The sequence below is a fragment of the Mustelus asterias genome, chromosome 23, assembly GCF_964213995.1.
Source record: "Mustelus asterias chromosome 23, sMusAst1.hap1.1, whole genome shotgun sequence".
NCBI classification, from domain to species: domain Eukaryota; kingdom Metazoa; phylum Chordata; class Chondrichthyes; order Carcharhiniformes; family Triakidae; genus Mustelus; species Mustelus asterias.
Window position 1 is genome coordinate 7029352 of NC_135823.1, and position 72089 is coordinate 7101440.

The following is a 72089-nucleotide window of genomic DNA, read 5'->3' on the forward strand; positions in this document are numbered from 1 at the left end:
GATTGGATTGGATTGGATTTGATTGGAAGCCGTTCCTTGAATTGGAATGGATTGGATTGGATTGGATCGGTTTGGATTGGATTGGATTGGATTGGATTGCGTTCCTTGGATTGGATTGGATAGGATTGGATTGCATTGGATTGGATTGCATGCCGTTCATTGGATTGGATTGGTTTGGATTGGATTGCATCGGTTTGGATTGGATTGGATTGGATTGGATTGCGTTCCTTGGATTGGATTGGATAGGATTGGATTGCATTGGATTGGATTGCATGCCGTTCATTGGATTGGATTGGATTGGATTGAATGTCGTTCCTTCGATTGGATTGGATTAGATTGGTTTGGATCGGATTGGATTGGACTGGATTGCATTGCATTGGATTGGATTGGATGCCGTTCCTTGGAATGGATTGGCTCCGATTGGGTTGGATTGGATTGGATGCCGTTCATTGGATTGGATTGTATTGGGTTGGATTGTATTGGATTGGTTCGGATTGGATTGGATTGGATTGGATTCGATTGGATGCCGTTCCTTTGATTGCATTTAGTTTCATTGGACTGGATTGGATTGGATTGGATTGAATGCCGTTCCTTGGATTGGATTGGATTGGATTGGATTGGATCGGTTTGGATTGGATTGGATTGGATTGGATTGCGTTCCTTGGATTGGATTGGATAGGATTGGATTGCATTGGATTGGATTGCATGCCGTTCATTGGATTGGATTGGTTTGGATTGGATTGCATCGGTTTGGATTGGATTGGATTGGATTGGATTCCGTTCCTAGGATTGGAATTGATTGGATTGGATTGGACTGGTTTGGATTCGATGGGATTGGAAATAGTGGATTGGATTGGATTGGATTGGTTTGGATGCCGATCCTTGGATTGGATTGGATTGGATTGGATGCCGTTTCTTGGATTGGATTGGATTGGATTGGATCGGATTGGATTGGATTGGATTGGACGGCGTTCCTTGGATTGGATTGGATAGGATTGGATTGCATTGGATTGGATTGCATGCCGTTCATTGGATTGGATTGGATTGGATGGACTGGATTGGATTGGATTGAATGTCGTTCCTTAGATTGGATTGGATTAGATTGGATTGGATCGGATTGGATTGGACTTGATTGCATTGCATTGGAATGGATTGGATGCCGTTCCATGGATTGCATTGGCTCCGATTGGATTGGATTGGATTGGATTGGATTGGACTGGTTTGGATGCCGATCCTTCGACTGGATTGTATTGTATTGTATTGTATTGGATTGGATTGCATTGGGATGGATTTCATGCCGTTCCTTGGATTGGACTGGATTGGATCCCGTTCCTTGGATCGGACTGGACTGGATTGGATTGGACTGGTTTGGATTCGATGGGATTGGATGGAGTGGATTGGATTGGATTGGATTGGTTTGGATGCCGATCCTTGGATTGGATTGGATTGGATTGGATGCCGTTTCTTGGATTGGATTGGATTGGATTGGATCGGATTGGATTGGATTGGATTGGACGGCGTTCCTTGGATTGGATTGGATAGGATTGGATTGCATTGGATTGGATTGCATGCCGTTCATTGGATTGGATTGGATTGGATTGGATTGGACTGGATTGGATTGGATTGGATTGAATGTCGTTCCTTAGATTGGATTGGATTAGATTGGATTGGATCGGATTGGATTGGACTGGATTGCATTGCATTGGAATGGATTGGATGCCGTTCCTTGGATTGGATTGGATCCGATTGGATTGGATTGGATTGGATTGGATTGGATTGGATGCCGTTCATTGGATTGGATTGTATTGGGTTGGATTGGACTGGATTGGTTTGGATGCCGATCCTTCGACTGGATTGTATTGTATTGTATTGGATTGGATTGCATTGGGATGGCTTTCATGCCGTTCCTTGGATTGGATTGGATTGGCTTGGATTGGTTTGGATTGGATTGAATTGGATTGGAGTGGATTGGATGCCGTTCCTTTGATTGGATTGGATAGGATTGGATTAGATTGGATTCCGTTCCTCAGATTGGATTGGATTGGCTTGGTTTGGCTTGGATTGGATTGGATTGGATTGGATTGGATGCCGTTCCTTGGATTGGATTGGTTTGGATTGGAGGACGTTCCTTCGATAGGACTGTATTGTATTGGATTGGATCGTATTGGATTGGATTGGATGGCATTGCATTGGATTGGATTGGATTGGATTGGATGCCGTTTCTTGGATTGGATTGGATTGGATTGGCTTGGATTGGATTAGATTGGATGCCGTTCCTAGGATTGGAATTGATTGGATTGGATTGGATTGGATCGGATTGCATTTGATTGGATTGGATTGGATGGCGTTCCTTAGATTGGATTGGATAGGATTAGATTGTATTGTATTGGATTGGGCTTGATTCCGTTCGTTGGATTGGATTGGATTGGAATGGATTGGTTTACTGCCGTTCCTTGAATTGGATTGGATTGGATTGGATTGGATGCCGTGACTTGGATTGGATTGGATTGGATTGGATGCCGTTCCTTAGATTGCATTGGATTGGATTGGATTGGAATGGATTGCATTGGATTGGATTGGATTGGATGCCGTTCCTTGAATTGGGTTGTATTGGATTGGATTGGATTGTATTGAATTTGATTGGATCGGAGTTGATTTGATGCCGTTCCTTGGATAGGATTGGATTGGATTGGATCGGTTTGGATTCCATTGGATTGCATTGGATGGCGATCCTTGGATTGGATTGGATAGGATGGGATTGCATTGGATTGGATTGCATGCCGTTCATTGGATTGGATTGGATTGGATTGGATTTGATGCCGTTTCGTGGATTGGATTGGATTGGATTGGATTGCATTGCATTGGATTGGATTGGATTGGATGCCGTTTCCTGGATTGGATTGGATTGGATTGAATCGGATTGGATTGGATTGGATTGGATTGGGGTGGATGCCGTTCGTTGGATTGGATTGGATTGGATTGGACTGGATTGGATTGGATTGGATTGGATTGAATGTCGTTCCTTAGATTGGATTGGATTCGATTGGATTGGATCGGATTGGATTGGACTGGATTGCATTGCATTGGATTGGATTGGATGCCGTTCATTGGATTGGATTGTATTGGGTTGGATTGGATTGGATTGGTTCGGATTGGATTGGATTGGATTGGATTGGATTGGATTGGACTGGATTGGATTGGATTGGATTGAATGTCGTTCCTTAGATTGGATTGGATTCGATTGGATTGGATCGGATTGGATTGGACTGGATTGCATTGCATTGGAATGGATTGGATGCCGTTCCTTGGATTGGATTGGCTCCGATTGGTTTGGATTTGATTGGATTGGATTGGTTTGGATGCCGATCCTTCGACTGGTTTGTATTGTATTGTATTGTATTGGATTGGATTGCATTGGGATGGATTTCATGCCGTTCCTTGGATTGGATTGGATTGAATGCCGATCCTTGGATTGGATTGGATTGCATTGGATTGGATTGGATTGGATCCCGTTCCTTGGATTGGACTGGACTGGATTGGATTGGACTGGTTTGGATTCGATGGGATTGGATGGAGTGGATTGGATTGGATTGGATTGGTTTGGATGCCGATCCTTGGATTGGATTGGATTGGATTGGATGCCGTTTCTTGGATTGGATTGGATTGGATTGGATTGAATCGGATTGGATTGGATTGGATTGGGGTGGATGCCGTTCGTTGGATTGGATTGGATTGGATTGGACTGGATTGGATTGGATTGGATTGGATTGAATGTCGTTCCTTAGATTGGATTGGATTCGATTGGATTGGATCGGATTGGATTGGACTGGATTGCATTGCATTGGATTGGATTGGATGCCGTTCATTGGATTGGATTGTATTGGGTTGGATTGGATTGGATTGGTTCGGATTGGATTGGATTGGATTGGATTGGTTTGCATTCGATTGGATGCCGTTCGTTTGATTGCATTGAGTTTCATTGGACTGGATTGGATTGGATAGGATTGAATGCCGTTCCTTGGATTGGATTGGATTGGATTGAATGCCGTTCCTAGGATTGGAATTGATTGGATTGGATAGAATTGGATTGGATCGGATTGCATTGGATTGGATTGGATTGGATCCCGTTCCTTGGATTGGACTGGACTGGATTGGATTGGACTGGATTGGATTGGATGGGATTGGATGGAGTGGATTGGATTGGATTGGATTGCTTTGGATGCCGATCCTTGGATTGGATTGGATTGGATTGGATGCCGTTTCTTGGATTCGATTGGATTGGATTGGATTGGATTGGATCGGATTGGATTGGATTGGATTGGACGGCGTTCCTTGGATTGGATTGGATAGGATTGGATTGCATTGGATTGGATTGCATGCCGTTCATTGGATTGGATTGGATTGGATTGGACTGGATTGGAGTGGATTGGATTGAATGTCGTTCCTAAGATTGGATTGGATTAGATTGGATTCGATCGGATTGGATTGGACTGGATGGCATTGCATTGGATTGGATTGGATGCCGTTCCTTGGATTGGATTGGATAGGATTGGATTGCATTGGATTGGATTGCATGCCGTTCATTGGATTGGATTGGATTGGATTGGACTGGATTGGATTGGATTGGATTGGATTGAATGTCGTTCCTGAGATTGGATTGGATTAGATTGGATTGGATCGGATTGGATTGGACTGGATTGCATTGCATTGGATTGGATTAGATGCCGTTCCTTGGATTGTATTGGCTCCGATTGGATTGGATTGGATTGGATTGGATGCCGTTCATTGGATTGGATTGTATTGGGTTGGATTGGATTGGTTTAGTTTGGATTGGATTGGACTGGATTGGATTGGATTGGATTGGATTGAATGCCGTTCCTTCGACTGGATTGTATTTTATTGTATTGGATTGGATTGGATTGGATTGGATTGGATTGCATTGGTTTGGATTCGATTGTGTTGGATTGGAGTGGATTGGATGCCGTTCCTTGGATTGGATTGAATAGGTTTGGATTGGAATAGATTGGATGCCGTTCCTCAGATTGGACTGGATTGGCTTGGCTTGGCTTGGCTTGGATTGGATTGGATTCGATTGGATTGGATGCCGTTCCTTGGATTGGATTGGATTGGATTGGATTGGATTGGATGGCATTGCATTGGATTGGATTGCATTGGATTGGATGCCGTTTCTTGGATTGGATTGGATTGGATTGAATCGGATTGGATTCAATTGGATTGGATTGGATAGGATTAGATTGGATTGGATTGGGCCGGATGCCGTTTGTTGGATTGGATTGGATTGGTTTCATGCCGTTCCTTGGATTAGATTGGATTGGATTGGATTGGGCTGGATACCATTCGTTGGATTGGATTGGATTGGTTTCATGCCGTTCCTTGGATTAGATTGGTTTGGATTGGATTGGATTGTATTGGATTGGATTTGATTGGAAGCCGTTCCTTGAATTGGAATGGATTGGATTGGATTGGATCGGTTTGGAATGCATTGGATTGGATTGGATTGGATTGCGTTCCTTGGATTGGATAGGATAGGATTGGATTGCATTGGATTGGATTGCATGCCGTTCATTGGATTGGATTGGATTGGATTGGATTGAATGTCGTTCCTTCGATTGGATTGGATTAGATTGGTTTGGATCGGATTGGATTGGACTGGATTGCATTGGATTGGATTGGATGCCGTTCCTTGGATTGGATTGGCTCCGATTGGGTTGGATTGGATTGGATTGGATTGGATGCCGTTCATTGGATTGGATTGTATTGGGTTGGATTGGATTGGTTTGGTTCGGATTGGATTGGATTGGATTGGATTCGATTGGATGCCGTTCCTTTGATTGCATTTAGTTTCATTGGACTGGATTGGATTGGATTGGATTGAATGCCGTTCCTTGGATTGTATTGGATTGGATTGGATTGGATGCCGTTCCTAGGATTGGAATTGATTGGATTGGATTGGACTGGTTTGGATTCGATGGGATTGGATGGAGTGGATTGGATTCGATTGGATTGCTTTGGATGCCGATCCTTGGATTGGATTGGATTGGATTGGATGCCGTTTCTTGGATTCGATTGGATTGGATTGGATTGGATCGGATTGGATTGGATTGGATTGGACGGCGTTCCTTGGATTGGATTGGATAGGATTGGATTGCATTGGATTGGATTGCATGCCGTTCATTGGATTGGATTGGATTGGATTGGACTGGATTGGATTGGATTGGATTGAATGTCGTTCCTTAGATTGGATTGGATTAGATTGGATTCGATCGGATTGGATTGGACTGGATTGCATTGCGTTGGATTGGATTGGATGCCGTTCCTTGGATTGGATTGGATAGGATTGGATTGCATTGGATTGGATTGCATGCCGTTCATTGGATTGGATTGGATTGGATTGGACTGGATTGGATTGGATTGGATTGGATTGAATGTCGTTCCTGAGATTGGATTGGATTAGATTGGATTGGATCGGATTGGATTGGACTGGATTGCATTGCATTGGATTGGATTAGATGCCGTTCCTTGGATTGGATTGGCTCCGATTGGATTGGATTGGATTGGATTGGATGCCGTTCATTGGATTGGATTGTATTGGGTTGGATTGGATTGGTTTAGTTTGGATTGGATTGGACTGGATTGGATTGGATTGGATTGGATTGAATGCCGTTCCTTCGACTGGATTGTATTTTATTGTATTGGATTGGATTGGATTGGATTGGATTGGATTGGATTGGATTGCATTGGTTTGGATTCGATTGTATTGGATTGGAGTGGATTGGATGCCGTTCCTTGGATTGGATTGAATAGGTTTGGATTGGAATAGATTGGATGCCGTTCCTCAGATTGGACTGGATTGGCTTGGCTTGGCTTGGATTGGATTGGATTGGATTCGATTGGATTGGATGCCGTTCCTTGGATTGGATTGGATTGGATTGGATTGGATTGGATTGGATTGGATTGGATTGGATGGCATTGCATTGGATTGGATTGCAGTGGATTGGATGCCGTTTCTTGGATTGGATTGGATTGGATTGAATCGGATTGGATTCAATTGGATTGGATTGGATGGCGTTCCTTGGATTGGATTGGATAGGATTAGATTGGATTGGATTGGATTGGGCCGGATGCCGTTTGTTGGATTGGATTGGATTGGTTTCATGCCGTTCCTTGGATTAGATTGGATTGGATTGGATTGGGCTGGATACCATTCGTTGGATTGGATTGGATTGGATTGGTTTCATGCCGTTCCTTGGATTAGATTGGCTTGGATTGGATTGGATTGGATTGGATTTGATTGGAAGCCGTTCCTTGAATTGGTATGGATTGGATTGGATTGGATCGGTTTGGATTGCATTGGATTGGATTGGATTGGATTGCGTTCCTTGGATTGGATTGGATAGGATTGGATTGCATTGGATTGGATTGCATGCCGTTCATTGGATTGGATTGGATTGAATGTCGTTCCTTCGATTGGATTGGATTAGATTGGTTTGGATCGGATTGGATTGGACTGGATTGCATTGCATTGGATTGGATTGGATGCCGTTCCTTGGATTGGATTGGCTCCGATTGGGTTGGATTGGATTGGATTGGATTGGATGCCGTTCATTGGATTGGATTGTATTGGGTTGGATTGGATTGGTTTGGTTCGGATTGGATTGGATTGGATTGGATTCGATTGGATGCCGTTCCTAGGATTGGAATTGATTGGATTGGAGTGGACTGGTTTGGATTCGATGGGATTGGATGGAGTGGATTGGATTCGATTGGATTGGTTTGGATGCCGATCCTTGGATTGGATTGGATTAGATTGGATGCCGTTTCTTGGATTGGATTGGATTGGATTGGATTGGATCGGATTGGATTGGATTGGATTGGACGGCGTTCCTTGGATTGGATTGGATAGGATTGGATTGCATTGGATTGGATTGCATGCCGTTCATTGGATTGGATTGGATTGGATTGGACTGGATTGGATTGGATTGGATTGGATTGAATGTCGTTCCTTAGATTGGATTGGATTAGATTGGATTGGATCGGATTGGATTGGACTGGATTGCATTGCATTGGAATGGATTGGATGCCGTTCCTTGGATTGGATTGGCTCCGATTGGATTGGATTGGATTGGATTCGATTGGATGCCGTTCCTAGGATTGGAATTGATTGGATTGGAGTGGACTGGTTTGGATTCGATGGGATTGGATGGAGTGGATTGGATTCGATTGGATTGGTTTGGATGCCGATCCTTGGATTGGATTGGATTAGATTGGATGCCGTTTCTTGGATTGGATTGGATTGGATTGGATTGGATCGGATTGGATTGGATTGGATTGGACGGCGTTCCTTGGATTGGATTGGATAGGATTGGATTGCATTGGATTGGATTGCATGCCGTTCATTGGATTGGATTGGATTGGATTGGACTGGATTGGATTGGATTGGATTGGATTGAATGTCGTTCCTTAGATTGGATTGGATTAGATTGGATTGGATCGGATTGGATTGGACTGGATTGCATTGCATTGGAATGGATTGGATGCCGTTCCTTGGATTGGATTGGCTCCGATTGGATTGGATTGGATTGGATTGGATTGGTTTGGATGCCGATCCTTCGACTGGTTTGTATTGTATTGTATTGGATTGGATTGCATTGGGATGGATTTCATGCCGTTCCTTGTATTGGATTGGATTGAATGCCGATCCTTGGATTGGATTGGATTGCATTGGATTGGATTGGATTGGATCCCGTTCCTTGGATTGGACTGGACTGGATTGGATTGGACTGGTTTGGATTCGATGGGATTGGATGGAGTGGATTGGATTGGATTGGATTGGTTTGGATGCCGATCCTTGGATTGGATTGGATTGGATTGGATGCCGTTTCTTGGATTGGATTGGATTGGATTGGATTGGATCGGATTGGATTGGATTGGATTGGACGGCGTTCCTTGGATTGGATTGGATAGGATTGGATTGCATTGGATTGGATTGCATGCCGTTCATTGGATTGGATTGGATTGGATTGGACTGGATTGGATTGGATTGGATTGGATTGAATGTCGTTCCTTAGATTGGATTGGATTAGATTGGATTGGATCGGATTGGATTGGACTGGATTGCATTGCATTGGAATGGATTGGATGCCGTTCCTTGGATTGGATTGTATTGGGTTGGATTGGACTGGATTGGTTTGGATGCCGATCCTTCGACTGGATTGTATTGTATTGCATTGGATTGGATTGCATTGGGATGGCTTTCATGCCGTTCCTTGGATTGGATTGGATTGGCTTGGATTGGTTTGGATTGGATTGAATTGGATTGGAGTGGATTGGATGCCGTTCCTTGGATTGGATTGGATAGGATTGGATTAGATTGGATTCCGTTCCTCAGATTGGATTGGATTGGCTTGGTTTGGCTTGGATTGGATTGGATTGGATTGGATTGGATGCCGTTCCTTGGATTGGATTGGTTTGGACAGAAGGACGTTCCTTCGATAGGACTGTATTGTATTGGATTGGATCGTATTGGATTGGATTGGATGGCATTGCATTGGATTGGATTGGATTGGATTGGATGCCGTTTCTTGGATTGGATTGGATTGGATTGGATTGGATTAGATTGGATGCCGTTCCTAGGATTGGAATTGATTGGATTGGATTGGAGTGGATTGGATTGCATTTGATTGGATTGGATTGGATGGCGTTCCTTAGATTGGATTGGATAGGATTAGATTGGATTGTATTGCCTTGGGCTTGATTCCGTTCGTTGGATTGGATTGGATTGGAATGGATTGGTTTACTGCCGTTCCTTGAATTGGATTGGATTGGATTGGATTGGATGCCGTGACTTGAATTGGATTGGATTGGATTGGATGCCGTTCCTTAGATTGCATTGGATTGGATTGGATTGGAATGGATTGCATTGGATTGGATTGGATTGGATGCCGTTCCTTGAATTGGGTTGTATTGGATTGGATTGGATTGTATTGAATTTGATTGGATCGGAGTTGATTTGATGCCGTTTCTTGGATAGGATTGGATTGGATTGGTTCGGTTTGGATTCCATTGGATTGCATTGGATGGCGATCCTTGGATTGGATTGGATAGGATTGGATTGCATTGGATTGGATTGCATGCCGTTCATTGGATTGGATTGGATTGGATTGGATTTGATGCCGTTCCTTGTATTGGATTGGATTGGATTGGATTGAATGCCGTTTCGTGGATTGGATTGGATTGGATTGCATTGCATTGGATTGGATTGGATTTGAATGCCGTTTCTTGGATTGGATTGGATTGGATTGAATCGGATTGGATTGGATTGGATTGGATTGGGGTGGATGCCGTTCGTTGGATTGGATTGGATTGGATTGGACTGGATTGGATTGGATTGGATTGAATGTCGTTCCTTAGATTGTATTGGATTCGATTGGATTGGATCGGATTGGATTGGACTGGATTGCATTGCATTGGATTGGATTGGATGCCGTTCATTGGATTGGATTGTATTGGGTTGGATTGGATTGGATTGGTTCGGATTGGATTGGATTGGATTGGTTTGCATTCGATTGGATGCCGTTCGTTTGATTGCATTGAGTTTCATTGGACTGGATTGGATTGGGTAGGATTGAATGCCGTTCCTTGGATTGGATTGGATTGGATTGAATGCCGTTCCTAGGATTGGAATTGATTGGATTGGATAGAATTGGATTGGATCGGATTGCATTGGATTGGATTGGATTGGATCCCGTTCCTTGGATTGGACTGGACTGGAATCGATTGGACTGGAATGGATTGGATGGGATTGGATGGAGTGGATTGGATTGGATTGGATTGCTTTGGATGCCGATCCTTGGATTGGATTGGATTGGATTGGATTGGATGCCGTTTCTTGGATTCGATTGGATTGGATTGGATTGGATCGGATTCGATTGGATTGGATTGGACGGCGTTCCTTGGATTGGATTGGATCGGATTGGATTGCATTGGATTGGATTGGACTGGATTGGATTGGATTGGATTGAATGTCGTTCCTTAGATTGGATTGGATTAGATTGGATTCGATCGGATTGGATTGGACTGGATTGCATTGCATTGGATTGGATTGGATGCCGTTCCTTGGATTGGATTGGATAGGATTGGATTGCATTGGATTGGATTGCATGCCGTTCATTGGATTGGATTGGATTGGATTGGATTGGACTGGATTGGATTGGATTGGATTGGATTGAATGTCGTTCCTTAGATTGGATTGGATTAGATTGGATTGGATCGGATTGGATTGGACTGGATTGCATTGCATTGGATTGGATTAGATGCCGTTCCTTGGATTGGATTGGCTCCGATTGGATTGGATTGTATTGGATTGGATGCCGTTCATTGGATTGGATTGTATTGGGTTGGATTGGATTGGTTTAGTTTGGATTGGATTGGATTGGATGCCGTTCCTTTGATTGCATTGGTTTTCATTGCACTGGATTGGATTGGATTGGATTGAATTCCGTTCCTTGGATTTGATTGGATTGGATTGGATGCCGTTCCTAGGATTGGAATTGATTGGATTGGATAGAATTGGATTGGATCGGATTGCATTGGATTGGATTGGATTGGATCCCGTTCCTTGGATTGGACTGGACTGGATTGGATTGGACTGGTTTGGATTGGATGGGATTGGATGGAGTGGATTGGATTGGATTGGATTGGTTTGGATGCCGATCCTTGGATTGGATTGGATTGGATTGGATGCCGTTTCTTGGATTGGATTGGATTGGATTGGGTTGGGTTGGATTGGATCGGATTGGATTGGATTGGATTGGATTGGATGGCGTTCCTTGGAATGGATTGGATAGAATTGGATTGCATTGGATTGGATTGGATTGGATTGGATTGGATGGGATGGGATTGGAGTGGAGTGGATTCGATTGGATTGGATATGTTTGGATGCCGATCCTTGGATGGGATTGGATTGGATTGGATTGGATGCCGTTTCTTGGATTGGATTGGATTGGATTGGATCGGATTGGATTGGAATGGATTGGATGGCGTTCCTTGGATTGGATTGGATTGGATTGGATTGCATTGGATTGGATTGGATTGGATTGGATGGGATGGGATGGGAGTGGAGTGGATTCGATTGGATTGGATATGTTTGGATGCCGATCCTTGGATTGGATTGGATTGGATTGGATGCCGTTTCTTGGATTGGATTGGATTGGATTGGATTGGATCGGATTGGATTGGAATGGATTGGATGGCGTTCCTTGGATTGGATTGGATTGGATTAGATTGGATTGGATTGGATTGGGGAGGATGCCGTTCGTTGGATTGGATTGGATTGGATGCCGTTACTTTGATTGAATTGGATTGGATTGGGTTGCATTGGATTGGATGGCATGCCGTTCATTGGATGGATTGGATTTGATTGGATTGGATTGGATTGGATTGAATGCCTTTCCTTCGACTGGATTGTATTTTATTGTATTGGATTGGATTGGATTGGATTGGATTGCATTGGTTTGGATTCGATTGTATTGGATTGGAGTGGATTGGATGCCGTTCCTTGGATTGGATTGAATAGGATTGGATTGGAATAGATTGGATGCCGTTCCTCAGATTGGACTGGATTGGCTTGGCTTGGCTTGGCTTGGCTTGGCTTGGATTGGATTGGATTGGATTCGATTTGATTGGATGCCGTTCCTTGTATTGGATTGGATTGGATTGGATTGTATTGGGGTGAATGCCGTTCGTTGGATTGGATTGGATTGGATTGGACTGGATTGGATTGGATTGGATTGGATTGAATGTCGTTCCTTAGATTGGATTGGATTCGATTGGATTGGATCGGATTGGATTGGACTGGATTGCATTGCATTGGATTGGATTGGATGCCGTTCATTGGATTGGATTGTATTGGGTTGGATTGGATTGGTTCGGTTCGGATTGGATTGGATTGGATTGGATTCGATTGGATGCCGTTCCTTTGATTGCATTGAGTTTCATTGGACTGGATTGGATTGGATTGGATTGAATGCCGTTCCTTGGATTGGATTGGATTGGATTGAATGCCGTTCCTAGGATTGGAATTGATTGGATTGGATAGAATTGGATTGGATCGGATTGCATTGGATTGGATTGGATTGGATCCCGTTCCTTGGATTGGACTGGACTGGATTGGATTGGACTGGATTGGATTGGATGGGATTGGATGGAGTGGATTGGATTGGATTGGATTGCTTTGGATGCCGATCCTTGGATTGGATTGGATTGGATTGGATGCCGTTTCTTGGATTGGATTGGATTGGATTGGATTGGATTGGATCGGATTGGATTGGATTGGATTGGACGGCGTTCCTTGGATTGGATTGGATAGGGTTGGATTGCATTGGATTGGATTGCTTGCCGTTCATTGGATTGGATTGGATTGGATTGGACTGGATTGGATTGGATTGGATTGAATGTCGTTCCTTAGATTGGATTGGATTAGATTGGATTCGATCGGATTGGATTGGACTGGATTGCATTGCATTGGATTGGATTGGATGCCGTTCCTTGGATTGGATTGGATAGGATTGGATTGCATTGGATTGGATTGCATGCCGTTCATTGGATTGGATTGGATTGGATTGGACTGGATTGGATTGGATTGGATTGGATTGAATGTCGTTCCTTAGATTGGATTGGATTAGATTGGATTGGATCGGATTGGATTGGACTGGATTGCATTGCATTGGATTGGATTAGATGCCGTTCCTTGGATTGGATTGGCTCCGATTGGATTGGATTGGATTGGATGCCGTTCATTGGATTGGATTGTATTGGGTTGGATTGGATTGGTTTGGTTTGGATTGGATTGGATTGGATTGGATGCCGTTCCTTTGATTGCATTGGGTTTCATTGGACTGGATTGGATTGGATTGGATTGAATTCCGTTCCTTGGATCTGATTGGATTGGATTGGATGCCGTTCCTAGGATTGGAATTGATTGGATTGGATAGAATTGGATTGGATCGGATTGCACTGGATTGGATTGGATTGGATCCCGTTCCTTGGATTGGACTGGACTGGATTGGATTGGACTGGTTTGGATTGGATGGGATTGGATGGAGTGGATTGGATTGGATTGGATTGGTTTGGATGCCGATCCTTGGATTGGATTGGATTGGATTGAATGCCGTTTCTTGGATTGGATTGGATTGGATTGGGTTGGATTGGATCGGATTGGATTGGATTGGATTGGATTGGATGGCGTTCCTTGGAATGGATTGGATAGGATTGGATTGCATTGGATTGGATTGGATGGGATGGGATTGGAGTGGAGTGGATTCGATTGGATTGGATATGTTTGGATGCCGATCCTTGGATTGGATTGGATTGGATTGGATTGGATGCCGTTTCTTGGATTGGATTGGATTGGATTGGATTGGATCGGATTGGATTGGAATGAATTGGATGGCGTTCCTTGGATTGGATTGGATAGGATTAGATTGGATTGGATTGGATTGGGGAGGATGCCGTTCGTTGGATTGGATTGGATTGGTTTGGTTTAATGCCGTTCCTTGGATTGGATTGCATTGGATGCCGTTACTTTGATTGAATTGGATTGGATTGGGTTGCATTGGATTGGATGGCATGCCGTTCATTGGATGGATTGGATTTGATTGGATTGGATTGAATGCCGTTCCTTCGACTGGATTGTATTTTATTGTATTGGATTGGATTGGATTGGATTGGATTGCATTGGTTTGGATTCGATTGTATTGGATTGGAGTGGATTGGATGCCGTTCCTTGGATTGGATTGAATAGGATTGGATTGGAATAGATTGGATGCCGTTCCTCAGATTGGACTGGATTGGCTTGGCTTGGCTTGGCTTGGATTGGATTCGATTGGATTCGATTGGATTGGATGCCGTTCCTTGGATTGGATTGGATTGGATGGCATTGCATTGGATTGGATTGCATTGGATTGGATGCCGTTTCTTGGATTGGATTGGATTGGATTGGATTGAATCGGATTGGATTCAATTGGATTGGATTGGATGGCGTTCCTTGGATTGGATTGGATAGGATTAGATTGGATTGGATTGGATTGGGCCGGATGCCGTTTGTTGGATTGGATTGGATTGGTTTCATGCCGTTCCTTGGATTAGATTGGATTGGATTGGATTGGGCTGGATACCATTCGTTGGATTGGATCAGATTGGATTGGTTTCATGCCGTTCCTTGGATTAGATTGGCTTGGATTGGATTGGATTGGATTGGATTGGATTTGATTGGAAGCCGTTCCTTGAATTGGAATGGATTGGATTGGATTGGATCTGTTTGGATTGGATTGGATTGGATTGGATTGCGTTCCTTGGATTGGATTGGATAGGATTGGATTGCATTGGATTGGATTGCATGCCGTTCATTGGATTGGATTGGATTGGATTGAATGTCGTTCCTTCGATTGGATTGGATTAGATTGGTTTGGATCGGATCGGATTGGATTGGACTGGATTGCATTGCAATGGATTGGATTGGATGCCGTTCCTTGGATTGGATTGGCTCCGATTGGGTTGGATTGGATTGGATGCCGTTCATTGGATTGGATTGTATTGGGTTGGATTGGATTGGATTGGTTCGGATTGGATTGGATTGGATTGGATTCGATTGGATGCCGTTCCGTGGATTGCATTTAGTTTCATTGGACTGGATTGGTTTGGATTGGATTGAATGCCGTTCCTTGGATTGGATTGGATTGGATTGGATTGGATTCCGTTCCTAGGATTGGAATTGATTGGATTGGATTGGACTGGTTTGGATTCGATGGGATTGGATGGAGTGGATTGGATTGGATTGGATTGGTTTGGATGCCGATCCTTGGATTGGATTGGATGCCGTTTCTTGGATTGGATTGGATTGGATTGGATTGGATCGGATTGGATTGGATTGGATTGGACGGCGTTCCTTGGATTGGATTGGATAGGATTGGATTGCATTGGATTGGATTGCATGCCGTTCATTGGATTGGATTGGATTGGATTGGACTGGATTGGATTGGATTGGATTGAATGTCGTTCCTTAGATTGGATTGGATTAGATTGGATTGGATCGGATTGGATTGGACTGGATTGCATTGCATTGGAATGGATTGGATGCCGTTCCTTGGATTGGATTGGCTCCGATTGGATTGGATTGGATTGGATTGGATTGGATTGGACTGGTTTGGATGCCGATCCTTCGACTGGATTGTATTGTATTGTATTGTATTGGATTGGATTGCATTGGGATGGATTTCATGCCGTTCCTTGGATTGGACTGGATTGAATACCGTTCCTTGGATTGGAGTGGATTGCATTGGATTGGATTGGATTGGATCCCGTTCCTTGGATTGGACTGGTTTGGATTCGATGGGATTGGATGGAGTGGATTGGATTGGATTGGATTGAATGCCGTTCCTTGGATTGTATTGGATTGGATTGGAATGGATGCCGTTCCTAGGATTGGAATTGATTGGATTGGATTGGACTGGTTTGGATTCGATGGGATTGGATGGAGTGGATTGGATTCGATTGGATTGGTTTGGATGCCGATCCTTGTATTGGATTGGATTGGATTGGATGCCGTTTCTTGGATTGGATTGGATTGGATTGGCTTGGATCGGATTGGATTGGATTGGATTGGATTGGATGGCGTTCCTTGGATTGGATTGGATAGGATTAGATTGGATTGGATTGGGCCGGATGCCGTTTGTTGGATTGGATTGGATTGGTTTCATGCCGTTCCTTGGATTAGATTGGATTGGATTGGATTGGGCTGGATACCATTCGTTGGATTGGATCAGATTGGATTGGTTTCATGCCGTTCCTTGGATTAGATTGGCTTGGATTGGATTGGATTGGATTGGATTTGATTGGAAGCCGTTCCTTGAATTGGAATGGATTGGATTGGATTGGATCGGTTTGGATTGGATTGGATTGGATTGGATTGCGTTCCTTGGATTGGATTGGATAGGATTGGATTGCATTGGATTGGATTGCATGCCGTTCATTGGATTGGATTGGTTTGGATTGGATTGGATCGGTTTGGATTGGATTGGATTGGATTGGATTGCGTTCCTTGGATTGGATTGGATAGGATTGGATTGCATTGGATTGGATTGCATGCCGTTCATTGGATTGGATTGGATTGGATTGAATGTCGTTCCTTCGATTGGATTGGATTAGATTGGTTTGGATCGGATTGGATTGGACTGGATTGCATTGCATTGGATTGGATTGGATGCCGTTCCTTGGAATGGATTGGCTCCGATTGGGTTGGATTGGATTGGATGCCGTTCATTGGATTGGATTGTATTGGGTTGGATTGTATTGGATTGGTTCGGATTGGATTGGATTGGATTGGATTCGATTGGATGCCGTTCCTTTGATTGCATTTAGTTTCATTGGACTGGATTGGATTGGATTGGATTGAATGCCGTTCCTTGGATTGGATTGGATTGGATTCCGTTCCTAGGATTGGAATTGATTGGATTGGATTGGACTGGTTTGGATTCGATGGGATTGGAAATAGTGGATTGGATTGGATTGGATTGGTTTGGATGCCGATCCTTGCATTGGATTGGATTGGATTGGATGCCGTTTCTTGGATTGGATTGGATTGGATTGGATTGGATCGGATTGGATTGGATTGGATTGGACGGCGTTCCTTGGATTGGATTGGATAGGATTGGATTGCATTGGATTGGATTGCATGCCGTTCATTGGATTGGATTGGATTGGATGGACTGGATTGGATTGGATTGAATGTCGTTCCTTAGATTGGATTGGATTAGATTGGATTGGATCGGATTGGATTGGACTTGATTGCATTGCATTGGAATGGATTGGATGCCGTTCCATGGATTGCATTGGCTCCGATTGGATTGGATTGGATTGGATTGGATTGGACTGGTTTGGATGCCGATCCTTCGACTGGATTGTATTGTATTGTATTGTATTGGATTGGATTGCATTGGGATGGATTTCATGCCGTTCCTTGGATTGGACTGGATTGGATCCCGTTCCTTGGATCGGACTGGACTGGATTGGATTGGACTGGTTTGGATTCGATGGGATTGGATGGAGTGGATTGGATTGGATTGGATTGGTTTGGATGCCGATCCTTGGATTGGATTGGATTGGATTGGATGCCGTTTCTTGGATTGGATTGGATTGGATTGGATCGGATTGGATTGGATTGGATTGGACGGCGTTCCTTGGATTGGATTGGATTGCATTGGATTGGATTGCATGCCGTTCATTGGATTGGATTGTATTGGGTTGGATTGGACTGGATTGGTTTGGATGCCGATCCTTCGACTGGATTGTATTGTATTGTATTGGATTGGATTGCATTGGGATGGCTTTCATGCCGTTCCTTGGATTGGATTGGATTGGCTTGGATTGGTTTGGATTGGATTGAATTGGATTGGAGTGGATTGGATGCCGTTCCTTTGATTGGATTGGATAGGATTGGATTAGATTGGATTCCGTTCCTCAGATTGGATTGGATTGGCTTGGTTTGGCTTGGATTGGATTGGATTGGATTGGATTGGATGCCGTTCCTTGGATTGGATTGGTTTGGATTGGAGGACGTTCCTTCGATAGGACTGTATTGTATTGGATTGGATCGTATTGGATTGGATTGGATGGCATTGCATTGGATTGGATTGGATTGGATTGGATGCCGTTTCTTGGATTGGATTGGATTGGATTGGATTGGATTGGATTAGATTGGATGCCGTTCCTAGGATTGGAATTGATTGGATTGGATTGGATTGGATCGGATTGCATTTGATTGGATTGGATTGGATGGCGTTCCTTAGATTGGATTGGATAGGATTAGATTGTATTGTATTGGATTGGGCTTGATTCCGTTCGTTGGATTGGATTGGATTGGAATGGATTGGTTTACTGCCGTTCCTTGAATTGGATTGGATTGGATTGGATTGGATGCCGTGACTTGGATTGGATTGGATTGGATGGCGTTCCTTAGATTGGATTGGATAGGATTAGATTGTATTGTATTGGATTGGGCTTGATTCCGTTCGTTGGATTGGATTGGATTGGAATGGATTGGTTTACTGCCGTTCCTTGAATTGGATTGGATTGGATTGGATTGGATGCCGTGACTTGGATTGGATTGGATTGGATTGGATGCCGTTCCTTAGATTGCAATGGATTGGATTGGATTGGAATGGATTGCATTGGATTGGATTGGATTGGATGCCGTTCCTTGAATTGGGTTGTATTGGATTGGATTGGATTGTATTGAATTTGATTGGATCGGAGTTGATTTGATGCCGTTCCTTGGATAGGATTGGATTGGATTGGATCGGTTTGGATTCCATTGGATTGCATTGGATGGCGATCCTTGGATTGGATTGGATAGGATGGGATTGCATTGGATTGGATTGCATGCCGTTCATTGGATTGGATTGGATTGGATTGGATTTGATGCCGTTTCGTGGATTGGATTGGATTGGATTGGATTGCATTGCATTGGATTGGATTGGATTGGATGCCGTTTCCTGGATTGGATTGGATTGAATCGGATTGGATTGGATTGGATTGGATTGGGGTGGATGCCGTTCGTTGGATTGGATTGGATTGGATTGGACTGGATTGGATTGGATTGGATTGGATTGAATGTCGTTCCTTAGATTGGATTGGATTCGATTGGATTGGATCGGATTGGATTGGACTGGATTGCATTGCATTGGATTGGATTGGATGCCGTTCATTGGATTGGATTGTATTGGGTTGGATTGGATTGGATTGGTTCGGATTGGATTGGATTGGATTGGATTGGATTGGATTGGATTGGATTGGATTGGACTGGATTGGATTGGATTGGATTGAATGTCGTTCCTTAGATTGGATTGGATTCGATTGGATTGGATCGGATTGGATTGGACTGGATTGCATTGCATTGGAATGGATTGGATGCCGTTCCTTGGATTGGATTGGCTCCGATTGGTTTGGATTTGATTGGATTGGATTGGTTTGGATGCCGATCCTTCGACTGGTTTGTATTGTATTGTATTGTATTGGATTGGATTGCATTGGGATGGATTTCATGCCGTTCCTTGGATTGGATTGGATTGAATGCCGATCCTTGGATTGGATTGGATTGCATTGGATTGGATTGGATTGGATCCCGTTCCTTGGATTGGACTGGACTGGATTGGATTGGACTGGTTTGGATTCGATGGGATTGGATGGAGTGGATTGGATTGGATTGGATTGGTTTGGATGCCGATCCTTGGATTGGATTGGATTGGATTGGATGCCGTTTCTTGGATTGGATTGGATTGGATTGGATTGAATCGGATTGGATTGGATTGGATTGGGGTGGATGCCGTTCGTTGGATTGGATTGGATTGGATTGGACTGGATTGGATTGGATTGGATTGGATTGAATGTCGTTCCTTAGATTGGATTGGATTCGATTGGATTGGATCGGATTGGATTGGACTGGATTGCATTGCATTGGATTGGATTGGATGCCGTTCATTGGATTGGATTGTATTGGGTTGGATTGGATTGGATTGGTTCGGATTGGATTGGATTGGATTGGATTGGTTTGCATTCGATTGGATGCCGTTCGTTTGATTGCATTGAGTTTCATTGGACTGGATTGGATTGGATAGGATTGAATGCCGTTCCTTGGATTGGATTGGATTGGATTGAATGCCGTTCCTAGGATTGGAATTGATTGGATTGGATAGAATTGGATTGGATCGGATTGCATTGGATTGGATTGGATTGGATCCCGTTCCTTGGATTGGACTGGACTGGATTGGATTGGACTGGATTGGATTGGATGGGATTGGATGGAGTGGATTGGATTGGATTGGATTGCTTTGGATGCCGATCCTTGGATTGGATTGGATTGGATTGGATGTCGTTTCTTGGATTCGATTGGATTGGATTGGATTGGATTGGATCGGTTTGGATTGGATTGGATTGGACGGCGTTCCTTGGATTGGATTGGATAGGATTGGATTGCATTGGATTGGATTGCATGCCGTTCATTGGATTGGATTGGATTGGATTGGACTGGATTGGAGTGGATTGGATTGAATGTCGTTCCTAAGATTGGATTGGATTAGATTGGATTCGATCGGATTGGATTGGACTGGATGGCATTGCATTGGATTGGATTGGATGCCGTTCCTTGGATTGGATTGGATAGGATTGGATTGCATTGGATTGGATTGCATGCCGTTCATTGGATTGGATTGGATTGGATTGGACTGGATTGGATTGGATTGGATTGGATTGAATGTCGTTCCTGAGATTGGATTGGATTAGATTGGATTGGATCGGATTGGATTGGACTGGATTGCATTGCATTGGATTGGATTAGATGCCGTTCCTTGGATTGTATTGGCTCCGATTGGATTGGATTGGATTGGATTGGATGCCGTTCATTGGATTGGATTGTATTGGGTTGGATTGGATTGGTTTAGTTTGGATTGGATTGGACTGGATTGGATTGGATTGGATTGGATTGAATGCCGTTCCTTCGACTGGATTGTATTTTATTGTATTGGATTGGATTGGATTGGATTGGATTGGATTGGATTGCATTGGTTTGGATTCGATTGTGTTGGATTGGAGTGGATTGGATGCCGTTCCTTGGATTGGATTGAATAGGTTTGGATTGGAATAGATTGGATGCCGTTCCTCAGATTGGACTGGATTGGCTTGGCTTGGCTTGGCTTGGATTGGATTGGATTCGATTGGATTGGATGCCGTTCCTTGGATTGGATTGGATTGGATTGGATTGGATGGCATTGCATTGGATTGGATTGCATTGGATTGGATGCCGTTTCTTGGATTGGATTGGATTGGATTGAATCGGATTGGATTCAATTGGATTGGATTGGATAGGATTAGATTGGATTGGATTGGGCCGGATGCCGTTTGTTGGATTGGATTGGATTGGTTTCATGCCGTTCCTTGGATTAGATTGGATTGGATTGGATTGGGCTGGATACCATTCGTTGGATTGGATTGGATTGGATTGGTTTCATGCCGTTCCTTGGATTAGATTGGCTTGGATTGGATTGGATTGTATTGGATTGGATTTGATTGGAAGCCGTTCCTTGAATTGGAATGGATTGGATTGGATTGGATCGGTTTGGAATGCATTGGATTGGATTGGATTGGATTGCGTTCCTTGGATTGGATAGGATAGGATTGGATTGCATTGGATTGGATTGCATGCCGTTCATTGGATTGGATTGGATTGGATTGGATTGAATGTCGTTCCTTCGATTGGATTGGATTAGATTGGTTTGGATCGGATTGGATTGGACTGGATTGCATTGGATTGGATTGGATGCCGTTCCTTGGATTGGATTGGCTCCGATTGGGTTGGATTGGATTGGATTGGATTGGATGCCGTTCATTGGATTGGATTGTATTGGGTTGGATTGGATTGGTTTGGTTCGGATTGGATTGGATTGGATTGGATTCGATTGGATGCCGTTCCTTTGATTGCATTTAGTTTCATTGTACTGGATTGGATTGGATTGGATTGAATGCCGTTCCTTGGATTGTATTGGATTGGATTGGATTGGATGCCGTTCCTAGGATTGGAATTGATTGGATTGGATTGGACTGGTTTGGATTCGATGGGATTGGATGGAGTGGATTGGATTCGATTGGATTGCTTTGGATGCCGATCCTTGGATTGGATTGGATTGGATTGGATGCCGTTTCTTGGATTCGATTGGATTGGATTGGATTGGATCGGATTGGATTGGATTGGATTGGACGGCGTTCCTTGGATTGGATTGGATAGGATTGGATTGCATTGGATTGGATTGCATGCCGTTCATTGGATTGGATTGGATTGGATTGGACTGGATTGGATTGGATTGGATTGAATGTCGTTCCTTAGATTGGATTGGATTAGATTGGATTCGATCGGATTGGATTGGACTGGATTGCATTGCATTGGATTGGATTGGATGCCGTTCCTTGGATTGGATTGGATAGGATTGGATTGCATTGGATTGGATTGCATGCCGTTCATTGGATTGGATTGGATTGGATTGGACTGGATTGGATTGGATTGGATTGGATTGAATGTCGTTCCTGAGATTGGATTGGATTAGATTGGATTGGATCGGATTGGATTGGACTGGATTGCATTGCATTGGATTGGATTAGATGCCGTTCCTTGGATTGGATTGGCTCCGATTGGATTGGATTGGATTGGATTGGATGCCGTTCATTGGATTGGATTGTATTGGGTTGGATTGGATTGGTTTAGTTTGGATTGGATTGGACTGGATTGGATTGGATTGGATTGGATTGAATGCCGTTCCTTCGACTGGATTGTATTTTATTGTATTGGATTGGATTGGATTGGATTGGATTGGATTGCATTGGTTTGGATTCGATTGTATTGGATTGGAGTGGATTGGATGCCGTTCCTTGGATTGGATTGAATAGGTTTGGATTGGAATAGATTGGATGCCGTTCCTCAGATTGGACTGGATTGGCTTGGCTTGGCTTGGATTGGATTGGATTGGATTCGATTGGATTGGATGCCGTTCCTTGGATTGGATTGGATTGGATTGGATTGGATTGGATTGGATTGGATTGGATGGCATTGCATTGGATTGGATTGCAGTGGATTGGATGCCGTTTCTTGGATTGGATTGGATTGGATTGAATCGGATTGGATTCAATTGGATTGGATTGGATGGCGTTCCTTGGATTGGATTGGATAGGATTAGATTGGATTGGATTGGATTGGGCCGGATGCCGTTTGTTGGATTGGATTGGATTGGTTTCATGCCGTTCCTTGGATTAGATTGGATTGGATTGGATTGGGCTGGATACCATTCGTTGGATTGGATTGGATTGGATTGGTTTCATGCCGTTCCTTGGATTAGATTGGCTTGGATTGGATTGGATTGGATTGGATTGGATTTGATTGGAAGCCGTTCCTTGAATTGGTATGGATTGGATTGGATTGGATCGGTTTGGATTGCATTGGATTGGATTGGATTGGATTGCGTTCCTTGGATTGGATTGGATAGGATTGGATTGCATTGGATTGGATTGCATGCCGTTCATTGGATTGGATTGGATTGAATGTCGTTCCTTCGATTGGATTGGATTAGATTGGTTTGGATCGGATTGGATTGGACTGGATTGCATTGCATTGGATTGGATTGGATGCCGTTCCTTGGATTGGATTGGCTCCGATTGGGTTGGATTGGATTGGATTGGATTGGATGCCGTTCATTGGATTGGATTGTATTGGGTTGGATTGGATTGGTTTGGTTCGGATTGGATTGGATTGGATTGGATTCGATTGGATGCAGTTCCTAGGATTGGAATTGATTGGATTGGATTGGACTGGTTTGGATTCGATGGGATTGGATGGAGTGGATTGGATTCGATTGGATTGGTTTGGATGCCGATCCTTGGATTGGATTGGATTAGATTGGATGCCGTTTCTTGGATTGGATTGGATTGGATTGGATTGGATCGGATTGGATTGGATTGGATTGGACGGCGTTCCTTGGATTGGATTGGATAGGATTGGATTGCATTGGATTGGATTGCATGCCGTTCATTGGATTGGATTGGATTGGATTGGACTGGATTGGATTGGATTGGATTGGATTGAATGTCGTTCCTTAGATTGGATTGGATTAGATTGGATTGGATCGGATTGGATTGGACTGGATTGCATTGCATTGGAATGGATTGGATGCCGTTCCTTGGATTGGATTGGCTCCGATTGGATTGGATTGGATTGGATTGGATTGGTTTGGATGCCGATCCTTCGACTGGTTTGTATTGTATTGTATTGGATTGGATTGCATTGGGATGGATTTCATGCCGTTCCTTGGATTGGATTGGATTGAATGCCGATCCTTGGATTGGATTGGATTGCATTGGATTGGATTGGATTGGATCCCGTTCCTTGGATTGGACTGGACTGGATTGGATTGGACTGGTTTGGATTCGATGGGATTGGATGGAGTGGATTGGATTGGATTGGATTGGTTTGGATGCCGATCCTTGGATTGGATTGGATTGGATTGGATGCCGTTTCTTGGATTGGATTGGATTGGATTGGATTGGATCGGATTGGATTGGATTGGATTGGACGGCGTTCCTTGGATTGGATTGGATAGGATTGGATTGCATTGGATTGGATTGCATGCCGTTCATTGGATTGGATTGGATTGGATTGGACTGGATTGGATTGGATTGGATTGGATTGAATGTCGTTCCTTAGATTGGATTGGATTAGATTGGATTGGATCGGATTGGATTGGACTGGATTGCATTGCATTGGAATGGATTGGATGCCGTTCCTTGGATTGGATTGTATTGGGTTGGATTGGACTGGATTGGTTTGGATGCCGATCCTTCGACTGGATTGTATTGTATTGTATTGGATTGGATTGCATTGGGATGGCTTTCATGCCGTTCCTTGGATTGGATTGGATTGGCTTGGATTGGTTTGGATTGGATTGAATTGGATTGGAGTGGATTGGATGCCGTTCCTTGGATTGGATTGGATAGGATTGGATTAGATTGGATTCCGTTCCTCAGATTGGATTGGATTGGCTTGGTTTGGCTTGGATTGGATTGGATTGGATTGGATTGGATGCCGTTCCTTGGATTGGATTGGTTTGGACAGAAGGACGTTCCTTCGATAGGACTGTATTGTATTGGATTGGATCGTATTGGATTGGATTGGATGGCATTGCATTGGATTGGATTGGATTGGATTGGATGCCGTTTCTTGGATTGGATTGGATTGGATTGGATTGGATTAGATTGGATGCCGTTCCTAGGATTGGAATTGATTGGATTGGATTGGAGTGGATTGGATTGCATTTGATTGGATTGGATTGGATGGCGTTCCTTAGATTGGATTGGATAGGATTAGATTGGATTGTATTGCCTTGGGCTTGATTCCGTTCGTTGGATTGGATTGGATTGGAATGGATTGGTTTACTGCCGTTCCTTGAATTGGATTGGATTGGATTGGATTGGATGCCGTGACTTGGATTGGATTGGATTGGATTGGATGCCGTTCCTTAGATTGCATTGGATTGGATTGGATTGGAATGGATTGCATTGGATTGGATTGGATTGGATGCCGTTCCTTGAATTGGGTTGTATTGGATTGGATTGGATTGTATTGAATTTGATTGGATCGGAGTTGATTTGATGCCGTTTCTTGGATAGGATTGGATTGGATTGGTTCGGTTTGGATTGCATTGGATTGCATTGGATGGCGATCCTTGGATTGGATTGGATAGGATTGGATTGCATTGGATTGGATTGCATGCCGTTCATTGGATTGGATTGGATTGGATTGGATTTGATGCCGTTCCTTGTATTGGATTGGAGTGGATTGGATTGAATGCCGTTTCGTGGATTGGATTGGATTGGATTGCATTGCATTGGATTGGATTGGATTTGAATGCCGTTTCTTGGATTGGATTGGATTGGATTGAATCGGATTGGATTGGATTGGATTGGATTGGGGTGGATGCCGTTCGTTGGATTGGATTGGATTGGATTGGACTGGATTGGATTGGATTGGATTGAATGTCGTTCCTTAGATTGTATTGGATTCGATTGGATTGGATCGGATTGGATTGGACTGGATTGCATTGCATTGGATTGGATTGGATGCCGTTTATTGGATTGGATTGTATTGGGTTGGATTGGATTGGATTGGTTCGGATTGGATTGGATTGGATTGGTTTGCATTCGATTGGATGCCGTTCGTTTGATTGCATTGAGTTTCATTGGACTGGATTGGATTGGGTAGGATTGAATGCCGTTCCTTGGATTGGATTGGATTGGATTGAATGCCGTTCCTAGGATTGGAATTGATTGGATTGGATAGAATTGGATTGGATCGGATTGCATTGGATTGGATTGGATTGGATCCCGTTCCTTGGATTGGACTGGACTGGAATCGATTGGACTGGAATGGATTGGATGGGATTGGATGGAGTGGATTGGATTGGATTGGATTGCTTTGGATGCCGATCCTTGGATTGGATTGGATTGGATTGGATTGGATGCCGTTTCTTGGATTCGATTGGATTGGATTGGATTGGATCGGATTCGATTGGATTGGATTGGACGGCGTTCCTTGGATTGGATTGGATAGGATTGGATTGCATTGGATTGGATTGGACTGGATTGGATTGGATTGGATTGAATGTCGTTCCTTAGATTGGATTGGATTAGATTGGATTCGATCGGATTGGATTGGACTGGATTGCATTGCATTGGATTGGATTGGATGCCGTTCCTTGGATTGGATTGGATAGGATTGGATTGCATTGGATTGGATTGCATGCCGTTCATTGGATTGGATTGGATTGGATTGGATTGGACTGGATTGGATTGGATTGGATTGGATTGAATGTCGTTCCTTAGATTGGATTGGATTAGATTGGATTGGATCGGATTGGATTGGACTGGATTGCATTGCATTGGATTGGATTAGATGCCGTTCCTTGGATTGGATTGGCTCCGATTGGATTGGATTGTATTGGATTGGATGCCGTTCATTGGATTGGATTGTATTGGGTTGGATTGGATTGGTTTAGTTTGGATTGGATTGGATTGGATGCCGTTCCTTTGATTGCATTGGTTTTCATTGCACTGGATTGGATTGGATTGGATTGAATTCCGTTCCTTGGATTTGATTGGATTGGATTGGATGCCGTTCCTAGGATTGGAATTGATTGGATTGGATAGAATTGGATTGGATCGGATTGCATTGGATTGGATTGGATTGGATCCCGTTCCTTGGATTGGACTGGACTGGATTGGATTGGACTCGTTTGGATTGGATGGGATTGGATGGAGTGGATTGGATTGGATTGGATTGGTTTGGATGCCGATCCTTGGATTGGATTGGATTGGATTGGATGCCGTTTCTTGGATTGGATTGGATTGGATTGGATTGGGTTGGGTTGGATTGGATCGGATTGGATTGGATTGGATTGGATTGGATGGCGTTCCTTGGAATGGATTGGATAGAATTGGATTGCATTGGATTGGATTGGATTGGATTGGATTGGATGGGATGGGATTGGAGTGGAGTGGATTCGATTGGATTGGATATGTTTGGATGCCGATCCTTGGATGGGATTGGATTGGATTGGATTGGATGCCGTTTCTTGGATTGGATTGGATTGGATTGGATTGGATCGGATTGGATTGGAATGGATTGGATGGCGTTCCTTGGATTGGATTGGATTGGATTGGATTGCATTGGATTGGATTGGATTGGATTGGATGGGATGGGATGGGAGTGGAGTGGATTCGATTGGATTGGATATGTTTGGATGCCGATCCTTGGATTGGATTGGATTGGATTGGATGCCGTTTCTTGGATTGGATTGGATTGGATTGGATTGGATCGGATTGGATTGGAATGGATTGGATGGCGTTCCTTGGATTGGATTGGATTGGATTAGATTGGATTGGATTGGATTGGGGAGGATGCCGTTCGTTGGATTGGATTGGATTGGATGCCGTTACTTTGATTGAATTGGATTGGATTGGGTTGCATTGGATTGGATGGCATGCCGTTCATTGGATGGATTGGATTTGATTGGATTGGATTGGATTGGATTGAATGCCTTTCCTTCGACTGGATTGTATTTTATTGTATTGGATTGGATTGGATTGGATTGGATTGCATTGGTTTGGATTCGATTGTATTGGATTGGAGTGGATTGGATGCCGTTCCTTGGATTGGATTGAATAGGATTGGATTGGAATAGATTGGATGCCGTTCCTCAGATTGGACTGGATTGGCTTGGCTTGGCTTGGCTTGGCTTGGATTGGATTGGATTGGATTCGATTTGATTGGATGCCGTTCCTTGTATTGGATTGGATTGGATTGGATTGGATTGGGGTGAATGCCGTTCGTTGGATTGGATTGGATTGGATTGGACTGGATTGGATTGGATTGGATTGGATTGAATGTCGTTCCTTAGATTGGATTGGATTCGATTGGATTGGATCGGATTGGATTGGACTGGATTGCATTGCATTGGATTGGATTGGATGCCGTTCATTGGATTGGATTGTATTGGGTTGGATTGGATTGGTTCGGTTCGGATTGGATTGGATTGGATTGGATTCGATTGGATGCCGTTCCTTTGATTGCATTGAGTTTCATTGGACTGGATTGGATTGGATTGGATTGAATGCCGTTCCTTGGATTGGATTGGATTGGATTGAATGCCGTTCCTAGGATTGGAATTGATTGGATTGGATAGAATTGGATTGGATCGGATTGCATTGGATTGGATTGGATTGGATCCCGTTCCTTGGATTGGACTGGACTGGATTGGATTGGACTGGATTGGATTGGATGGGATTGGATGGAGTGGATTGGATTGGATTGGATTGCTTTGGATGCCGATCCTTGGATTGGATTGGATTGGATTGGATGCCGTTTCTTGGATTGGATTGGATTGGATTGGATTGGATTGGATCGGATTGGATTGGATTGGATTGGACGGCGTTCCTTGGATTGGATTGGATAGGGTTGGATTGCATTGGATTGGATTGCTTGCCGTTCATTGGATTGGATTGGATTGGATTGGACTGGATTGGATTGGATTGGATTGAATGTCGTTCCTTAGATTGGATTGGATTAGATTGGATTCGATCGGATTGGATTGGACTGGATTGCAGTGCATTGGATTGGATTGGATGCCGTTCCTTGGATTGGATTGGATAGGATTGGATTGCATTGGATTGGATTGCATGCCGTTCATTGGATTGGATTGGATTGGATTGGACTGGATTGGATTGGATTGGATTGGATTGAATGTCGTTCCTTAGATTGGATTGGATTAGATTGGATTGGATCGGATTGGATTGGACTGGATTGCATTGCATACATTGGATTAGATGCCGTTCCTTGGATTGGATTGGCTCCGATTGGATTGGATTGGATTGGATGCCGTTCATTGGATTGGATTGTATTGGGTTGGATTGGATTGGTTTGGTTTGGATTGGATTGGATTGGATTGGATGCCGTTCCTTTGATTGCATTGGGTTTCATTGGACTGGATTGGATTGGATTGGATTGAATTCCGTTCCTTGGATCTGATTGGATTGGATTGGATGCCGTTCCTAGGATTGGAATTGATTGGATTGGATAGAATTGGATTGGATCGGATTGCACTGGATTGGATTGGATTGGATCACGTTCCTTGGATTGGACTGGACTGGATTGGATTGGACTGGTTTGGATTGGATGGGATTGGATGGAGTGGATTGGATTGGATTGGATTGGTTTGGATGCCGATCCTTGGATTGGATTGGATTGGATTGAATGCCGTTTCTTGGATTGGATTGGATTGGATTGGGTTGGATTGGATCGGATTGGATTGGATTGGATTGGATTGGATGGCGTTCCTTGGAATGGATTGGATAGGATTGGATTGCATTGGATTGGATTGGATGGGATGGGATTGGAGTGGAGTGGATTCGATTGGATTGGATATGTTTGGATGCCGATCCTTGGATTGGATTGGATTGGATTGGATTGGATGCCGTTTCTTGGATTGGATTGGATTGGATTGGATTGGATCGGATTTAATTGGAATGAATTGGATGGCGTTCCTTGGATTGGATTGGATAGGATTAGATTGGATTGGATTGGATTGGGGAGGATGCCGTTCGTTGGATTGGATTGGATTGGTTTGGTTTAATGCCGTTCCTTGGATTGGATTGCATTGGATGCCGTTACTTTGATTGAATTGGATTGGATTGGGTTGCATTGGATTGGATGGCATGCCGTTCATTGGATGGATTGGATTTGATTGGATTGGATTGAATGCCGTTCCTTCGACTGGATTGTATTTTATTGTATTGGATTGGATTGGATTGGATTGGATTGCATTGGTTTGGATTCGATTGTATTGGATTGGAGTGGATTGGATGCCGTTCCTTGGATTGGATTGAATAGGATTGGATTGGAATAGATTGGATGCCGTTCCTCAGATTGGACTGGATTGGCTTGGCTTGGCTTGGCTTGGATTGGATTCGATTGGATTCGATTGGATTGGATGCCGTTCCTTGGATTGGATTGGATTGGATGGCATTGCATTGGATTGGATTGCATTGGATTGGATGCCGTTTCTTGGATTGGATTGGATTGGATTGGATTGAATCGGATTGGATTCAATTGGATTGGATTGGATGGCGTTCCTTGGATTGGATTGGATAGGATTAGATTGGATTGGATTGGATTGGGCCGGATGCCGTTTGTTGGATTGGATTGGATTGGTTTCATGCCGTTCCTTGGATTAGATTGGATTGGATTGGATTGGGCTGGATACCATTCGTTGGATTGGATCAGATTGGATTGGTTTCATGCCGTTCCTTGGATTAGATTGGCTTGGATTGGATTGGATTGGATTGGATTGGATTTGATTGGAAGCCGTTCCTTGAATTGGAATGGATTGGATTGGATTGGATCTGTTTGGATTGGATTGGATTGGATTGGATTGCGTTCCTTGGATTGGATTGGATAGGATTGGATTGCATTGGATTGGATTGCATGCCGTTCATTGGATTGGATTGGATTGGATTGAATGTCGTTCCTTCGATTGGATTGGATTAGATTGGTTTGGATCGGATCGGATTGGATTGGACTGGATTGCATTGCAATGGATTGGATTGGATGCCGTTCCTTGGATTGGATTGGCTCCGATTGGGTTGGATTGGATTGGATGCCGTTCATTGGATTGGATTGTATTGGGTTGGATTGGATTGGATTGGTTCGGATTGGATTGGATTGGATTGGATTCGATTGGATGCCGTTCCGTGGATTGCATTTAGTTTCATTGGACTGGATTGGTTTGCATTGGATTGAATGCCGTTCCTTGGATTGGATTGGATTGGATTGGATTGGATTCCGTTCCTAGGATTGGAATTGATTGGATTGGATTGGACTGGTTTGGATTCGATGGGATTGGATGGAGTGGATTGGATTGGATTGGATTGGTTTGGATGCCGATCCTTGGATTGGATTGGATGCCGTTTCTTGGATTGGATTGGATTGGATTGGATTGGATCGGATTGGATTGGATTGGATTGGACGGCGTTCCTTGGATTGGATTGGATAGGATTGGATTGCATTGGATTGGATTGCATGCCGTTCATTGGATTGGATTGGATTGGATTGGACTGGATTGGATTGGATTGGATTGAATGTCGTTCCTTAGATTGGATTGGATTAGATTGGATTGGATCGGATTGGATTGGACTGGATTGCATTGCATTGGAATGGATTGGATGCCGTTCCTTGGATTGGATTGGCTCCGATTGGATTGGATTGGATTGGATTGGATTGGACTGGTTTGGATGCCGATCCTTCGACTGGATTGTATTGTATTGTATTGTATTGGATTGGATTGCATTGGGATGGATTTCATGCCGTTCCTTGGATTGGACTGGATTGAATGCCGTTCCTTGGATTGGAGTGGATTGCATTGGATTGGATTGGATTGGATCCCGTTCCTTGGATTGGACTGGTTTGGATTCGATGGGATTGGATGGAGTGGATTGGATTGGATTGGATTGAATGCCGTTCCTTGGATTGTATTGGATTGGATTGGAATGGATGCCGTTCCTAGGATTGGAATTGATTGGATTGGATTGGACTGGTTTGGATTCGATGGGATTGGATGGAGTGGATTGGATTCGATTGGATTGGTTTGGATGCCGATCCTTGTATTGGATTGGATTGGATTGGATGCCGTTTCTTGGATTGGATTGGATTGGATTGGCTTGGATCGGATTGGATTGGATTGGATTGGACGGCGTTCCTTGGATTGGATTGGATAGGATTGGATTGCATTGGATTGGATTGCATGCCGTTCATTGGATTGGATTGGATTGGATTGGACTGGATTGGATTGGATTGGATTGGATTGAATGTCGTTCCTTAGATTGGATTGGATTAGATTGGATTGGATCGGATTGGATTGGACTGGATTGCATTGCATTGGAATGGATTGGATGCCGTTCCTTGGATTGGATTGGCTCCGATTGGATTGGATTGGATTGGATTGGATTGGTTTGGAAGCCGATCCTTCGACTGGTTTGTATTGTATTGTATTGTATTGGATTGGATTGCATTGGGATGGATTTCATGCCGTTACTTGGATTGGATTGGATTGAATGCCGATCCTTGGATTGGATTGGATTGCATTGGATTGGATTGGATTGGATCCCGTTCCTTGGATTGGACTGGACTGGATTGGATTGGACTGGTTTGGAATCGATGGGATTGGATATAGTGGATTGGATTGGATTGGATTGGTTTGGATGCCGATCCTTGGATTGGATTGGATTGGATTGGATGCCGTTTCTTGGATTGGATTGGATTGGATTGGATTGGATCGGATTGGATTGGATTGGATTGGACGGCGTTCCTTGGATTGGATTGGATAGGATTGGATTGCATTGGATTGGACTGCATGCCGTTCATTGGATTGGATTGGATTGGATTGGACTGGATTGGATTGGATTGGATTCCGTTCCTCAGATTGGATTGGATTGGCTTGGTTTGGCTTGGATTGGATTGGATTGGATTGGATGCCGTTCCTTGGATTGGATTGGTTTGGATTGAAGGACGTTCCTTCGATAGGACTGTATTGTATTGGATTGGATCGTATTGGATTGGATTGGATGGCATTGCATTGGATTGGATTGGATTGGATGCCGTTTCTTGGATTGGATTGGATTGGATTGGATTGGATTATATTGGATGCCGTTCCTAGGATTGGAATTGATTGGATTGGATTGGATTGGATCGGATTGCATTTGATTGGATTGGATGGCGTTCCTTAGATTGGATTGGATAGGATTAGATTGTATTGTATTGGATTGGGCTTGATTCCGTTCGTTGGATTGGATTGGATTGGAATGGATTGGTTTACTGCCGTTCCTTGAATTGGATTGGATTGGATTGGATTGGATGCCGTGACTTGGATTGGATTGGATTGGATGCCGTTCCTTAGATTGCATTGGATTGGATTGAATTGGAATGGATTGCATTGGATTGGATTGGATTGGATGCCGTTCCTTGAATTGGGTTGTATTGGATTGTATTGTATTGTATTGAATTTGATTGGATCGGAGTTGATTTGATGCCGTTCCTTGGATAGGATTGGATTGGATTGGATCGGTTTGGATTCCATTGGATTGCATTGGATGGCGATCCTTGGATTGGATTGGATAGGATTGGATTGCATTGGATTGGATTGCATGCCGTTCATTGGATTGGATTGGATTGGATTGGATTTGATGCCGTTCCTTGTATTGGATTGGATTGGATTGGATTGAATGCCGTTTCGTGGATTGGAGTGGATTGGATTGGATTGCATTGCATTGGATTGGATTGGATTGGATGCCGTTTCTTGGATTGGATTGGATTGGATTGAATCGGATTGGATTGGATTGGATTGGATTGGGGTGGATGCCGTTCGTTGGATTGGATTGGATTGGATTGGACTGGATTGGATTGGATTGGATTGGATTGAATGTCGTTCCTTAGATTGGATTGGATTCGATTGGATTGGATCGGATTGGATTGGACTGGATTGCATTGCATTGGATTGGATTGGATGCCGTTCATTGGATTGGATTGTATTGGGTTGGATTGGATTGGATTGGTTCGGATTGGATTGGATTGGATTGGTTTGCATTCGCTTGGATGCCGTTCGTTTGATTGCATTGAGTTTCATTGGACTGGATTGGATTGGGTAGGATTGAATGCCGTTCCTTGGATTGGATTGGATTGGATTGAATGCCGTTCCCAGGATTGGAATTGATTGGATTGGATAGAATTGGATTGGATCGGATTGCATTGGATTGGATTGGATTGGATCCCGTTCCTTGGATTGGACTGGACTGGATTGGATTGGACTGGATTGGATTGGATGGGATTGGATGGAGTGGATTGGATTGGATTGGATTGCTTTGGATGCCGATCCTTGGATTGGATTGGATTGGATTGGATGCCGTTTCTTGGATTCGATTGGATTGGATTGGATTGGATCGGATTGGATTGGATTGGATTGGACGGCGTTCCTTGGATTGGATTGGATAGGATTGGATTGCATTGGATTGGATTGCATGCCGTTCATTGGATTGGATTGGATTGGATTGGACTGGATTGGATTGGATTGGATTGAATGTCGTTCCTTAGATTGGATTGGATTAGATTGGATTCGATCGGATTGGATTGGACTGGATTGCATTGCATTGGATTGGATTGGATGCCGTTCCTTGGATTGAATTGGATAGGATTGGATTGCATTGGATTGGATTGCATGCCGTTCATTGGATTGGATTGGATTGGATTGGACTGGATTGGATTGGATTGGATTGGATTGAATGTCGTTCCTTAGATTGGATTGGATTAGATTGGATTGGATCGGATTGGATTGGACTGGATTGCATTGCATTGGATTGGATTAGATGCCGTTCCTTGGATTGCATTGGCTCCGATTGGATTGGATTGGATTGGATTGGATGCCGTTCATTGGATTGGATTGTATTGGGTTGGATTGGATTGGTTTAGTTTGGATTGGATTGGATTGGATGCCGTTCCTTTGATTGCATTGGTTTTCATTGCACTGGATTGGATTGGATTGGATTGAATTCCGTTCCTGGGATTTGATTGGATTGGATTGGATGCCGTTCCTAGGATTGGAATTGATTGGATTGGATAGATTTGAATTGGATCGGATTGCATTGGATTGGATTGGATTGGATCCCGTTCCTTGGATTGGACTGGACTGGATTGGATTGGACTCGTTTGGATTGGATGGGATTGGATGGAGTGGATTGGATTGGATTGGATTGGTTTGGATGCCGATCCTTGGATTGGATTGGATTGGATTGGATGCCGTTTCTTGGATTGGATTGGATTGGATTGGGTTGGGTTGGATTGGATCGGATTGGATTGGATTGGATTGGATTGGATGGCGTTCCTTGGAATGGATTGGATAGAATTGGATTGCATTGGATTGGATTGGATTGGATTGGATGGGATGGGATTGGAGTGGAGTGGATTCGATTGGATTGGATATGTTTGGATGCCGATCCTTGGATTGGATTGGATTGGATTGGATTGGATGCCGTTTCTTGGATTGGATTGGATTGGATTGGATTGGATCGGATTTAATTGGAATGAATTGGATGGCGTTCCTTGGATTGGATTGGATAGGATTAGATTGGATTGGATTGGATTGGGGAGGATGCCGTTCGTTGGATTGGATTGGATTGGTTTGGTTTAATGCCGTTCCTTGGATTGGATTGCATTGGATGCCGTTACTTTGATTGAATTGGATTGGATTGGGTTGCATTGGATTGGATGGCATGCCGTTCATTGGATGGATTGGATTTGATTGGATTGGATTGAATGCCGTTCCTTCGACTGGATTGTATTTTATTGTATTGGATTGGATTGGATTGGATTGGATTGCATTGGTTTGGATTCGATTGTATTGGATTGGAGTGGATTGGATGCCGTTCATTGGATTGGATTGAATAGGATTGGATTGGAATAGATTGGATGCCGTTCCTCAGATTGGACTGGATTGGCTTGGCTTGGCTTGGCTTGGATTGGATTCGATTGGATTCGATTGGATTGGATGCCGTTCCTTGGATTGGATTGGATTGGATGGCATTGCATTGGATTGGATTGCATTGGATTGGATGCCGTTTCTTGGATTGGATTGGATTGGATTGGATTGAATCGGATTGGATTCAATTGGATTGGATTGGATGGCGTTCCTTGGATTGGATTGGATAGGATTAGATTGGATTGGATTGGATTGGGCCGGATGCCGTTTGTTGGATTGGATTGGATTGGTTTCATGCCGTTCCTTGGATTAGATTGGATTGGATTGGATTGGGCTGGATACCATTCGTTGGATTGGATCAGATTGGATTGGTTTCATGCCGTTCCTTGGATTAGATTGGCTTGGATTGGATTGGATTGGATTGGATTGGATTTGATTGGAAGCCGTTCCTTGAATTGGAATGGATTGGATTGGATTGGATCTGTTTGGATTGGATTGGATTGGATTGGATTGCGTTCCTTGGATTGGATTGGATAGGATTGGATTGCATTGGATTGGATTGCATGCCGTTCATTGGATTGGATTGGATTGGATTGAATGTCGTTCCTTCGATTGGATTGGATTAGATTGGTTTGGATCGGATCGGATTGGATTGGACTGGATTGCATTGCAATGGATTGGATTGGATGCCGTTCCTTGGATTGGATTGGCTCCGATTGGGTTGGATTGGATTGGATGCCGTTCATTGGATTGGATTGTATTGGGTTGGATTGGATTGGATTGGTTCGGATTGGATTGGATTGGATTGGATTCGATTGGATGCCGTTCCGTGGATTGCATTTAGTTTCATTGGACTGGATTGGTTTGGATTGGATTGAATGCCGTTCCTTGGATTGGATTGGATTGGATTGGATTGGATTCCGTTCCTAGGATTGGAATTGATTGGATTGGATTGGACTGGTTTGGATTCGATGGGATTGGATGGAGTGGATTGGATTGGATTGGATTGGTTTGGATGCCGATCCTTGGATTGGATTGGATGCCGTTTCTTGGATTGGATTGGATTGGATTGGATTGGATCGGATTGGATTGGATTGGATTGGACGGCGTTCCTTGGATTGGATTGGATAGGATTGGATTGCATTGGATTGGATTGCATGCCGTTCATTGGATTGGATTGGATTGGATTGGACTGGATTGGATTGGATTGGATTGAATGTCGTTCCTTAGATTGGATTGGATTAGATTGGATTGGATCGGATTGGATTGGACTGGATTGCATTGCATTGGAATGGATTGGATGCCGTTCCTTGGATTGGATTGGCTCCGATTGGATTGGATTGGATTGGATTGGATTGGACTGGTTTGGATGCCGATCCTTCGACTGGATTGTATTGTATTGTATTGTATTGGATTGGATTGCATTGGGATGGATTTCATGCCGTTCCTTGGATTGGACTGGATTGAATGCCGTTCCTTGGATTGGAGTGGATTGCATTGGATTGGATTGGATTGGATCCCGTTCCTTGGATTGGACTGGTTTGGATTCGATGGGATTGGATGGAGTGGATTGGATTGGATTGGATTGAATGCCGTTCCTTGGATTGTATTGGATTGGATTGGAATGGATGCCGTTCCTAGGATTGGAATTGATTGGATTGGATTGGACTGGTTTGGATTCGATGGGATTGGATGGAGTGGATTGGATTCGATTGGATTGGTTTGGATGCCGATCCTTGTATTGGATTGGATTGGATTGGATGCCGTTTCTTGGATTGGATTGGATTGGATTGGCTTGGATCGGATTGGATTGGATTGGATTGGACGGCGTTCCTTGGATTGGATTGGATAGGATTGGATTGCATTGGATTGGATTGCATGCCGTTCATTGGATTGGATTGGATTGGATTGGACTGGATTGGATTGGATTGGATTGGATTGAATGTCGTTCCTTAGATTGGATTGGATTAGATTGGATTGGATCGGATTGGATTGGACTGGATTGCATTGCATTGGAATGGATTGGATGCCGTTCCTTGGATTGGATTGGCTCCGATTGGATTGGATTGGATTGGATTGGATTGGTTTGGAAGCCGATCCTTCGACTGGTTTGTATTGTATTGTATTGTATTGGATTGGATTGCATTGGGATGGATTTCATGCCGTTACTTGGATTGGATTGGATTGAATGCCGATCCTTGGATTGGATTGGATTGCATTGGATTGGATTGGATTGGATCCCGTTCCTTGGATTGGACTGGACTGGATTGGATTGGACTGGTTTGGAATCGATGGGATTGGATATAGTGGATTGGATTGGATTGGATTGGTTTGGATGCCGATCCTTGGATTGGATTGGATTGGATTGGATGCCGTTTCTTGGATTGGATTGGATTGGATTGGATTGGATCGGATTGGATTGGATTGGATTGGACGGCGTTCCTTGGATTGGATTGGATAGGATTGGATTGCATTGGATTGGACTGCATGCCGTTCATTGGATTGGATTGGATTGGATTGGACTGGATTGGATTGGATTGGATTCCGTTCCTCAGATTGGATTGGATTGGCTTGGTTTGGCTTGGATTGGATTGGATTGGATTGGATGCCGTTCCTTGGATTGGATTGGTTTGGATTGAAGGACGTTCCTTCGATAGGACTGTATTGTATTGGATTGGATCGTATTGGATTGGATTGGATGGCATTGCATTGGATTGGATTGGATTGGATGCCGTTTCTTGGATTGGATTGGATTGGATTGGATTGGATTATATTGGATGCCGTTCCTAGGATTGGAATTGATTGGATTGGATTGGATTGGATCGGATTGCATTTGATTGGATTGGATGGCGTTCCTTAGATTGGATTGGATAGGATTAGATTGTATTGTATTGGATTGGGCTTGATTCCGTTCGTTGGATTGGATTGGATTGGAATGGATTGGTTTACTGCCGTTCCTTGAATTGGATTGGATTGGATTGGATTGGATGCCGTGACTTGGATTGGATTGGATTGGATGCCGTTCCTTAGATTGCATTGGATTGGATTGAATTGGAATGGATTGCATTGGATTGGATTGGATTGGATGCCGTTCCTTGAATTGGGTTGTATTGGATTGTATTGTATTGTATTGAATTTGATTGGATCGGAGTTGATTTGATGCCGTTCCTTGGATAGGATTGGATTGGATTGGATCGGTTTGTATTCCATTGGATTGCATTGGATGGCGATCCTTGGATTGGATTGGATAGGATTGGATTGCATTGGATTGGATTGCATGCCGTTCATTGGATTGGATTGGATTGGATTGGATTTGATGCCGTTCCTTGTATTGGATTGGATTGGATTGGATTGAATGCCGTTTCGTGGATTGGAGTGGATTGGATTGGATTGCATTGCATTGGATTGGATTGGATTGGATGCCGTTTCTTGGATTGGATTGGATTGGATTGAATCGGATTGGATTGGATTGGATTGGATTGGGGTGGATGCCGTTCGTTGGATTGGATTGGATTGGATTGGACTGGATTGGATTGGATTGGATTGGATTGAATGTCGTTCCTTAGATTGGATTGGATTCGATTGGATTGGATCGGATTGGATTGGACTGGATTGCATTGCATTGGATTGGATTGGATGCCGTTCATTGGATTGGATTGTATTGGGTTGGATTGGATTGGATTGGTTCGGATTGGATTGGATTGGATTGGTTTGCATTCGCTTGGATGCCGTTCGTTTGATTGCATTGAGTTTCATTGGACTGGATTGGATTGGGTAGGATTGAATGCCGTTCCTTGGATTGGATTGGATTGGATTGAATGCCGTTCCCAGGATTGGAATTGATTGGATTGGATAGAATTGGATTGGATCGGATTGCATTGGATTGGATTGGATTGGATCCCGTTCCTTGGATTGGACTGGACTGGATTGGATTGGACTGGATTGGATTGGATGGGATTGGATGGAGTGGATTGGATTGGATTGGATTGCTTTGGATGCCGATCCTTGGATTGGATTGGATTGGATTGGATGCCGTTTCTTGGATTCGATTGGATTGGATTGGATTGGATCGGATTGGATTGGATTGGATTGGACGGCGTTCCTTGGATTGGATTGGATAGGATTGGATTGCATTGGATTGGATTGCATGCCGTTCATTGGATTGGATTGGATTGGATTGGACTGGATTGGATTGGATTGGATTGAATGTCGTTCCTTAGATTGGATTGGATTAGATTGGATTCGATCGGATTGGATTGGACTGGATTGCATTGCATTGGATTGGATTGGATGCCGTTCCTTGGATTGAATTGGATAGGATTGGATTGCATTGGATTGGATTGCATGCCGTTCATTGGATTGGATTGGATTGGATTGGACTGGATTGGATTGGATTGGATTGGATTGAATGTCGTTCCTTAGATTGGATTGGATTAGATTGGATTGGATCGGATTGGATTGGACTGGATTGCATTGCATTGGATTGGATTAGATGCCGTTCCTTGGATTGCATTGGCTCCGATTGGATTGGATTGGATTGGATTGGATGCCGTTCATTGGATTGGATTGTATTGGGTTGGATTGGATTGGTTTAGTTTGGATTGGATTGGATTGGATGCCGTTCCTTTGATTGCATTGGTTTTCATTGCACTGGATTGGATTGGATTGGATTGAATTCCGTTCCTGGGATTTGATTGGATTGGATTGGATGCCGTTCCTAGGATTGGAATTGATTGGATTGGATAGATTTGAATTGGATCGGATTGCATTGGATTGGATTGGATTGGATCCCGTTCCTTGGATTGGACTGGACTGGATTGGATTGGACTCGTTTGGATTGGATGGGATTGGATGGAGTGGATTGGATTGGATTGGATTGGTTTGGATGCCGATCCTTGGATTGGATTGGATTGGATTGGATGCCGTTTCTTGGATTGGATTGGATTGGATTGGGTTGGGTTGGATTGGATCGGATTGGATTGGATTGGATTGGATTGGATGGCGTTCCTTGGAATGGATTGGATAGAATTGGATTGCATTGGATTGGATTGGATTGGATTGGATGGGATGGGATTGGAGTGGAGTGGATTCGATTGGATTGGATATGTTTGGATGCCGATCCTTGGATGGGATTGGATTGGATTGGATTGGATGCCGTTTCTTGGATTGGATTGGATTGGATTGGATTGGATCGGATTGGATTGGAATGGATTGGATGGCGTTCCTTGGATTGGATTGGATTGGATTGGATTGCATTGGATTGGATTGGATTGGATTGGATGGGATGGGATTGGAGTGGAGTGGATTCGATTGGATTGGATATGTTTGGATGCCGATCCTTGGATTGGATTGGATTGGATTGGATGCCGTTTCTTGGATTGGATTGGATTGGATTGGATTGGATCGGATTGGATTGGAATGGATTGGATGGCGTTCCTTGGATTGGATTGGATTGGATTAGATTGGATTGGATTGGATTGGGGAGGATGCCGTTCGTTGGATTGGATTGGATTGGTTTGGTTTAATGCCGTTCCTTGGATTGGATTGGATTGGATGCCGTTACTTTGATTGAATTGGATTGGATTGGGTTGCATTGGTTTGGATGGCATGCCGTTCATTGGATGGATTGGATTTGATTGGATTGGATTGGATTGGATTGAATGCCTTTCCTTCGACTGGATTGTATTTTATTGTATTGGATTGGATTGGATTGGATTGGATTGCATTGGTTTGGATTCGATTGTATTGGATTGGAGTGGATTGGATGCCGTTCCTTGGATTGGATTGAATAGGATTGGATTGGAATAGATTGGATGCCGTTCCTCAGATTGGACTCGATTGGCTTGGCTTGGCTTGGCTTGGTTTGGATTGGATTCGATTTGATTGGATGCCGTTCCTTGTATTGGATTGGATTGGATTGGATTGGATTGGATTGGATTGGGGTGAATGCCGTTCGTTGGATTGGATTGGATTGGATTGGACTGGATTGGATTGGATTGGATTGGATTGAATGTCGTTCCTTAGATTGGATTGGATTCGATTGGATTGGATCGGATTGGATTGGACTGGATTGCATTGCATTGGATTGGATTGGATGCCGTTCATTGGATTGGATTGTATTGGGTTGGATTGGATTGGATTGGTTCGGATTGGATTGGATTGGATTGGATTCGATTGGATGCCGTTCCTTTGATTGCATTGAGTTTCATTGGACTGGATTGTATTGGATTGGATTGAATGCCGTTCCTTGGATTGGATTGCATTGGATTGGACTGGATTGGATTGGATTGGATTGGATTGAATGTCGTTCCTTAGATTGGATTGGACTCGATTGGATTGGATCGGATTGGATTGGACTGGATTGCATTGCATTGGATTGGATTGGATGCCGTTCATTGGATTGGATTGTATTGGGTTGGATTGGATTGGATTGGATTGAATGTCGTTCCTTAGATTGGATTGGATTAGATTGGTTTGGATCGGATTGGATTGGACTGGATTGCATTGCAATGGATTGGATTGGATGCCGTTCCTTGGATTGGATTGGCTCCGATTGGGTTGGATTGGATTGGATGCCGTTCATTGGATTGGATTGTATTGGGTTGGATTGGATTGGATTGGTTCGGATTGGATTGGATTGGATTGGATTCGATTGGATGCCGTTCCTTTGATTGCATTTAGTTTCATTGGACTGGATTGGTTTGGATTGGATTGAATGCCGTTCTTTGGATTGGATTGGATTGGATTGGATTCCGTTCCTAGGATTGGAATTGATTGGATTGGATTGGACTGGTTTGGATTCGATGGGATTGGATGGAGTGGATTGGATTGGATTGGATTGGTTTGGATGCCGATCCTTGGATTGGATTGGATGCCGTTTCTTGGATTGGATTGGATTGGATTGGATTGGATCGGATTGGATTGGATTGGATTGGACGGCGTTCCTTGGATTGGATTGGATAGGATTGGATTGGATTGGATTGGATTGAATGTCGTTCCTTAGATTGGATTGGATTAGATTGGATTGGATCGGATTGGATTGGACTGGATTGCATTGCATTGGAATGGATTGGATGCCGTTCCTTGGATTGGATTGGCTCCGATTGGATTGGATTGGATTGGATTGGATTGGATTGGATTGGACTGGTTTGGATGCCGATCCTTCGACTGGATTGTATTGTATTGTATTGGATTGGATTGGATTGCATTGGGATGGATTTCATGCCGTTCCTTGGATTGGACTGGATTGAATGCCGTTCCTTGGATTGGAGTGGATTGCATTGGATTGGATTGGATTGGATCCCGTTCCTTGGATTGGACTGGTTTGGATTCGATGGGATTGGATGGAGTGGATTGGATTTCATTGGTTTGGTTTGGATGCCGATCCTTGGATTGGATTGGATTGGATTGGATGCCGTTTCTTGGATTGGATTGGATTGGATTGGATTGGATTGGATTGGATTGGATTGGATTGGATCGGATTGGATTGGATTGGATTGGACGGCGTTCCTTGGAATGGATTGGATAGGATTGGATTGCATTGGATTGGATTGCATGCCGTTTATTGGATTGGATTGGATTGGATTGGACTGGATTGGATTGGATTGGATTGAATGTCGTTCCTTAGATTGGATTGGATTAGATTGGATTGGATCGGATTGGATTGGACTGGATTGCATTGCATTGGAATGGATTGGATGCCGTTCCTTGGATTGGATTGGATCCGATTGGATTGGATTGGATTGGATTGCATGCCGTTCATTGGATTGGATTGTATTGGGTTGGATTGGATTGGATTGGTTTGGATGCCGATCCTTCGACTGGATTGTATTGTATTGTATTGTATTGGATTGGATTGCATTGGGATGGATTTCATGCCGTTCCTTGGATTGGATTGGATTGGCTTGGATTGGTTTGGATTGGATTGAATTGGATTGGAGTGGATTGGATGCCGTTCCTTGGATTGGATTGGATAGGTTTGGATTAGATTGGATTCCGTTCCTCAGATTGGATTGGACTGGCTTGGTTTGGCTTGGATTGGATTGGATTGGATTGGATTGGATGCCGTTCCTTGGATTGGATTGGTTTGGATTGAATGACGTTCCTTCGATAGGACTGTATTGTATTGGATTGGATCGTATTGGATTGGATTGGATTGGATGGCATTGCATTGGATTGCATTGGATTGGATGCCGTTTCTTGGATTGGATTGGATTGGATTCGATTAGATTGGATGCCGTTCCTAGGATTGGAATTGATTGGATTGGATTGGATTGGATCGGAGTGCATTGGATTGGATTGGATTGGATGGCGTTCCTTAGATTGGATTGGATAGGATTAGATTGGATTGGATTGGATTGGGCTTGATTCCGAGTGTGACAGTTGGTGTCTCAGTGAGGGAGTGCTGCTCGGGCTGCAGTGGAGAGTGACAGTTGGGGAAGTGTGGGGAAGTTTTTTTGTTTTCTTTTTTTCTTGCTGGTAATGGCTTCAGGGATGGCTGTTCAGGCAGTATGCTGCATCTCCTGTGGGATGTATGTGGTGAGGAAATCCAGTAGTGTTTCAGGAGATTTTAGTTGTAAGAAGTGCATTAGATTGCAGCTTCTGGAGGAGCGTGTAAAGGAGCTGGAGGGGGAGGTAGAGGAACTCCGCATAATTCGGGAGGCGGAGGTGGAAGTTGATAGGAGTTATAGAGAAATAGTAACTCCTAGAAATGAGGCTTGGGTCAATGCCAGGAGGAGGGGTAAGAAGCAATCGGGAAGACAATCCCCTGGGGCGGTTCCCCTCCATAATAGGTTTTCGGTGCTGGAGGCTACAGTTGAGGAGGAATCAACTGAGCATAGAGAGCAGATCTCTGGGGGTGAGCCGAGTGAGAAAGCTCAGGTGGTTAGGGGCTGTAAAAGACTGGGCCTTGTGATTGGGGACTCCACAATTAAGGAGACAGATAGGAGGGTCGGAACTAAAGGTAGGGACTCAGGGTTGGTGTGTTGCCTACCAAGGGCTGGGGTCCGGGATGTGTCTGACAGGGTATTCAGGACTCTTAGGGGGGAGGGAGATAAACCACAAGTTATTGTACATGTGGGGACACACGACATAGGGAGGATAGGGGAAGGGGATATTAGGCAGGGATTTATGGAGTTGGGGTGGAAACTAAAGGCCAAGACTGACAGAGTGGTTATCTCTGGACTCTTGCCTGTACCACGGGATAGTTTAGAGAGGAATAGGGAGAGGGAAGGTTTGAATTCATGGCTGAGGGGATGGTGCAGGAGGGAGGGGTTCAGGTACTTAAGCAATTGGGGCTCGTACTGGGGAAGGTGTGACCTCTATGAGAAGGATGGTCTACACCTTAATCAGAAGGGGACCAATATCCTGGGGGGTTAATTTGCTAAGGCCATGCAGGGAGGTTTAAACTGATTCGGGGGGGGGGAGGGATCCTGAGTAGTGGGGCTGAAAGTGAGGGATGCATGGATGGGGACTGCAATGCACGGCATTGCAGAGGTGGGGTGGAGCAGGGTTTGAAATGTGTATACTTCAATGCCAGGAGTATTCGCAATCAAGTGGGTGAACTTGCAGCGTGGATCAGTACCTGGGACTTCGATGTTGTGGCTATTTCAGAGACATGGATAGAGCAGGGGCAGGAATGGATGCTGCAGGTCCCGGGGTTCAAATGTTTTAGTCGAAGTAGGGAAGGAGGTAGAAGAGGGGGAGGGGTAGCATTATTGGTCAGAGATTGTATCACAGTGTCAGAGAGGAGGTTTGATGAGGACTTATCTGTTGAGGTAGTATGGGCGGAGATTAGAAATAGGAGAGGAGAGGTCACCCTGTTGGGAGTCTTTTATAGAACTCCTAAAAGTTCTAGAGAGGTTGAGGAAAGGATTGCGGAGTCAATCCTGCTTAGGAGTGAAAGTAATAGGGCAATTGTTATGGGGGATTTTAACTTGACTAATATTGACTGGAATTGTTATAGCTCTAGCTCGTTAGAGGGGTCAGTTTTTGTTCAAAGGGTGCAGGAAGGTTTTTTGACTCAGTATGTAGACAGGCCAACTAGAGGTGAGGCTATATTGGATCTGGTGCTGGGAAATGAGCCAGACCAGGTGCTAGACTTGGAAGTTGGTGTGCATTTTGGTGATAGTGACCACAATTCGGTTACGTTCACCTTAGTGATGGAAAGGGGTAGGCATGAACCTCGGGCCAATGGTTTTAGCTGGGGGAAGGGTAATTATGAGGCTATTAGGAGAGAATTAGGAAACATAGGTTGGACTAGGAGATTACAGGGACTGGGAACGTCCGACATGTGGAGTTTTTTCAAGGAGCAGCTACTGCGAGTCTGTGATAGGTATGTCCCTGTCAGGCAAGGAGGAATTGGTAGGGCTAGGGAACCGTGGTGCACCAAAAAAGTTTCTTTGTTGGTTAAAAAGAAAAAGGAGGCTTATGTTCGGATGAGACGTGAGCACTCGGGTAGTGCACTAGAAAGCTTTAGATTGGCTAAGAGGGAGTTGAAGAGCGAGCTTAGAAGGGCTAAAAGGGGACATGAGAAGACTTTGGCGGATAGGGTTAAAGAGAATCCTAAGGCGTTCTATAGGTATGTCAAGAACAGAAGGTTGGTTAGGGCAAGTTTAGGGCCAGTTATAGATGGCAGAGGGAAGTTATGTGTGGAACCGGAGGAGATTGGTGAAGCATTGAACCAATATTTCTCTTCGGTGTTCACGCAAGGGGACATGAATATAGCTGAGGAGGACACTGGGTTGCAAGGGAGTAGGATAGACAGTATTACAGTTGATAAGGAGGATGTGCATGATATTCTGGAGGGTCTGAAAATAGATAAATCCCCTGGTCCGGATGGGATTTATCCAAGGATTCTCTGGGAGGCAAGAGAAGTGATTGCAGAGCCTCTGGCTCTGATCTTCAGGTCGTCGTTGGCCTCTGGTATAGTACCAGAAGATTGGAGGTTAGCGAATGTTGTCCCATTGTTTAAGAAGGGGAACAGAGACTTCCCCGGGAATTATAGACCGGTGAGTCTCACTTCTGATGTCGGCAAGATGTTGGAAAAAATTATAAGGGATAGGATTTATAGTTATTTGGAGAGTAATGAATTGATAGGTGATAGTCAGCATGGTTTTGTGGCAGGTAGGTCGTGCCTTACTAACCTTATTGAGTTTTTTGAGAAAGTGACCAAGGAGGTGGATGGGGGCAAGGCAGTGGACGTGGTATATATGGATTTTAGTAAGGCGTTTGATAAGGTTCACCATGGTAGGCTTCTGCAGAAAATGCAGATGTATGGGATTGGGGGTGATCTAGGAAATTGGATCAGGAATTGGCTAGCGGATAGGAAACAGAGGGTGGTGGTTGATAGTAAATATTCATCATGGAGTGCGGTTACAAGTGGTGTACCTCAGGGATCTGTTTTGGGGCCACTGCTGTTTGTAATATTTATTAATGATCTGGATGAGGGTATAGTTGGGTGGATTAGCAAATTTGCTGATGACACCAAAGTCGGTGGTGTGGTAGACAGTGAGGAAGGGTGTCGTAGTTTGCAGGAAGACTTAGACAGGTTGCAAAGTTGGGCCGAGAGGTGGCGGATGGAGTTTAATGCGGAGAAGTGTGAGGTAATTCACTTTGGTAGGAATAACAGATGTGTTGAGTATAGGGCTAACGGGAGGACTTTGAATAGTGTGGAGGAGCAGAGGGATCTAGGTGTATGTGTGCATAGATCCCTGAAAGTTGGGAATCAAGTAGATAAGGTTGTTAAGAAGGCATATGGTGTCTTGGCGTTTATTGGTAGGGGGATTGAATTTAGGAGTCGTAGCGTTATGTTGCAACTGTACACAACTCTGGTGCGGCCGCACTTGGAGTACTGTGTGCAGTTCTGGTCCCCACATTACAGGAAGGATGTGGAGGCTTTGGAGAGGGTGCAGAGGAGGTTTACCAGGATGTTGCCTGGTATGGAGGGGAGATCCTATGAGGAGAGGCTGAGGGATTTGGGATTGTTTTCGCTGGAAAGGCGGCGGCTAAGAGGGGATCTTATTGAAACATATAAGATGATTAGAGGTTTAGATAGGGTGGATAGTGATAGCCTTTTTCCTCTGATGGAGAAATCCAGCACGAGGGGGCATGGCTTTAAATTGAGGGGGGGTAGTTATAGAACCGATGTCAGGGGTAGGTTCTTTACCCAGAGGGTGGTGAGGGATTGGAATGCCCTGCCAGCATCAGTAGTAAATGCGCCTAGTTTGGGGGCGTTTAAGAGATCCGTAGATAGGTTCATGGACGAAAAGAAATTGGTTTAGGTTGGAGGGTCACAGTTTTTTTTTTTTTTTTTTAACTGGTGGGTGCAACATCGTGGGCCGAAGGGCCTGTTCTGCGCTGTAATGTTCTATGTTCTATGTTCTATGTTCGTTGGATTGGATTGGATTGGAATGGATTGGTTTACTGCCGTTCCTTGAATTGGATTGGATTGGATTGGATTGGATGCCGTGACTTGGATTGGATTGGATTGGATTGGATGCCGTTCCTTAGATTGCATTGGATTGGATTGGATTGGAATGGATTGCATTGGATTGGATTGGATTGGATGCCGTTCCTTGAATTGGGTTGTATTGGATTGGATTGGATTGTATTGAATTTGATTGGATCGGAGTTGATTTGATGCCGTTCCTTGGATGGGATTGGATTGGATTGGATCGGTTTGGATTCCATTGGATTGGATTGCATGCCGTTCATTGGATTGGATTGGATTGGATTTGATGCCGTTCCTTGGATTGGATTGGATTGGATTGGATTGAATGCCGTTCCTTAGATTGGATTGGATTGGATTGGATTGGATTGGATCGGATTGGATTGGATTGGATTGCATTGCATTGGATTGGATTGGATTCGTTGCCGTTTCGTGGATTGGATTGGATTGGATTGGATTGGGTTGCATTGCATTGGATTGGATTGGATTGGATGCCGTTTCTTGGATTGGATTGGATTGGATTGAATCGGATTGGATTGGATTGGATTGGATTGGGGTGGATGCCGTTCGTTGGATTGGATTGGATTGGATTGGACTGGATTGAATTGGATTGGATTGGATTGAATGTCGTTCCTTAGATTGGATTGGATTCGATTGGATTGGATCGGATTGGATTGGACTGGATTGCATTGCATTGGATTGGATTGGATGCCGTTCATTGGATTGGATTGTATTGGGTTGGATTGGATTGGATTGGTTCGGATTGGATTGGATTCGATTGGATTCGATTGGATGCCGTTCCTTTGATTGCATTGAGTTTCATTGGACTGGATTGGATTGGATTGAATGCCGTTCCTTGGATTGGATTGGATGGGATTGGATTGGATTGGATTGGATTGGATTGGATTTAATGCCGTTCCTAGGATTGGAATTGATTGGATTGGATAGAATTGGATTGGATCGGATTGCATTGGATTGGATTGGATTGGATCCCGTTCCTTGGATTGGACTGGACTGGATTGGATTAGACTGGATTGGATTGGATGGGATTGGATGGAGTGGATTGTATTGGATTGGATTGCTTTGGATGCCGATCCTTGGATTGGATTGGATTGGATTGGATGCCGTTTCTTGGATTGGATTGGATGGGATCGGATTGGATTGGATTGGATTGGACGGCGTTCCTTGGATTGGATTGGATAGGATTGGATTGCATTGGATTGGATTGCATGCCGTTCATTGGATTGGATTGGATTGGATTGGACTGGATTGGATTGGATTGGATTGAATGTCGTTCATTCGATTGGATTGGATTAGATTGGATTGGATCGGATTGGATTGGACTGGATTGCATTGCATTGGATTGGATTGGATGCCATTCCTTGGATTGGATTGGATAGGATTGGATTGCATTGGATTGGATTGCATGCCGTTCATTGGATTGGATTGGATTGGATTGGACTGGATTGGATTGGATTGGATTGGATTGAATGTCGTTCCTTAGATTGGATTGGATTAGATTGGATTGGATTGGATCGGATTGGATTCCGTTCCTTGGATTTGATTGGATTGGATTGGATTGGATGCCGTTCCTAGGATTGGAATTGATTGGATTGGATAGAATTGGATTGGATCGGATTGCATTGGATTGGATTGGATTGGATCCCGTTCCTTGGATTGGATTGGACTGGACTGGATTGGATTGGATTGGTTTGGATTGGATTGGATGGGATGGGATGGGATTGTATTGGAGTGGAGTGGATTCGATTGGATTGGATAGGTTTGGATGCCGATCCTTGGATTGGATTGGATTGGATTGGCTGCCGTTTCTTGGATTGGATTGGATTGGATTGGATCGGATTGGACTGGAATGGATTGGATTGCGTTCCTTGGATTGGATTGGCTAGGATTAGATTGGATTGGATTGGATTGGGGAGGATGCCGTTCGTTGGATTGGATTGGATTGGTTTGGTTTAATGCCGTTCCTTGGAATGGATTGGATTGGATGCCGTTACTTTGATTGAATTGGATTGGATTGGATTGGGTTGCATTGGATTGGATGGCATGCCGTTCATTGTATGGATTGGATTTGATTGGATTGGCTTGGATTGGATTGAATGCCGTTCCTTCGACAGGATTGTATTTTATTGTATTGTATTGTATTGGATTGGATTGGATTGCATTGGAATGGATTTCATGCCGTTCCTTGGTTTGGATTGGATTGGTTTGCATTGGTTTGGATTGGATTTTATTGGATTGGAGTGGATTGGATGCCGTTCCTTGGATTGGATTGAATAGGATTGGATTGGAATAGATTGGATGCCGTTCCTCAGATTGGACCGGATTGGCTTGGCTTGGCATGGCTTGGCTTGGATTTGATTGGATTGGATTCGATTGGATTGGATGCCGTTCCTTGGATTGGATTGGATTGGATTGGATTGGATTGGATGGCATTGCATTGGATTGAATTGCATTGGATTGGATGCCGTTTCTTGGATTGGATTTGATTGGATTGAATCGGATTGTATTCAATTGGATTGGATTGGATGGCGTTCCTTGGATTGGATTGGATAGGATTAGACTGGATTGGATTGGGCCGGATGCCGTTTGTTGGATTGAATTGGATTGGTTTCATGCCTTTCCTTGGATTAGATTGGATTGGATTGGATTGGGCTGGATACCGTTCGTTGGATTGGATTGGATTGGATTGGTTTCATGCCTTTCCTTGGATTGGATTGGCTTGGATTGGATTGGATTGGATTGGATTTGATTGAATGCCGTTCCTTGAATTGGAATGGATTGGATTGGATTGGATCGGTTTGGATTGCATTGGATTGGATTGGATTGGATGGCGTTCGTGGGATTGGATTGGATAGGATTGGATTGCATTGGATTGGATTGCATGCCGTTCATTGGATTGGATTGGATTTGATTGGATTGAATGTCGTTCCTTCGATTGGATTGGATTAGATTGGTTTGGATCGGATTGGATTGGACTGGATTGCATTGCACTGGATTGGATTGGATGCCGTTCCTTGGATTGGATTGCCTCCGATTGTGTTGGATTGGATTGGATTGGATGCCGTTCATTGGATTGGATTGTATTGGGTTGGATTGGATTGGATCGGTTCGGATTGGATTGGATTGGATTCGATTGGATGCCGTTCCTTTGATTGCATTTAGTTTCATTGGACTGGATTGGATTGGATTGGATTGAATGCCGTTCCTTGGATTGGATTGGATTGGATTGGATTGCATTGGATGCCGTTCCTTGGATTGGAATTGATTGGATTAGATAGAATTGGGTTGGATCGGATTGCATTGGATTGGATTGGATTGGATCCCGTTCCTTGGATTCGACTGGACTGGATTGGATTGGACTGGTTTGGATTCGATGGGATTGGATGGAGTGGATTGGATTGGATTGGATTGGTTTGGATGCCGATCCTTGGATTGAATTGGATTGGATTGGATGCCGTTTCTTGAATTGGATTCGATTGGATTGTATTGGATTGGATCGAATTGGATTGGATTGGATTGGACGGCGTTCCTTGGATTGGATTGGATAGGATTGGATTGCATTGGATTGGATTGCATGCCGTTCATTGGATTGGATTGGATTGGATTGGACTGGATTGGATTGGATTGGATTGAATGTCGTTCCTTAGATTGGATTGGATTAGATTGGATTGGATCGGATTGGATTGGACTGGATTGCATTGCATTGGAATGGATTGGATGCCGTTCCTTGGATTGGATTGGCTCCGATTGGATTGGATTGGATTGGATTGGATGCCGTTCATTGGATTGGATTGGATTGCGTTGGATTGGACTGGTTTGGTTTGGATTGGATTGGATTGGATGCCGTTCCTTTGATTGCATTGGGTTTCAATGTACTGGATTGGATTGTATTGGATTGAATTCCGTTCCTTGGATTTGATTGGATTGGATGCCGTTCCTAGTATTGGAATTGATTGGATTGGATAGAATTGGATTGGATCGGATTGCATTGGATTGGATTGGATTGGATCCCGTTCCTTGGATTGGACTGGACTGGACTGGACTGGACTGGACTGGATTGGATTGGATTGGTTTGGATTGGATGGGATGGGATTGGATTGGAGTGGAGTGGATTCGATTGGATTGGATAGGTTTGGATGCCGATCCTTGGATTGAATTGGATTGGATTGGATGCCGTTTCTTGGATAGGATTGGATTGGATTGGATCGGATTGGATTGGGATGGATTGGATGGCGTTCCTTGGATTGGATTGGATATGATTAGATTGTATTGGATTGGATTGAGGAGGATACCGTTCGTTGGATTGGATTGGATTGGTTTGGTTTAATGCCATTCCTTGGATTGTATTGGATTGGATGCCGCTCCTTGTATTCAATTCGATTGGATTGGGTTGCATTGTATTGGATGGCATGCCGTTCATTGGATGGATTGGATTGGATTTGATTGGATTGGATTGGATTGGATTGAATGCCGTTCCTTCGACTGGATTGTATTGTATTGTATTGGATTGTATTGGATTGGATCGGATTGCATTGGAATGGATTTCATGCCGTTCCTTGTATTGGGTTGGATTGGTTTACATTGGTTTGGATTGGATTGTATTGGATTGGAGTGGATTGGATGCCGTTCCTTGGATTGGATTGAATAGGATTGGATTGGAATAGATTGGATGCCGTTCCTCAGATTGGACTGGATTGGCTTGGCTTGGCTTGGCTTGGCTTGGCTTGGATTGGATTGGATTGGATTGGATTGGATGCCGTTCCTTGGATTGGATTGGATAGGATTGGATTGTAATGGATTGGATTGCATGCCGTTCATTTGATTGGATTGGATTAGATTGGTTTGGATCGGATTGGATTGGACTGGATTGCATTGCATTGGATTGGATTGGACGCCGTTCCTTGGATTGAAATGGATCAGATTGGATTGGATCGGATTGCATTGGACTGGATTGGACTGGATTGCATTGCATTGGATTGGATTGGATGCCGTTCCTTGGATTGGATTGGATAGGATTGGATTGCATTGGATTAGATTGCATGCCGTTCATTGGATTGGATTGGATTGGATTGGACTGGATTGGATTGGATTGGATTGGATTGAATGTCGTTCCTTAGATTGGATTGGATTAGATTGGATTGGATCGGATTGGATTGGACTGGATTGCATTGCATTGGATTGGATTGGATGCCGTTCCTTTGATTGGATTGGCTCCGATTGGATTGGATTGTATTGGATTGGATGCCGTTCATTGGAGTGGATTGTATTGGGTTGGATTGGATTGGTTTGGTTTGGATTGGATTGGATTGGATTGGATGCCGTTCCTTTGATTGCATTGAGTTTCATTGGACTCGATTGGATTGGATTGAATTGAATGCCGTTCCTTGGATTGGATTGGATTGGATGCCGTTCCTAGAATTGGAATTGATTGGATTGGATAGAATTGGATTGGATCGGATTGCATTGGATTGGATTGGATTGGATCCCGATCCTTGGAATGGACTGGACTGGATTGGAATGATTTGGATTGGATGGGATTGGATGGAGTGGATTGGATTGGTTTGGATTGGTTTGGATGCCGATCCTTGGATTGGATTGGATTGGATTGGATGCCATTTCTTGGATTGGATGGCGTTCCTTGGATTGGATTGAATAGTATTAAATTGGATTGGATTGGATTGGGCTGGATGCCGTTCGTTGGATTGGATTGGATTGGATTGGATTGGTTTAATGCCGTTCCTTGGATTGTATTGGATTGGATGCCGTTACTTGGATTGAATTGGATTGGATTGGATTGCATTGGATTGCATTGGATTGGATGGCATGCCGTTCATTGAATGGATTGGATTTGGTTGGATTGGATTGGATTGAATGCCGTTCCTTCTGCTGGATTGTATTGTATTTTATTGGATTGGATGGGAATTGATTTCATGCAGTTCCTTGGGTTGGATTGGATTGGCTTGGATTGGATTGGATAGGATTGTATTGGATTGGAGTGGATTGGATGCCGTTCCTTGGATTGGATTGGATAGGATTGGATTGGATTAGATTGGATGCCGTTCCTTGGATTGAATTGCATAGGATTGGATTGGATTAGATTGGATGCCGTTCCACAGATTGGATTGGAATGGCTTGGCTTGCCTTCGATTGGATTGGATTGTATTGGATTGGATGCCGTTCCTTGGAATGGATTGGATTGGATTGGATTGAATGCTGTTCCTTAGATAGGATTGTATTGGAGTGGATTGGATCGGATTGGATTGAATTGGATGGCATTACATTGGATTTGATTGAATTGGATGCCGTTTCTTGGATTGGATTGGATTGGATTGGATTCGATTGGATTGGATTGGATGGCGTTCCTTGGATTGGATTGGAAACGATTAGATTCGATTGGATTGGATTGGGCTGGGTGCCGTTCGTTGGCTTGGATTGGATTGGATTGGATTGGATTTGATTGAATTGCATGCCGTTCCCTCGATTGGATTGGATTGGATTGGAATGGATTGGATTGTATTGTATTGGATTGGATTGTATTGTTTTGGATTGGGTTGGATTGGATTGGATGGCGTTCCTTGGATTGGATTGGATAGGATTGGATTGCATTGGATTGGATTGCATGCCGTTCATTGGATTGGAATAGATTGGATGGGACTGGATTGGATTGGATTGGATTGAATGTCGTTCCTTAGATTGGATTGGATTAGATTGGATTGGATCGGATTGGATTGGACTGGATTGCATTGCATTGGATTGGATTGGATGCCGTTCCTTGGATTGGATTGGCTCCGATTGGATTGGATTGGATTGGACGCCGTTCATTGGATTGGAATGTATTGGGTTGGATGCCGTTCATTGGATTGGATTGTATTGGGTTGGATAGGATTGGATTGGATCGGATTGGACTGGAATGGATTGGATGGCGTTCCTTGGATTGGATTGGATAGGATTAGATTGGATTGGATTGGGGAGGATTCCGTTCGTTGGATTGGATTGGATTGGTTTGGTTTAATGCCGTTCCTTGGAATGGATTGGATTGGATGCCGTTACTTTGATTGAATTGGATTGGATTGGGTTGCATTGGATTGGATGGCATGCCGTTAATTGTATGGATTGGATTTGATTGGATTGGCTTGGATTGGATTGAATGCCGTTCCTTCGACAGGATTGTATTTTATTGTATTGTATTGGATTGGATTGGATTGGATTGCATTGGAATGGATTTCATGCCGTTCCTTGGTTTGGATTGGATTGGTTTGCATTGGTTTGGATTGGATTGTATTGGATTGGAGTGGATTGGATGCCGTTCCTTGGATTGGATTGAATAGGATTGGATTGGAATAGATTGGATGCCGTTCCTCAGATTGGACCGGATTGGCTTGGCTTGGCATGGCTTGGCTTGGATTTGATTGGATTGGATTCGATTGGATTGGATGCCGTTCCTTGGATTGGATTGGATTGGATTGGATTGGATTGGATGGCATTGCATTGGATTGAATTGCATTGGATTGGATGCCGTTCCTTGAATTGGAATGGATTGGATTGGATTGGATCGGTTTGGATTGCATTGGATTGGATTGGATTGGATGGCGTTCGTGGGATTGGATTGGATAGGATTGGATTGCATTGGATTGGATTGCATGCCGTTCATTGGATTGGATTGGATTTGATTGGATTGAATGTCGTTCCTTCGATTGGATTGGATTAGATTGGTTTGGATCGGATTGGATTGGACTGGATTGCATTGCACTGGATTGGATTGGATGCCGTTCCTTGGATTGGATTGGCTCCGATTGTGTTGGATTGGATTGGATTGGATGCCGTTCATTGGATTGGATTGTATTGGGTTGGATTGGATTGGATCGGTTCGGATTGGATTGGATTGGATTCGATTGGATGCCGTTCCTTTGATTGCATTTAGTTTCATTGGACTGGATTGGATTGGATTGGATTGAATGCCGTTCCTTGGATTGGATTGGATTGGATTGCATTGGATGCCGTTCCTAGGATTGGAATTGATTGGATTGGATAGAATTGGGTTGGATCGGATTGCATTGGATTGGATTGGATTGGATCCCGTTCCTTGGATTCGACTGGACTGGATTGGATTGGACTGGTTTGGATTCGATGGGATTGGATGGAGTGGATTGGATTGGATTGGATTGGTTTGGATGCCGATCCTTGGATTGAATTGGATTGGATTGGATGCCGTTTCTTGAATTGGATTCGATTGGATTGTATTGGATTGGATCGAATTGGATTGGATTGGATTGGACGGCGTTCCTTGGATTGGATTGGATAGGATTGGATTGCATTGGATTGGATTGCATGCCGTTCATTGGATTGGATTGGATTGGATTGGACTGGATTGGATTGGATTGGATTGAATGTCGTTCCTTAGATTGGATTGGATTAGATTGGATTGGGTCGGATTGGATTGGACTGGATTGCATTGCATTGGAATGGATTGGATGCCGTTCCTTGGATTGGATTGGCTCCGATTGGATTGGATTGGATTGGATTGGATGCCGTTCATTGGATTGGATTGGATTGGGTTGGATTGTATTGGTTTGGTTTGGATTGGATTGGATTGGATTGGATGCCGTTCCTTTGATTGCATTGGGTTTCAATGTACTGGATTGGATTGGATTGGATTGAATTCCGTTCCTTGGATTTGATTGGATTGGATGCCGTTCCTAGGATTGGAATTGATTGGATTGGATAGAATTGGATTGGATCGGATTGCATTGGATTGGATTGGATTGGATCCCGTTCCTTGGATTGGACTGGACTGGACTGGACTGGACTGGATTGGATTGGATTGGTTTGGATTGGATGGGATGGGATTGGATTGGAGTGGAGTGGATTCGATTGGATTGGATAGGTTTGGATGCCGATCCTTGGATTGAATTGGATTGGATTGGATGCCGTTTCTTGGATTGGATTGGATTGGATTGGATTGGATCGGATTGGATTGGGATGGATTGGATGGCGTTCCTTGGATTGGATTGGATAGGATTAGATTGTATTGGATTGGATTGAGGAGGATACCGTTCGTTGGATTGGATTGGATTGGTTTGGTTTAATGCCATTCCTTGGATTGGATTGGATTGGATGCCGTTCCTTGTATTCAATTCGACTGGATTGGGTTGCATTGTATTGGATGGCATGCCGTTCATTGGATGGATTGGATTGGATTTGATTGGATTGGATTGGATTGAATGCCGTTCCTTCGACTGGATTGTATTGTATTGTATTGGATTGGATTGGATGCCGTTCCTTTGATTGCATTGGGTTTCAATGTACTGGATTGGATTGGATTGGATTGAATTCCGTTCCTTGGATTTGATTGGATTGGATGCCGTTCCTAGGATTGGAATTGATTGGATTGGATAGAATTGGATTGGATCGGATTGCATTGGATTGGATTGGATTGGATCCCGTTCCTTGGATTGGACTGGACTGGACTGGACTGGACTGGATTGGATTGGATTGGTTTGGATTTGATGGGATGGGATTGGATTGGAGTGGAGTGGATTCGATTGGATTGGATAGGTTTGGATGCCGATCCTTGGATTGAATTGGATTGGATTGGATGCCGTTTCTTGGATTGGATTGGATTGGATTGGATCGGATTGGATTGGGATGGATTGGATGGCGTTCCTTGGATTGGATTGGATAGGATTAGATTGTATTGGATTGGATTGAGGAGGATACCGTTCGTTGGATTGGATTGGATTGGTTTGGTTTAATGCCATTCCTTGGATTGGATTGGATTGGATGCCGTTCCTTGTATTCAATTCGACTGGATTGGGTTGCATTGTATTGGATGGCATGCCGTTCATTGGATGGATTGGATTTGATTGGATTGGATTGGATTGGATTGAATGCCGTTCCTTCGACTGGATTGTATTGTATTGTATTGGATTGGATTGGATTGGATTGGATGCCGTTCCTTTGATTGCATTGGGTTTCAATGTACTGGATTGGATTGGATTGGATTGAATTCCGTTCCTTGGATTTGATTGGATTGGATGCCGTTCCTAGGATTGGAATTGATTGGATTGGATAGAATTGGATTGGATCGGATTGCATTGGATTGGATTGGATTGGATCCCGTTCCTTGGATTGGACTGGACTGGACTGGACTGGATTGGATTGGATTGGTTTGGATTGGATGGGATGGGATTGGATTGGAGTGGAGTGGATTCGATTGGATTGGATAGGTTTGGATGCCGATCCTTGGATTGAATTGGATTGGATTGGATGCCGTTTCTTGGATTGGATTGGATTGGATTGGATCGGATTGGATTGGGATGGATTGGATGGCGTTCCTTGGATTGGATTGGATAGGATTAGATTGTATTGGATTGGATTGAGGAGGATACCGTTCGTTGGATTGGATTGGATTGGTTTGGTTTAATGCCATTCCTTGGATTGGATTGGATTGGATGCCGTTCCTTGTATTCAATTCGATTGGATTGGGTTGCATTGTATTGGATGGCATGCCGTTCATTGGATGGATTGGATTTGATTGGATTGGATTGGATTGGATTGAATGCCGTTCCTTCGACTGGATTGTATTGTATTGTATTGTATTGTATTGGATTGGATCGGATTGCATTGGAATGGATTTCATGCCGTTCCTTGTATTGGGTTGGATTGGTTTGCATTGGTTTGGATTGGATTGTATTGGATTGGAGTGGATTGGATGCCGTTCCTTGGATTGGATTGAATAGGATTGGATTGGAATAGATTGGATGCCGTTCCTCAGATTGGACTGTATTGGCTTGGCTTGGCTTGGCTTGGCTTGGCTTGGATTGGATTGGATTGCATAGGATTGGATTGTATTGGATTGGATTGCATGCCGTTCATTGGATTGGATTGGATTGGATTGGATTGAATGTCGTTCCTTCGATTGGATTGGATTAGATTGGTTTGGATCGGATTGGATTGGACTGGATTGCATTGCATTGGATTGGATTGGACGCCGTTCCTTGGATTGAATTGGATCAGATTAGATTGGATCGGATTGGATTGGACTGGATTGCATTGCATTGGTTTGGATTGGATGCCGTTCCTTTGATTGGATTGGCTCCGATTGGATTGGATTGGATTGGATTGGATGCCGTTCATTGGAGTGGATTGTATTGGGTTGGATTGGATTGGTTTGGTTTGGATTGGATTGGAATGGATTGGATGCCGTTCCTTTGATTGCATTGAGTTTCATTGGACTCGATTGGATTGGATTGAATTGAATGCCGTTCCTTGGATTGGATTGGATTGGATGCCGTTCCTAGAATTGGAATTGATTGGATTGGATAGAATTGGATTGGATCGGATTGCATTGGATTGGATTGGATTGGATCCCGATCCTTGGAATGGACTGGACTGGATTGGAATGATTTGGATTGGATGGGATTGGATGGAGTGGATTGGATTGGTTTGGATTGGTTTGGATGCCGATCCTTGGATTGGATTGGATTGGATTGGATGCCATTTCTTGGATTGGATTGGATTGGATGGCGTTCCTTGGATTGGATTGAATAGTATTAGATTGGATTGGATTGGATTGGACTGGATGCCGTTCGTTTGATTGGATTGGATTGGATTGGATTGGTTTAATGCCGTTCCTTGGATTGTATTGGATTGGATGCCGTTACTTGGATTGAATTGGATTGGATTGGATTGCATTGGATTGCATTGGATTGGATGGCATGCCGTTCATTGAATGGATTGGATTTGGTTGGATTGGATTGGATTGAATGCCGTTCCTTCTACTGGATTGTATTGTATTTTATTGGATTGGATGGGAATGGATTTCATGCAGTTCCTTGGATTGGATTGGATTGGCTTGGATTGGATTGGATAGGATTGTATTGAATTGGAGTGGATTGGATGCCGTTCCTTGGATTGGATTGGATCGGATTGGATTGGATTAGATTGGATGCCGTTCCTTGGATTGAATTGCATAGGATTGGATTGGATTAGATTGGATGCCGTTCCACAGATTGGATTGGAATGGCTTGGCTTGCCTTCGATTGGATTGGATTGGATTGGATTGGATGCCGTTCCTTGGAATGGATTGGATTGGATTGGATTGAATGCTGTTCCTTAGATAGGATTGTATTGGAGTGGATTGGATCGGATTGGATTGGATTGGATGGCATTACATTGGATTTGATTGAATTGGATGCCGTTTCTTGGATTGGATTGGATTGAATCGGATTGGATTCGATTGGATGGCGTTCCTTGGATTGGATTGGAAACGATTAGATTCGATTGGATTGGATTGGGCTGGGTGCCGTTCGTTGGCTTGGATTGGATTGGATTGGATTGGATTTGATTGAATTGCATGCCGTTCCGTCGATTGGATTGGATTGGATTGGAATGGATTGGATTGTATTGGATTGGATTGGATTGTATTGGTTTGGATTGGGTTGGATTGGATTGGATGGCGTTCCTTGGATTGGATTGGATAGGATGGGACTGGATTGGATTGGATTGGATTGAATGTCGTTCCTTAGATTGGATTGGATTAGATTGGATTGGATCGGATTGGATTGGACTGGATTGCATTGCATTGGATTGGATTGGATGCCGTTCCTTGGATTGGATTGGCTCCGATTGGATTGGATTGTATTGGACGCCGTTCATTGGATTGGATTGTATTGGGTTGAATGCCGTTCATTGGATTGGATTGTATTGGGTTGGATAGGATTGGATTGGTTTGGATTGGATTGGATTGGATTGGATTGGATGCCGTTCCTTTGATTGCATTGAGTTTCATTGGACTGGATTGGATTGGATTGGATTGAATGCCGTTCCTTGGATTGGATTGGATTGGAGTGGATGCCGTTCCTCGGATTGGAATTGATTGGATTGGATAGAATTGGATTGGATCGGATTGCATTGGATTGGATTGGATTGGATCCCGTTCCTTGGAATGGACTGGACTGGATTGGAATGATTTGGATTGGATGGGATTGGATGGAGTGGATTGGATTGGTTTGGATTGGCTTGGATGCCGATCCTTGGATTGGATTGGATTGGATTGGATGCCATTTCTTGGATTGGATTGGATTGGATGCCGTTCATTGGAGTGGATTGTATTGGGTTGGATTGGATTGGTTTGGTTTGGATTGGATTGGAATGGATTGGATGCCGTTCCTTTGATTGCATTGAGTTTCATTGGACTCGATTGGATTGGATTGAATTGAATGCCGTTCCTTGGATTGGATTGGATTGGATGCCGTTCCTAGAATTGGAATTGATTGGATTGGATAGAATTGGATTGGATCGGATTGCATTGGATTGGATTGGATTGGATCCCGATCCTTGGAATGGACTGGACTGGATTGGAATGATTTGGATTGGATGGGATTGGATGGAGTGGATTGGATTGGTTTGGATTGGTTTGGATGCCGATCCTTGGATTGGATTGGATTGGATTGGATGCCATTTCTTGGATTGGATTGGATTGGATGGCGTTCCTTGGATTGGATTGAATAGTATTAGATTGGATTGGATTGGATTGGACTGGATGCCGTTCGTTTGATTGGATTGGATTGGATTGGTTTAATGCCGTTCCTTGGATTGTATTGGATTGGATGCCGTTACTTGGATTGAATTGGATTGGATTGGATTGCATTGGATTGCATTGGATTGGATGGCATGCCGTTCATTGAATGGATTGGATTTGGTTGGATTGGATTGGATTGAATGCCGTTCCTTCTACTGGATTGTATTGTATTTTATTGGATTGGATGGGAATGGATTTCATGCAGTTCCTTGGATTGGATTGGATTGGCTTGGATTGGATTAGATTGGATGCCGTTCCTTGGATTGAATTGCATAGGATTGGATTGGATTAGATTGGATGCCGTTCCACAGATTGGATTGGAATGGCTTGGCTTGCCTTCGATTGGATTGGATTGGATTGGATTGGATGCCGTTCCTTGGAATGGATTGGATTGGATTGGATTGAATGCTGTTCCTTAGATAGGATTGTATTGGAGTGGATTGGATCGGATTGGATTGGATTGGATGGCATTACATTGGATTTGATTGAATTGGATGCCGTTTCTTGGATTGGATTGGATTGAATCGGATTGGATTCGATTGGATGGCGTTCCTTGGATTGGATTGGAAACGATTAGATTCGATTGGATTGGATTGGGCTGGGTGCCGTTCGTTGGCTTGGATTGGATTGGATTGGATTTGATTGAATTGCATGCCGTTCCGTCGATTGGATTGGATTGGATTGGAATGGATTGGATTGTATTGGATTGGATTGGATTGTATTGGTTTGGATTGGGTTGGATTGGATTGGATGGCGTTCCTTGGATTGGATTGGATAGGATGGGACTGGATTGGATTGGATTGGATTGAATGTCGTTCCTTAGATTGGATTGGATTAGATTGGATTGGATCGGATTGGATTGGACTGGATTGCATTGCATTGGATTGGATTGGATGCCGTTCCTTGGATTGGATTGGCTCCGATTGGATTGTATTGTATTGGACGCCGTTCATTGGATTGGATTGTATTGGGTTGAATGCCGTTCATTGGATTGGATTGTATTGGGTTGGATAGGATTGGATTGGTTTGGATTGGATTGGATTGGATTGGATTGGATGCCGTTCCTTTGATTGCATTGAGTTTCATTGGACTGGATTGGATTGGATTGGATTGAATGCCGTTCCTTGGATTGGATTGGATTGGATTGGATGCCGTTCCTCGGATTGGAATTGATTGGATTGGATAGAATTGGATTGGATCGGATTGCATTGGATTGGATTGGATTGGATCCCGTTCCTTGGAATGGACTGGACTGGTTTGGAATGATTTGGATTGGATGGGATTGGATGGAGTGGATTGGATTGGTTTGGATTGGTTTGGATGCCGATCCTTGGATTGGATTGGATTGGATTGGATGCCATTTCTTGGATTGGATTGGATTGGATGGCGTTCCTTGGATTGGATTGGATAGGATTAGAATGGATTGGATTGGATTGGGCTGGATGCCGTTCGTTGGATTGGATTGGATTGGATTGGTTTAATGCCGTTCCTTGGATTGTATTGGATTGGATGCCGTTACTTGGATTGAATTGGATTGGTTTGGATTGGATTGGATTGCATTGGATTGGATGGCATGCCGTTCATTGAATGGATTGGATTTGGTTGGATTGGATTGGATTGAATGCCGTTCCTTCTACTGGATTGTATTGTATTTAATTGGATTGGATGGGAATGGATTTCATGCAGTTCCTTGGATTGGACTGGATTGGCTTGGATTGGATTGGATAGGATTGTATTGGATTGGAGTGGATTGGATGCCGTTCCTTGGATTGGATTGGATTGGATTGGATTGGATTAGATTGGATGCCGTTCCTTGGATTGAATTGCATAGGATTGGATTGGATTAGATTGGATGCCGTTCCACAGATTGGATTGGAATGGCTTGGCTTGCCTTCGATTGGATTGGATTGGATTGGATTGGATGCCGTTCCTTGGAATGGATTGGATTGGATTGGATTGAATGCTGTTCCTTAGATAGGATTGTATTGGAGTGGATTGGATCGGATTGGATTGGATTGGATGGCATTACATTGGATTTGATTGAATTGGATGCCGTTTCTTGGATTGGATTGGATTGAATCGGATTGGATTCGATTGGATTGGATTGGATGGCGTTCCTTGGATTGGATTGGAAACGATTAGATTCGATTGGATTGGATTGGGCTGGGTGCCGTTCGTTGGCTTGGATTGGATTGGATTGGATTGGATTTGATTGAATTGCATGCCGTTCCCTCGATTGGATTGGATTGGATTGGAATGGATTGGATTGGATTGTATTGGATTGGATTGGATTGTATTGGTTTGGATTGGGTTGGATTGGATTGGATGGCGTTCCTTGGATTGGATTGGATAGGATTGGATTGCATTGGATTGGATTGCATGCCGTTCATTGGATTGGAATGGATTGGATGGGACTGGATTGGATTGGATTGGATTGAATGTCGTTCCTTAGATTGGATTGGATTAGATTGGATTGGATCGGATTGGATTGGACTGGATTGCATTGCATTGGATTGGATTGGATGCCGTTCCTTGGATTGGATTGGCTCCGATTGGATTGGATTGGATTGGACGCCGGTCATTGGATTGGAATGTATTGGGTTGGATGCCGTTCATTGGATTGGATTGTATTGGGTTGGATAGGATTGGATTGGTTTGGATTGGATTGGATTGGATTGGATTGGATGCCGTTCCTTTGATTGCATTGAGTTTCATTGGACTGGATTGGATTGGATTGGATTGAATGCCGTTCCTTGGATTGGGTTGGATTGGATTGGATGCCGTTCGTCGGATTGGAATTGATTGGATTGGATAGAATTGGATTGGATCGGATTGCATTGGATTGGATTGGATTGGATCCCGTTCTTGGATTAGACTGGATTGGATTCGATTGGATTGGTTTGGATTGGATGGGATTGGATGGAGTGGATTGGATTGGATTGGTTTGGATTGGATGCCGTTCCTTGGAATGGATTGGATTGGATTGGATTGAATGCTGTTCCTTAGATAGGATTGTATTGGAGTGGATTGGATCGAATGTGATTGAATTGGATTGGATTGGATGGCATTTCTTGTACTGAATTGGATAGGAGTGGATTGGATTGGATTGGATTGGGTTGGATGCCGTTCGGTGGATTGGATTGCATTGGATTGGATTCGATTGGATTGGATTGGATTGGATTAGATGCCGTTCCTTGGATTGAATTGGATTGGATTGGATTGGAATGGATTGCATTGGATTGGATTGGATTTGATGCCGTTCATTGGATTGGATTGGATTGGATTGGGTTGGATGCCGTTCGTTGGCTTGGATTGCATTGGATTGGATTGGAATGGATAGGATTTGATTGGATTGGATTGGATTGGGGTGGATGCCGTTCTTTGGATTGGATTGGATTGGATTGGATTGGACTGGATTGGATTGGATTGGATTGGATTGAATGTCGTTCCTGAGATTGGATTGGATTTGATTGGATTGGATCGGATTGGATTGGACTGGATTGCATTGCATTGGATTGGATTGGATGTCGTTCATTGGATTGGATTGTATTGGGTTGGGTTGGATTGGATTGGATTGGTTCGGATTGGATTGGATTGGATTGGATTCGATTGGATGCCGTTCCTTTGATTGCATTGAGTTTCATTGGACTGGATTGGATTGGATTGGATTGAATGCCGTTCCTTGGATTGGATTGGATTGGATTGGATTGGATTGGATTGGATGCCGTTCCTAGAATTGGAATTGATTGGATTGGATAGAATTGGATTGGATCGGATTGCATTGGACTGGACTGGATTGGATTGGACTGGTTTGGATTGGATGGGATTGGATGGAGTGGATTGGATTGGATTGGATTGGTTTGGATGCCGATCCTAGGATTGGATTGGATTGGATTGGATGCCGTTTCTTGGAATGGATTGGATTGGATTGGATCGGCTTGGATTGGATTGGATTGGACGGCGTTCCATGGATTGGATTGGATAGGTTTGGATTGCATTGGATTGGATTGCATGCCGTTCATTGGATTGGATTGGATTGGATTGGACTGGATTGGATTGGATTGGATTGGATTGAATGTCGTTCCTTAGATTGGATTGGATTAGATTGGATTGGATCGGATTGGATTGGACTGGATTGCATTTCATTGGATTGGATTGGATGCCGTTCCTTGGAATGGATTGGCTCCGATTGGATTGGAGTGGATTGGATTGGATGCCGTTCATTGGATTGGATTGTATTGGGTTGGACTGGATTGGTTTGGTTTGGATTGGATTGGAATTGATTGGATGCCGTTGCTTTGATTGCATTGGGTTTCATTGGACTGGATTGGATTGGATTGGATTGAATTCCGTTCCTTGGATTTGATTGGATTGGATTGGATTGGATGCTGTTCCTAGGATTGGAATTGATTGGATTGGATAGAATTGGATTGGATCGGATTGCATTGGATTGGATTGGATTGGATTGGATCCCGTGCCTTGGATTGGACTGGGCTGGACTGGACTGGACTGGACTGGACTGGATTGGATTGGATTGGTTTGGATCGGATGGGATGGGATTGGATTGGAGTGGAGTGGATTCGATTGGATTGGATAGGATTGGATGCCGATCCTTGGATTGGATTGGATTGGATTGGATTGGATGCCGTTTCTTGGATTGGATTGGATTGGATTGGATTGGATCGGATTGTATTGGAATGGATTGGATGGCGTTCCTTGGATTGGATTGGAGAGGATTAGATTGGATTGGATTGGATTGGGGAGGATGCCGTTCGTTGGATTGGATTGGATTGGTTTGGTTTAATGCCGTTCCTTGGATTGGATTCGATTGGATGCCGTTACTTGGATTGAATTGGATTGGATTGGGTTGCATTGGATGATGTTCATTGGATTGGATTGGATTGGATGCGGTTCCTTGCATTAGATTGGATTGGATTGGATTGGATCCCGTTCCTTGGATTGGACTGGACCTGATTGAAGTGGATTGGATTGGATTAGATTGGATTGGAGTGGATTGGATTGGATTGGATTGGATTGGATGCCGTTCCTTGGTTTGGATTGAATTACATTGGATTGGATTGGATTCGATTAGATTGGTTTGGATTGTATTGGATGCCGATCCTTGGATTGAATTGGATTGGATTGGATGCCGTTTCATGGATTGGATTGGATTGGATTGGATTGGATTGGATCGAATGTGATTGAATTGGATTGGATTGGATGGCATTTCTTGTACTGAATTGGATAGGAGTGGATTGGATTGGATTGGATTGGGTTGGATGCCGTTCGGTGGATTGGATTGCATTGGATTGGATTGGATTAGATCGCGTTCCTTGGATTGAATTGGATTGGATTGGATTGGAATGGATTGCATTGGATTGGATTGGATTTGATGCCGTTCATTGGATTGGATTGGATTGGATTGGGTTGGATGCCGTTCGTTGGATTGGATTGCATTGGATTGGATTGGAATGGATAGGATTTGATTGGATTGGATTGGATTGGGGTGGATGCCGTTCTTTGGATTGGATTGGATTGGATTGGACTGGATTGCATTTGATTGAATAGGATTGGATGCCGTTCCTTGGATTGGATTGTATTGGATTGAATTTGATTGGATTGGATTGGATTGGATGCCGTTCCTTGGATTAGATTGGATTGGATTGGAATGGATTGGATTGGATACCGTTCCTTGGATTGGATTGGATTGGATTGAATGCCGTTCCTTCGTTTGGATTTGATTGAATTGGATTGGTTTGGGTTGGATTGGATTGGATTGGATGACGTTCATTGGATTGGATTGCATTGGATTGTATTGGATGCGGTTCCTTGCATTAGATTGGATTGGATTGGAACCCGTTCCTTGGATTGGACTGGACCTGATTGAAGTGGATTGGATTGGATTGGATTGGATTGGATTGGAGTGGATTGGAGTGGATTGGACTGGATTAGATGCCGTTCCTTGGATTGAATTGGATTGGATTGGATTGGAATGGATTGCATTGGATTGGATTGGATTGGATGCCGTTCCTTGGATTGTATTGGATTGGATTGTATTGGATTGGATTGAATTGGATTTGATGCCCTTCCTATGATTGGATTGGCTTGGCTTGGCTTGGATTGGATTGGATTGGATTGGATGCCGTTGCTTGGATTGGATTGGATTGGATCGGATTGGATTGCATTGGATTGGATTCCATGGCGTTCCTTGGATTGCATTGCATAGGATTGGATTGGATGCCGTTCCTTGGATTAGATTGGATTGGATTGGATGGGATTGAATTGGATTGGATGCCTTTCCTTTGATTGGATTGAATTGGATTGGATTGGAATGGATTGGATGCCGTTCCTTGGATTGGATTGGATTGGATTGGATTGGACTGGATGCCGTTCGTTTGATTTGATTGGATTGGATTGGATTGGTTTAATGCCGTTCCTTGGATTGTATTGGATTGGATGCCGTTACTTGGATTGAATTGGATTGGATTGGATTGCATTGGATTGCATTGGATTGGATGGCATGCCGTTCATTGAATGGATTGGATTTGGTTGGATTGGATTGGATTGAATGCCGTTCCTTCTACTGGATTGTATTGTATTTTATTGGATTGGATGGGAATGGATTTCATGCAGTTCCTTGGATTGGATTGGATTGGCTTGGATTGGATTGGATAGGATTGTATTGGATTGGAGTGGATTGGATGCCGTTCCTTGGATTGGATTGGATCGGATTGGATTGGATTAGATTGGATGCCGTTCCTTGGATTGAATTGCATAGGATTGGATTGGATTAGATTGGATGCCGTTCCACAGACTGGATTGGAATGGCTTGGCTTGCCTTCGATTGGATTGGATTGGATTGGATTGGATGCCGTTCCTTGGAATGGATTGGATTGGATTGGATTGGACTGGATGCCGTTCGTTTGATTTGATTGGATTGGATTGGATTGGTTTAATGCCGTTCCTTGGATTGTATTGGATTGGATGCCGTTACTTGGATTGAATTGGATTGGATTGGATTGCATTGGATTGCATTGGATTGGATGGCATGCCGTTCATTGAATGGATTGGATTTGGTTGGATTGGATTGGATTGAATGCCGTTCCTTCTACTGGATTGTATTGTATTTTATTGGATTGGATGGGAATGGATTTCATGCAGTTCCTTGGATTGGATTGGATTGGCTTGGATTGGATTGGATAGGATTGTATTGGATTGGAGTGGATTGGATGCCGTTCCTTGGATTGGATTGGATTGGATCGGATTGGATTGGATTAGATTGGATGCCGTTCCTTGGATTGAATTGCATAGGATTGGATTGGATTAGATTGGATGCCGTTCCACAGACTGGATTGGAATGGCTTGGCTTGCCTTCGATTGGATTGGATTGGATTGGATTGGATGCCGTTCCTTGGAATGGATTGGATTGGATTGGATTGAATGCTGTTCCTTAGATAGGATTGTATTGGAGTGGATTGGATCGGATTGGATTGGATTGGATGGCATTACATTGGATTTGATTGAATTGGATGCCGTTTCTTGGATTGGATTGGATTGAATCGGATTGGATTCGATTGGATTGGATTGGATGGCGTTCCTTGGATTGGATTGGAAACGATTAGATTCGATTGGATTGGATTGGGCTGGGTGCCGTTCGTTGGCTTGGATTGGATTGGATTGGATTGGATTTGATTGAATTGCATGCCGTTCCCTCGATTGGATTGGATTGGATTGGAATGGATTGGATTGGATTGTATTGGATTGGATTGGATTGTATTGGTTTGGATTGGGTTGGATTGGATTGGATGGCGTTCCTTGGATTGGATTGGATAGGATTGGATTGCATTGGATTGGATTGCATGCCGTTCATTGGATTGGAATGGATTGGATGGGACTGGATTGGATTGGATTGGATTGAATGTCGTTCCTTAGATTGGATTGGATTAGATTGGATTGGATCGGATTGGATTGGACTGGATTCCATTGCATTGGATTGGATTGGATGCCGTTCCTTGGATTGGATTGGCTCCGATTGGATTGGATTGGATTGGACGCCGGTCATTGGATTGGAATGTATTGGGTTGGATGCCGTTCATTGGATTGGATTGTATTGGGTTGGATAGGATTGGATTGGTTTGGATTGGATTGGATTGGATTGGATTGGATGCCGTTCCTTTGATTGCATTGAGTTTCATTGGACTGGATTGGATTGGATTGGATTGAATGCCGTTCCTTGGATTGGGTTGGATTGGATTGGATGCCGTTCGTCGGATTGGAATTGATTGGATTGGATAGAATTGGATTGGATCGGATTGCATTGGATTGGATTGGATTGGATCCCGTTCTTGGATTAGACTGGATTGGATTCGATTGGATTGGTTTGGATTGGATGGGATTGGATGGAGTGGATTGGATTGGATTGGTTTGGATGCCGATCCTTGGATTGGATTGGATTGGATTGGATGCCGTTTCATGGATTGGATTGGATTGGATTGGATTGGATCGAATGTGATTGAATTGGATTGGATTGGATGGCATTTCTTGTACTGAATTGGATAGGAGTGGATTGGATTGGATTGGATTGGGTTGGATGCCGTTCGGTGGATTGGATTGCATTGGATTGGATTCGATTGGATTGGATTGGATTGGATTAGATGCCGTTCCTTGGATTGAATTGGATTGGATTGGATTGGAATGGATTGCATTGGATTGGATTGGATTTGATGCCGTTCATTGGATTGGATTGGATTGGATTGGGTTGGATGCCGTTCGTTGGATTGGATTGCATTGGATTGGATTGGAATGGATAGGATTTGATTGGATTGGATTGGATTGGGGTGGATGCCGTTCTTTGGATTGGATTGGATTGGATTGGATTGGACTGGATTGGATTGGATTGGATTGGATTGAATGTCGTTCCTGAGATTGGATTGGATTTGATTGGATTGGATCGGATTGGATTGGACTGGATTGCATTGCATTGGATTGGATTGGATGTCGTTCATTGGATTGGATTGTATTGGGTTGGGTTGGATTGGATTGGATTGGTTCGGATTGGATTGGATTTGATTCGATTCGATTGGATGCCGTTCCTTTGATTGCATTGAGTTTCATTGGACTGGATTGGATTGGATTGGATTGAATGCCGTTCCTTGGATTGGATTGGATTGGATTGGATTGGATTGGATTGGATGCCGTTCCTAGAATTGGAATTGATTGGATTGGATAGAATTGGATTGGATCGGATTGCATTGGACTGGACTGGATTGGATGGGATTGGACTGGTTTGGATTGGATGGGATTGGATGGAGTGGATTGGATTGGATTGGATTGGTTTGGATGCCGATCCTAGGAT